The sequence below is a fragment of the Prosopis cineraria genome, unplaced genomic scaffold, assembly GCF_029017545.1.
Source record: "Prosopis cineraria cultivar Desert tree isolate PC_DT_omini unplaced genomic scaffold, ASM2901754v1 PC3, whole genome shotgun sequence".
Classification (NCBI taxonomy): Eukaryota; Viridiplantae; Streptophyta; class Magnoliopsida; order Fabales; family Fabaceae; genus Prosopis; species Prosopis cineraria.
Window position 1 is genome coordinate 2196406 of NW_026555334.1, and position 71091 is coordinate 2267496.

The 71091-nt window shown below is 33.6% G+C and overlaps 4 protein-coding genes across 6 annotated transcripts; 2 read left to right on the plus strand and 2 right to left on the minus strand.

The window, feature by feature from the left end:
* The first annotated feature begins 6131 nt into the window (after window positions 1-6131).
* LOC129305269 (twinkle homolog protein, chloroplastic/mitochondrial) lies at window positions 6132-48091 on the plus strand. Of its 3 annotated transcripts, none has more exons than XM_054945284.1 (21): window positions 6132-6561; window positions 6654-6787; window positions 7695-7750; window positions 7854-7911; window positions 7996-8094; window positions 12458-12541; window positions 13107-13187; window positions 15511-15576; window positions 15659-15775; window positions 27970-28017; window positions 28107-28192; window positions 37262-37322; window positions 39028-39210; window positions 40084-40215; window positions 42932-42993; window positions 44902-44985; window positions 45700-45831; window positions 46375-46471; window positions 46563-46697; window positions 46792-46859; window positions 47714-48091. In XM_054945284.1, the coding sequence occupies exons 1-21, from the start codon at window positions 6312-6314 to the stop codon at window positions 47796-47798; spliced, it is 2118 nt and encodes a 705-aa protein (XP_054801259.1). In that variant the 5' UTR covers window positions 6132-6311; the 3' UTR covers window positions 47799-48091. The 3 variants fall into 3 exon arrangements, 2 of the variants coding, with proteins under 2 accessions (XP_054801259.1, XP_054801260.1); XM_054945285.1 differs by having other exon boundaries at window positions 46396-46471; XR_008591948.1 differs by lacking the exon at window positions 47714-48091 and having other exon boundaries at window positions 46400-46471.
* A 2560-nt stretch (window positions 48092-50651) lies between these two features.
* On the plus strand, window positions 50652-52574 carry LOC129307325 (putative UPF0481 protein At3g02645). Its single transcript, XM_054948261.1, has 2 exons — window positions 50652-51320; window positions 51822-52574. The coding sequence occupies exons 1-2, from the start codon at window positions 50652-50654 to the stop codon at window positions 52572-52574; spliced, it is 1422 nt and encodes a 473-aa protein (XP_054804236.1).
* Window positions 52575-53774: 1200 nt separating this feature from the next.
* Window positions 53775-57737, minus strand: LOC129307337 (uncharacterized). Its single transcript, XM_054948268.1, has 4 exons — window positions 57590-57737; window positions 56630-56797; window positions 54511-54860; window positions 53775-54419 (listed from the first exon to the last, which is right to left on the minus strand). Exons 1-4 carry the CDS (start codon window positions 57735-57737, stop codon window positions 53784-53786), a joined length of 1302 nt encoding a protein of 433 aa, XP_054804243.1. The 3' UTR covers window positions 53775-53783.
* LOC129304564 (uncharacterized) lies at window positions 57438-59631 on the minus strand. The gene is made up of 4 exons (XM_054944263.1): window positions 59069-59631; window positions 58608-58760; window positions 57824-57898; window positions 57438-57724 (listed from the first exon to the last, which is right to left on the minus strand). The coding sequence occupies exons 1-3, from the start codon at window positions 59370-59372 to the stop codon at window positions 57855-57857; spliced, it is 501 nt and encodes a 166-aa protein (XP_054800238.1). The 5' UTR covers window positions 59373-59631; the 3' UTR covers window positions 57438-57724; window positions 57824-57854.
* Window positions 59632-71091: the final 11460 nt, after the last annotated feature.

The window sequence follows — 71091 nt, forward strand, 5'->3', positions numbered from 1 at the left end:
GTTTCATTAACAACATACATACTGGAGCCAAATATTAGCATATCATCCACACATAAGCCTATAATTACATAATCATTGTTCACAAGCTTTGTATAAACATATATTTCTACTTCAATAGTAAAAAAATCACCATTTATCAAAATATGATCAAGTTTTTCATGCCATTGTTTAGGTGCTTGTTTTAAGCCATACAAAGATTTAATAAGTTTATAAACTTTATTTTCTTGCCTAAGAATCACATATCCCTCAAGCTGTACCATATAATTTTCTTCTTCCAAATCACCATTCAAAAATGCTATTTTAACATCCATTTGATGAATAAAAAGCTTGTAAATCAAAGCTAAAACAATAAGAATTCTTATAAAAGAAATTCTAGTCACAACAAAAAATGTGTCAAAATATTTAATATTTTCTTTTTGTGTAAAATCCTTGGCCATAAATCTTACTTTATATTTATCAATTGAACCATCCGAAAAATGTTTTTTTCTTAAAAATCCATTTACAACCAATAGCCTTAGCTCCTTGAGACAAATCTGCTAAAATCTAAGTTTTATTTTTCTATAAGGAATCAATTTCAATTTTATTTGCTTCTTTCCAAAACTTACCATCAGGAGAAGAAATAGCTTCATAAAAATTCAATAATTCATCTTGCACGAAATAAGTATAAAAATCATCTTCAAAACTTGTTTCTTTTCTTTGTCCTTTACATCTTAAAACCAAATCCACATTTGAATTTTGTTCAAACTTAAAATTCTCAACAAGTTTAGAGACACACTCAATTTTTAAGGAAAAAATATGTTTAAAATATTCAGCATCCTTAGTCTGAACAATTATATTTTAGTTTAAAACATCACTTTTCAAAACTAAAAATTGATAAGCTGCATTTTGTTCATTATACCCAATAAGCATGCAATTAGAAGTTCTAGAACCAATTTTTCTCTTTTTAAGATCAGGTAATAAAATATTTATAAGACACCCCCACACTTTTAAATATTTTAAATTTGGAGTTTTACCCTTTCCAATTTTTATAAGTTGCTTTTTTTAATTTTCTTATGAGGTATCCTATTTTATAAAAAAAATATGCAGATAAAATAGCTTCATCTTATAAGTTATCAGGTGTAGAAGAATTCATAAACAAAGCATTCATCATCTCTTTTAATATTTTATTTTTCTTTCTGCAATACCATTAGATTAGGAAGAATAAGGAGGTGTTTTCTCATGAATAATACCTTCCTTTTCACAAAAATTATTTAATAAAACATATTCTCCACCTCTATTAGATCTAACTTTTTTAATCTTTTATTTAATTGATTCTCAACTTCTTCTTTATACAAAAGAAATTTTTTAAGAGTTTCATCTTTATTTCTTAACAAGTATACTATGGTATATCTTGAAAAAACATAAATAAAAATGATATAATATTTTTTACCACCTCTAGTCATTGTTTGTTTCAAATTAATTGTATAACCTTTACTAGCATAACCTAGTCTAGCATGTTACAAATTAAAGGAATCAATCATGTAAATAGGAATATACTCAAAAGATGCAATATTATTCATTTTATCAATATTCAAAACAAACAATCTCTGATTACAATACCCTTTCCTCACAAATATATTTTTCTTTGTCATTACGATCTTGTTAGATTCAAATGACACTTTAACCCTAGCTTCCCCAAACAGAGTGAGTAAAACTAAGTTTCTTCTAATTTTAGGCACATGCAGAATATCATTTAGAATTAGAGTCTTTTTTGATGTGAGCTTTAAGACATTGTCCCTTTTGCTTGAACTTTGGCAGTTAGTGAATCAGTAAGGTAAACACGGTCTTGCCCTTCCTTTACAAGATCATAAGAGGTAAACATTTCTCGATTAGCACATATATGCCTGTAGCCCCAGAGTCTACCATTAATTTCTTTACATCGGAAATTAAGAGAGCTGAGAAACCATTGCAGCAAGATGTCATCATCTCGTTGTACTAAATTTACATTTGGCTTTCGAGGTTTATCACGATTTGCTCTCTTCCTCCACCGTGCTGCATAGTGTCTTAGTTTATCACAAACAAAACAGTCTCCTTTTTTCTTGAAAGAGGGGTTAGAAGTACTGGGTTTATAATCAGACTTCTTATTCTTTTTATTATCTTTGATTTTAGGGTTATACCTCTTGTTGTGAGGCTTTGTCTCCATTAAATTGGCTTTGAATGTTATTTCTCTAGTTCGAGCTACACGCAATGCCTTACAGTTGGTGTCTTTAATTGTGATGTGAGTAATTAGGTCAGTCAAGAACAATTGCTTCTGTTTATATTTTAGCTGTTATTTATAATCATTCCACAATTCTAGCATCTTCTTAATAAGAATTTTGACAACAAACTCATTTAGGAGGTTGCTATTCTCTACATGAAGCTCCTCCAACAGCTTGTGATAGTCATTAATCTTCTCCTTCACATCTTTATTCTCAATCATCTCCCATCTATAGTAGTTTCCTAGAATGAACTTTTACTTACCAGCATCCTCAGTAGTATATCTTGTCATTGGACTCCCATATCTTACAAGCTTCCTTATAAATGCAGTAGACATTGAACAAATCATTAGATAAAGTACTAATGATAGTGTGTTGGCATACCTTGTTTGCATGAGTCCATGCAACTCTTTAGGCTTAGTTAGTATTAGCAACGGGCTCGGGTTGAGTAAGAACATCAGCTACACCATGCGTATCAAGAATGGTAAAGACTCGTTTCTGCTAATCTTTGAAATTCTTGCCATCAAAGACTTCTATCTTTGAAATGTTTGAGAATGGCCTTGGTAAGGGTATGACAGCAACAGTTACGATGAACTGATCTCCATTAGAACCACCAAGCGCATCCTTGGGGATGACATTCTCAATATTAGATGCTACTAGTTCTTAAGATTGTTGGTAGCAGATAGGAAAGTAGAAGCTGCTTGAGTCATGCTAAAAGATACTATCCTTAAGAACTATTTCGGCACACTAGGATAAACTGACAGTTTTCTAGGATTAAACAAGTACGTCCTACACAAGCAAGGCAATAGAATCTTAGCATTAACAGAAAAAAAACTCAGATAAATGAACACATCATAGTCAAGGTAGATGAGGGAAGAAGTGGCTTGAAAGCTTAAGACCCGGCACCTCATTTTACCTACACTCATGCCTATATATAGGCCGAAACCATAGACATGAACGTTGGGCTCATAATCACCGAATTAAAAACCATTAAGCTTCTGTTACACAAACATAAAATGCCATTAACTAAATGTCTGGAGTCGTTAGGACAAACATGTAATGGAAATTTATTAACAAAATCCATTTAAGAATTTTGGTTAAAGGCAGAAAACGTCTAAGGCCTAAATTCAAATTTCAAATAGCTAAAAATCAAGTTTTTTTGGTAAGCTAATTTTAAATAAACAATTACCTATTTTTCGCAAAAATAATTCGATAAAAGAAACCCAATGCTTGTTTAACTTGCGCGTAGGGGGTGAATCAAATGTTTTCGGCTGTAATTGTCCTGAGTTGGCCTATTTCATGTGCGTAAGCACACTTCTCCTCCAAGCCCATTTTACTAACCCATTTCTTTTCTTAATATTTATATAGTAGGAGCTCTCTTCATTTAGGCAATGTAGGATTTCTCCTTTTGACACACACACATACACAATTATTACAAGGCTCATTTGGGCTAAGCCCAAATAAGCTCGGTTCACTCAATTAATCAACTCTAGAGGAATGGTCAATGATAGCAGTAATGGAAGTTTGGAGGGTGACAGTTCAAAGAGGGAGAAGGAGGATGGAAGAAGTAAGAGAAGGGAAAATGATATGAAAAGAAGACTTGGGGGTAAAGGGGAGGTAAACTTCCCAACTTTAAGTCCTTGAGCTACCACGTTGGTCAGTTTCATAAAAAATCGACATGGTAACAAGTTTACACATCAGTTTATTGTAATTGATGTGGAAACTAGTGATTTTTTTTTAATTTTTCAAATCGACATGACAAGTTGCTTAATTTTTTTTCCTATCAAATTCTTACAATTGACATTGGTTTTGCCCTAAATTGACATGAAATGTGTTCCATATAATTATAAAAATATTATTACCTTTTTTCCTTCATATTTTAACAAATCAATACAAAAAGTTGAAGTGAAAAGTCTTTTATATTGAAGTAGATTTCTCCAATCCACTCTAAAAATAACTAATTCTAATTTGATTGGAAAGAATCCATAAATTTCTTTATAAAAAGTGCAAGAGCTTAAATACTTACTCTTTCTATTCAATATTATAAGACACTTTTAATTAAATTAAACTCTAATGAGCTAGTTAATTATCTCTAAAATTACATTAGTTAATTGTCTCTAAAATTACTCCCTCTTTCCATGTTTACTTTTATTTAATATGATATATCAATTAAAAAACCTTATTAATTACATGCCTTAGTTAAGGATATTTTTGAAAAAACATCATTAATTACATTTTAAAAAATCTAAAATACTTTATATTTTTAAACATTTAACCTAAAAAAATGCCACATATTTTTTAACGAAAGAAGTAATTGTTTTTATGAAAAAATAGCTTTCAAATAAACCTAATATTGCATTTAAAAAGATGGGAAAATGACAAAAAACAAAAAAAACTCCGCAGACCTAAAATTAAGTATTGTGAAATGTGATAACTATTATTTATCCTTAGAGATTTATCTAACATTTTGATTTTTAATAAAATGACATATTTTCTCTCAATAACTGTTATAGAAAATGACTAATTTAGTTGTGTTATTGATTAAAATATAATAAAGAATGTTTACTTTCTTTTTGCAATTTTATTTATCAATTAAGTGTAATTGAAGTGGTTATTTTCAAAAAAATTGTAGTCAATTTCAGAAATGAAGTAGTTAATTTTTAATCCATTTATAATTACCAATTTATAGAAAAAAAGTAGTCATAATTTCTATTCTAATCTAGTTAATAACACAGCCAAAGTAATTATTTCCTATAATAGTCATTGAGGATAAATATATAATATTATTAAAAATTAAAGTGTCAAACAAGTCTCAAGAAACTAAATAATAATTATCACATTTTACAATATTTAACTATATTTATATATTTTGGGGGGTTTTTTTTTCATATTCCCAAAAAGATTAATAATTTAATTTTAAAAAATGATTTATTGTAAAAAATTATTTAACTAATAATTACAATACCATAATATAATAATTAGATTAGATAGATCATCTTATATTATTATTGTTATTAGAAATAAAATTATAATAAAAAATTATAATTATAATTATAATATAATATAATATTATACACAAAGAAATATATTTGCAAGTCTTTATAATTTTTTTAATTTTGAATTAGATCGCTATAATTTATTTTATTTTAATTAATTCTTATAATTTGATTAATTAAAATTTTTAACCCCTAAAAAATTAAATCCTTAGATTTTTCTTTAAAAAAAAAATTAAGAACTTTTATATTTTTAAGTTAATTATATAATTTTTATAACTCAAAATTTATATAATTAAATTACATTTTAAATATTTTTTATTTTATAGAATTTCATACAAAATAATAAACAATGTAAATAGTGTGTTAAATCAAATTTATTTTTTTATTTTAACTAAAAGTATTAAATTAAAATTTACTTTTTTTATTTAAAAATCTAAGATATTTTGAACTAAATTTCATCTTAATAAAATAGTTATTTATCTTCAAATTAACCTTATTTTTTTATATTACCTTTTATTTAATAGGGTATTTAATTTTAAAATAAATATAAATTTATTTATTTAATAAGTATAGTTTTAGAAAAAAATAATGATTATATTTTAAAAGATTAACAATATTTTATATTTTTTAACATTTAACCTCTCGAAAATACATTACATTTTTTAATAAGGAAGTACATAAATTCTAAAAGTATTTTTATTTGAAAATTTGAAAATTTATTATTAATTTTGATTAACATATTTAATATATCAAATTATAAGAATTTGATTAAATAAAATAAACTATAAATTATAAAAACGTGACCCAATTCGAAGTTAAAAAAAATTATGAAATTAATTTTTTCAATTATCCTATAAATTATTGAATAAAGATGGACTTCAACAATGAGGGAAATGCTCACTGCAAGAAGGAAAAGGTGTAGCACGAACGAACGAGGCGCGCTTCAATTGGTTGCCACGCCCCAAAACCCTCACATCCTTAAACCCTCTTCACTTCTGTTCTGTTGGACAGCATGTTGATAGAAGTCCGAGAAGTAACGGATAGATTCACCGGACGAAGCCATTGACACTTTCTCCGAGAAATGCGTCTTCTCTATCAACACAGGCTCCTTCTTAGACTTCCTCTCTTGTCCTCAAATATCCGCCTCATGAGCACCAGAAGCTTGCTGCATTTCCCAGCTTTTCCAAAGCGGACGACTTTTTCATCTCAGAGGGACCTTCTTCACTCCCAGAGGCTCCTGTTTTGCCTAAAACCTAGTTCGAGTATTCGTCCGTTATCACTCAGGACTAATGGTTATTCTTATGTTTCTGGCTCTGAAGTCCGTAGGCCAGGTAAGGTCATCTTGACGTTTACTTTCCATTGAGAAGCCTGGAGGCTGTATATGAATCTTTTGATTACTGACATTTACATTTACATTCTGAAGATTTTCTGGAGGAGAACCCAGAGGAGGAAATGTCGAGGACGCATTTCGAGATTTTGAAAATGAAGTTGCAGGAGCTTGGGATAGATGCTGATTTATGCGGACCGGGGCAATACAACCGCTTGCTTTGTCCAAATGTATTGTTGGTTTTCTTTCTCTATTTTCAGTCTTTTGTAAACTGCAGAAACTGTTCATGTGGTGATTATTGACTGTTTGGTAGTATAATATGAATCAGTCTGTTCTATTATCCTTTAAGAAGTTTATCTTGATTTCTTGCGGTCACAGCTTTGCTTTTATTTATTTATTTGTTATTTATTTTATAGTTTATTGTTGGCCCGTTGGAAAGCACTTTAACTCGAAAACATCTGTCCCAGTCACAGCCTGCGGAGTCCTCAGACCTAGCTCCAAGGGGCATCTAGTTTTAGGATTTGGTCTCAATTTGATAGATTCTTTTTCTTCTCATGGCGTGCTCAAAAGTTGATATTTTGGGTTATGGATTTGTCTAAAGTTTGTACTGGAAGAGTAGTGAGGAGCAAAGTTTTTCTCCTTTCATTTAAGCATTTAAAAGATTAAAAGATTTTATTAGTTGAGTTGATGTAATTATACAAGAAAGTAACTTAATGAGTCAGAAGTGAGTGAATGTAATTATATGGAAAAGTAACTTAATGAGTCAGAAACAAAGATACTTTTGTTGTTCTGGTAAAAAATGACATTCCCCTATTTATCAAAATATAGACAAAACAAAAGAAAATGTTGGTGTTTGAAATTGTTCTAAGACTATCCTTTAATGGTTGGTCGCTTCATAGAAAGGGCTTTTATTGCTTACTTAATACAATTTAATTGACTTAGATTCTTTGTTGGCATTTTTGATCTTAATCTTCTTTCCTAAAAAGTCCATGAAGATTTGGGCTACAAAATAGGACTGGCCCACCCAACTTTCATACACTCATGCCATTCATCTCAATTTCTCAATGAGGTTTGAAAGTGACTGTTTGTGTTCTATTTTTGATTTGCATTTTCATACTCTTATTTTTTGTCTGTTAGTGCCAAGGTGGTGATTCAGAAGAAATGAGCTTATCTCTTTTTATCACACAAGACGGGTCTGTTGCTAGTCATTTTCTTCATCAAATTATTCCTTTTTTTGGGTATCAAATGGATTATTTTTCTCCTGCATTTAATGATGGAAATATCTGAGTTATTCAGAGGGGCTGCTTTATGGATGTGTTTCCGAGCAAAATGTGGTTGGAAGGGCAGCACAAAGGTTAGACATTTTTTCAGTTTTTCAGTTTTCCATTTACCCCAGAGCACAGATTTGGATGCATGTCAGCTTCTGTTTCTATTGTAGGCAGTTGCTGGTGGCCAGTCATTGAAGCACATGCCCAAAACTAAGAAGAAGAGAGAACTTTCTGAGTCAGAATTGATGCTAGAACCCCTTTGTGATGAGGTTATTAAATTTCATGTTTTCTATTTTTTTCCCACTACATTGAACTTTATAGGTGCTATTGATCTTGATTGTGCAATCACTGATTCAATACTATCAGTTACTCAGTTATCTATTGACCACTGCTTAATTTAGTTTTATACAGCTGAGTGCATTATTACTTTTTTTTTTTTTTAACACCCAATGCTTTAAGAGAGGAGCATAAGACATCCTCCAAAATGAACTATAAAAATAGTAGCGTAAAAAGTTCCATGGGTAAAATAACGCAGCAAAACTACAATCTCTTTTCCAATCCAAGATAACATAGCCATTAAATAAACTATGAACAGATTGCACACTGAGGATATGAGCACCATTCTTTTGCTCCATCTATCCAAAGATAAAGGAACTGTTGCATTGTTCTTTAATAGAACTTGGTTATTGATTTTTTTTTAAACTGTTCTAACTTGAGCGACTCAGATGTTATTATTGATGTTCTTGATCTTATGAGCTTCTTAAAAATGCAAAGAAATTTTAGAATTTTTCATTAATATCTGAGTGAATGTCACATAAGAACTGAAACTTTGTATGAAAACCTATTTTTGATCTTAAATATTTATACCAATCAATAAGTTGAACTACAGCCATCAATGTTGATTAGACATGTTAAAAGAGCCAACCTATTGCCGGTCATGGATTAAATAGGTTAGAGCATAAAACCACCTTGGTGATTTGGGTTGAAAATTTGTACTTGGCTTGTTAGGTGGGTTGGGAAAAGGAACCCATAATTCAATGTTTAATATCGTAATGTCTGATTATAAAAGAATATCACCAAAAAAATTTCCATTGTCTTAAATCATTCAGAAAGTAATAAGTCATCTACAGTAATAGAACGCAAAGAAGACAATGATTCTTGTCTTATACATTTTCTACAATGGTTTCATTGTCAACACTAATATCTCCATCTTCACTCCGGAGATCTGCATCTTCCACAATACAGCATAAATGGTAATTATATTAATAATGATTAAAATCAACAAAGAAGTAGAAAATCAAGAATAATTGTCATATGTAATTTGTAAATAAATAAAGATAGTTAATTAGTTAGTTAAGATTGTTGGGGGAATAAAGACAAGTCAAGTTAGCATCTATATATAGGGAGGATGTGTAAACCTTAGACTGTACTTAATGAATAAATCGGAGTACTCTTCAGAATTTTCTCCTCTCTGTTTTCTCTATTCCTATTTCTCTTCTTTCTCCTCTCTTTCTACCACTACACATTAGTGGTATTAGAGCTGATGGTTTTTGGCCAATATTTATGCCAGAAACTCCTTCTCAAAGCAACCAACACAATGTGGAAGAATAGTTTGATGATAGTTTTCACGCCATTGAGCAAGAATCAAGGAAGGTGGCCTTTTTACCTTGTGTTGTTCAAGCATTGTTTGCCAAAGTTGGAATCTTGGTTTGGGAGAAAGCAAAGTTTGCAAACGAGGGAGGCAGCCACTATGGAAACATGCATGGCCGTTAGAGAAATGAGAATGGTTAGCCAAGGGTATTGTGATTATCGGCCTCCAATAAAATTTCCAAAAATGGAATTTTAGCGCTTTCAGTCGGTAAATGTGTTGGGTTGGATTTTAAAATGTAAAAGGTGGTTCTAGGTGGATGAAACTCTATGGGAATGGAAAGTCATGATGGGCAGCCTACATCTGGTTGCAAAGGCTTTTTCTTGGTATCAAGCATGGGAGTAGACATTAGAAGGAGAGCGTTTGACTTGGGGCGACTACATAGAAGCATTGAAGGCTTGTGTCAAACCATCTTATGAGTCTCTAATGGAATATTTGATGAGGCTTTGTTAGACGGGGTCATTGGAGGAGTTTGACGATGCCTTTGACACTCTTTTCTGTAAGTTGCAACTTTCATAGGATTATCTCATGTAGATGTATTCGGTGGGTTTGGATGAGGAGTTTGTGGTTAAGTTTGAATCTTGAAGCCTCATACATTGTAGGAAGTGAGGGCAATAATGAAGATGCATGAGATTGATTGACAGAAGGTGTTTGAAGCTATGTAGATAACAAGGTCGATGGATTTGGGCTTCATGGCTGATACCCATGTGTTGAGTGGCCTAGAAAGGTGGAGGGCTGCGGAGACTCCATTTGGAGGTGTGCCCCTATAGAGCAGGGTTAAGACATTCATCCTCCAAGATTAATGCTCTTTCTCCTTCTTATAGGCCTGCTGCCTTTGTTTCTTCTTTGGTAGGCTCTATTCCCTTGATACGAGTAGCACGAAGGGTGAGCCTAGAAGAAATGGAAGAATTACGGGCAAAGAATTTATGTTTTCATTGCTATAAACCATTCTTGAAGGGTCACAGCTGTCCAGAGAGCAGAAAATGCAATTGCTACTCATTGAACTTCATTTTGAATCTAAAGAAGTGAACAAAGATGATACAGGGCAGATGTCGAAAGTTCACATAAGTCTTGGTGAAGTGGAAGGATCTCTTGGATGAAGAAGTTAGTTGGATTTCATTTTTTTTTTTAACTATAGCAACAACATCTAGGTTTCATTGTGACAGCCCCTTGAAGTCAAGGGTTTTTTTGAAAGGGAGGAGGGGATATTGAAATGCAATTTGTAAATAAATCAAGATAGTTAGTCTGTCAGTCAAGATTGTTAGAGGAATAAATATAAGTCAGGTTAGCATCTATGTATAGGGAGGATGTGTAAACTTGAGACTATGCTTAATGAATAAATCAGAGTGCTCTTTAGAATTTTCTCTATTTCTATTTCTCTTCTACCTCCTCCTCTCTTTCTACCACTACACATCAAATTGTGAAAAGAGTAAAGACTAATGTCATAATGTTCAAAATCATGCAGCCAATTGCTCTTAAAAAATGCATTCAATTGCAAGTGTGGATAAGTTGGAGGAAATTTTATTCTTATTGTTTGAATTTTACTGTTTTAGAAGTATAAAGTCAATACATGTATACAAAAGTAATCCATCTATCAAAGGAAACAAAAATTTTGGACAACAAAGGAAATAATGGCTAGCCCCTAAGAGTATGCTTTAAACAATTTGCTAAATTCTTACACCCTAAAGACTAGGGATCTCAACAAAGATTTTTTTTTTTTGTTTAAACTTTGGGCCAACAACAACAACAAGCTTTATCTCATTAAATGAGGTTGGCTATATAGATTGTATGATGCCATTGTGCTCTATCATTAATTAAGCTTTTGGAAATATTATTAATCAAGAGGTCTCTTTTAACAATTTCCATGAGTGTTTTTTTTGGTCTTCCTCTACTCCTTTTTATAGGGCTCAAGATTATCCCTTTTACTCTCCTCATTGGTACCTCCCACGGCCTTATTTGTATTTGTCCAAACCATCTCAAACGATTTTCTACTATTTTTTTCTTAATAGATGTCAGGCCCACCTTTTCTTGTGTATGCTTATTTTGGATTCTATCCTATCACAAATAACATCCTTTAATTTTGGGCCAACACAAATAAGATTTTCTACTATTTGGGTTATCTTTAATTTCTTTACTTTTATGCATAATATCATAAAGTATTAACATATAATTATATTAGAATACTGATGTATTATAATGTGTTAAATGGGCCAACAACAATTTCATGGGTTGGCTTGTTTGACTTATGAGTTTTATAAGTCAAGTTAATTTGATCCTCCTAAATAGTTTTCCAATAAATCCTCAACATTAACCCCCTAAATTGGTGGGTTAAACAGGTCAACTTGGAGGGTTCAGGTCGTGTTGTTGGCTCTAAGGTGAAGCTTAAGTACTAGGAAAATATTGTGGATGTGGCATGGCATACAAGTAAATCTGTAGATGCTGCATGTTGTTTTCCTCATAATCTTGGCCAAGCTTATAGATGTATCATTCATTTAGAGGGCCTCTTAAAGGGAAATGGATTTTGTTTCCTTTGTATAGAAAACAATATGTGCAAAGGCTAGATTACTACTACTATTTTAAATATAAACATATATTTTTGCAATGGCTTTTTTTTTTTTTTTGGAAGGAGATGAGGGGCATTACTCATCTACTAAATCACATTTTTCCTTCCATTTTATATTGTTTTGTATACTAAATGAACCCTTAGATGTTTGGGATTCATTGTTCTACACTTACATATTACGTGATGCAAAATGACAATTCTAATGTATTAATTAGTAAATTACATAAAGTGTGAGCAATATATTGCATAGGCTATTAATGTTATGTTTGGTCTGTGTTTGTGTATTACATAAGTATCCTTCATAGTTGCTTCTGTTAGTATCTTTTTTTTTTTTAGCGTGTGTAGAATATTGATTATATCATATTAGTTTGTTTCCTTGCTATATGGTGAACACAACTTTAATTTGTTTTCCCTCTTTCAGCTGATTGCTTATTTCGCAGAACGTTTGATTTCAAAGGAGACTCTACTGAGAAATGGTGTTAAGCAGAGAATGTATACAGATCAGGTGAACTTTCTGGATATTTATATGTGGGTAAAATGTATTCCTCCTGGGCATCATTATTTAATTGATGAAGTAATCCTGGTGGTTAGGAAAATTTCTTTCATTATTACAGACTGACAGAGTCAAAGCTCATAAGATTGGAAGTCTTTTTTCCTCCCTTACAAAATTCTTCACGGCATTCTTCCAATAGTTGTTTATTTTTTTAGATTTCTGCTGGAGCACAACACCAGTTCAGATTCCAAGAGTTTATTCCTTCAAAATTCTGAAGGATCATGCATACTACCAACTCATTTTCAACTATTTGAAGAAAAGAAAGAAAAATAAGTAAATAGAGAATGCAATGAAATACTAACCTCAAGTCTGTGTGGAAAGTTGAAAGCGTTATTCCTATCAATTAGCCAAGCAAGGATTCAACTATAACAAGACAATTTTAAAATGCCAATGACAATGGAAATGAGATATATCTTCTCATTTTTTTTAGTCTAGCTATTGGTCCATCCCCATTCTTTTACTTTTTTACAATCTATTAACCTGCATGATTACTTATTTTTGCAATATACTTGTGCAGATTGTTATTGCGTTTCCATATTATCGTCGAGGAGATCTTGTGAGTTGCAAGTATCGGGACATCAACAAGAAATTTTGGCAGGTATATGCAACTGTGGATTCTGAACATGTTAACACTGGGTGGTAAAATTTATCTGCTAGGAATTTTTCTTTTTGAATTGAAAGAATCAGATGCTGAAAGGTGATGATTCAATCTGGAACATGTGTCCTATTTAGATGTCATTTAGACTTCAGGACTGTTTTGCTGAAAGCAGCCTGAAGCTTCTGCCTATGGTCAGATTGTAGTTAAAGCTTTTTCTAGAGACTGATATTTGCACCTTGCCTGGATTAACTAGTTCAATTGTGCTATGAGGAGTTGGTGAGCAATTAAATAATTTACCTTGATCCAATGTTCTAAAAGCCACACTAGCTATTGAATTGGTTGAGGCATTGGTTCAGTGTAACGGTTAGACCATGGTTGGACGGACAAGTAATAAATTAATATATTTTGAATAATATATGCTTAAAATAAAAAAGAAATAATCATAAAAATGATTATTAAATCCGAAGAAAAGTAATACCTCCTTCAGTCCTTATTGTAGGATGCTTTCAACTATTTTACACATCTTAAGAAAAGTTAGTTTTTTTTTTCTTGATATCATAAAAAAATGATGTGTACTTTTTTTACCCTTAGCTTTAAATCATGATACAAATACATTAAATACCTTCATGCTAATCAAGAAAGGGTAAAATTTAAAAAAATGGTTTAATTATTGCAATGTGCCCTACATTTTGAACCAAAAATTACGTATAGAAGGTGTCCTACAAATAGGACTGGAGGGAGATATAATAAGAAAATAATATTCATTAGTGGTACATCATAGTCTTCATTGAAAATGTATTTATTTATTTCATAATTTATAATTTTAGAATACATAGACGCACATGCTATTTCTTGCTTGTTTGTCCAATATTCATTATTTCTTAATGCTTATCAGGCACAAATATGCATAAATCATAGCTTAAAGACATGAATTAAATTTAAAACAAAATTGAAAAAATATGCGACCAGTTCTACTGGTTTTGACTAGTTCTTAGTTGTTTCATTGGTTTTTGGCCAATTCTTTCCTCCCCTAGTTTTCTCTCATTACCAGACAGAACATGGGGCTAGTTCCTGGTTCAACTAGTCGAATTGGCCTCCGGTCTGATTTGCAGAACACGACCTTGGCCCTTAGCCAGCTGAATTTTCTTCAGAGGAGACCCTACCATAGTCAAACAAGCAGCAAGAAAATCTTATAATAATCGCTGCAAAGGTGAACAGTATATCTAAAGAGTGTGTTGTTGATATAGCATATTGGCATAGTGTGATCCATGTACCTAATCCTCCTTAGTGGAATAAGGCTTCTTGTTGTAATTGCTGCAAAAGTCCTCCATACAAATGCACAGCCATTTCTTTATAAAAATTCATCTTAAAAGGAGACCTTTAGGTGTGTTATAGTTGTTATTGCTTTTATGATCTCTAAATAAGAGTCCTTTAAGATGTTAATAGCTCAGCCAACAATAGGAACTGTACTGGATTATAATTATTTGCCTGTATCAGAAGCTATGGAAGATCAGCTTCTTGCATATAAAATTGAGTTGGTGTATAATCACTAAAACGGTCCTTGCCAATCTCCTATATAGGCATGTTATTAATGTTAAACCACTTTAACCAGTGAAGTTTTGATTTTCAAGCAGACAAAGCTAAACTTAAGTTTCAGACTGCTGTTTATAATTTTCTGTTGTCCATATGCTCGCAAAGGGCATATTTAAGTCTGATCTCTTTCTTAAAATTTTGTGTTGATACTTAAGATTTCTAGAATATAAACTCCAAGAGTCTAGAAAATATAAATTGCTAATCCTTTTGACACTTCCTGTTACATTGTAACTCATCCTAAATTTCTCAACAGTCTGAAAAAGATTTTAGGGTAAACATGTTACTGCTTTTGAGACTGAGGTAATGTGGGAGATATCCCCCCATTTCTTGCACATTGGTGCACTAAACTCCCACATGTTAGGCACCAGGTCAAGTATAGAAAGCAACATTTATTGGAATGGTGATATTTTTGGAATTGGAATACGAAGAGATTGATACGTAATTTAATTGGACCCTCTATTTAAATTTCTCACCTTGTAACTCACATATTCTTTTCAGCGTCATCAATTAGTATTCTATTCCTGTTATTTTCTTTTATGTTTCGTTTTTTTTTAAATTGTAATATGTTTTTCTTTTTGTCATCACTGTATCATGGAAGATATTTATGCTCATAGCATCTTTTTCTGCCTGTTGTGAAATTCTTTAATTTTATGGCAATCATATCTTTATGAGTTTATGACATTATAGATTATAGGTGTTGCATTGACCCTTTAATGTTCTGTTGCTTCAGGAAGCAGACACTGAAAAGATATTTTACGGATTGGATGATATTGAGGGGCAAAGCGATATCATCATTGTATGTATCTTTATTCCTGTGAAGAAATTATTCAGAAGGCAAAGTTTTGTTGTATTTTTAGTGTATAACTTAAGTAATATAGGTTGAAGGTGAAATGGACAAACTTGCAATGGAAGAAGCTGGCTTTCGCAATTGTGTGAGTGTTCCTGATGGTGCACCTGCAATGGTCTCCTCAAAGGAGTTGCCACCTGAGGAGAAGGTTTGTGTGATTTAGTTATTAAGTATGTGTGTGTATTGGTACAACTTGGAAGCTATCCTCTGCTGCTCTGCGTATTTGATGTATGCATTTTAACTTCTAGAAACGATTTGCTCCAAGATGAATTGTGCTACTGACTTTGATTGAGGGAATATTATAGCTGCATACAATAAACAGTCTCCCTCTAGTGGGAGTTCAAGCAAATCAATCAGCCTTGATCCCTCCTAACCAATCAAATGTTGAGTTTGATGGTGAAAGTGAGATTCAAAGATGGGGGAAAATATTTGTCATTTACTGTATGAAATCTGTACAAATGGAAGTCGAATATATATCCATACCCATAAAGGAGCGACATATTTGTGGGAAATTTTTTCTAGATATGTCAAAACGGCTTTAACCAAAGTCAGACTTTCCAACTTATCTTTTCAAGTCGATGATGTTCTCACTAGCCTTATCTTTTCTAGATATGTCAAAACGGCTTTAACCAAAGTCAGATTTGAAGAACTTAGAGTCATGCTTGTTAGGTTAGTTGGTCATCCAAGAGGGGGTGAATTGGTTGTAGCGACATATTTGTGGGAAATTTTTTCTAGATATGTCAAAACGGCTTTAACCAAAGTCAGACTTTCCAACTTATCTTTTCAAGTCGATGATGTTCTCACTAGCCTTATCTTTTCTAGATATGTCAAAACGGCTTTAACCAAAGTCAGATTTGAAGAACTTAGAGTCATGCTTGTTAGGTTAGTTGGTCATCCAAGAGGGGGTGAATTGGTTGTTTTTATATTTTCACCTTTGTAAGAATAAAGGCAATCCAACACTAACGAACACAAAACAAGGACGAATAGAAGGGGTTGGTGCAAAAGTGAAAGAGGAAAAAAATGAACAAGTGCATGCACAGGAATTTATCCTTATTTAGCCTCAACAAACAGGGCTTATGTTCAATCTTCAAGAACTTCACAAGATTTTCCACTGTTCTCACAAGTTTTAATATGGGCACTTGTGAAGCTACAATACAACATAAGGGATACTGTTATATAATTTAGATTGGAACCAAAAAGAGAGGGGGAAAAGAGAGAGAGCAATTGATAGAATTTGTAATTAACAACCCTGTAATTACATATGTATATTTATATTTATATTTATAGGCATCCTGTTCTTAATGATATCCTAATCTATCCTAATCCTCCTAATATAATTTGAACAATTTGGAGGATGGATTCTGACAAATTTAGTGAAAAAATACTCTTTATTATTTCACTATTGCCATTACAAGAGCTGGCTATGAGATTTATAAGAGTATATCAACATAGAGTAATAAATGCTATCTTAACCTCTAACTACTGACTAATCTATCTATTAAAGAAATAAAATAAATTTTCACAATTTAACTACACATTTTAAAATTTCCCCTCAAGCTGGGGAGTGGATGTCATCCATTCCTAACTTGGATGTTAATGTTTGAAAATGTTCACTTGATAATCCCTTTGTGAGTATATCTGTCAATTGATCATAGAAAGTATGTAGGGAGTACAGATTAGACCACTTTCCAACTTCTCTTTGATAAGGTGTCGATCAATCCTAACATGCTTGGTCCTATGATGTTGTATAGGATTAAGAGCAATGTTGATAGCTGACTTGTTGTCACAATAAAGTCTCATTAGACCTTCCCATTTGATTCTTAAGTCTGATAAAATTATCTTGACCCACAACTCACAAATTCCAAGTACCATAGCTCTAAACTCAGCTTTAGTACTAGATCTAGATACTATGTCCTGCTTCTTACTCCCCCAAGTAATGAGATTTAAGCCAAGAAATGTACAATAACTTGATGTAGATCTTTTATGATCCATATCCCCTTCATGATCTGCATTTGTGTATGCTTCAATAGTCAATCTTTTCCCTCCCTTGAGCAGAATGCCTTTTCTTGGAGTGCCCTTCAAATACTCAAGTATTTGATAAACTGCTTGTGGCTGAGGTTCTTTAGGATCATGCATAAATTGACTTACCACGCTCACAGCATAGGCAATGTCTGGCGTAGTGTGAGCTAGATAAATCAATTTTTCAACAAGACTTTGATCGGATTCCTTATTGATAGAAGGCTATGGAGGATGAGGTTTGCTGGGCTTATGACTTTTCTTCGGCTTGCCAGGACGTTTTCCTTCCTTACAAAGTCTGTGATTCTATTCAATTGGAGTGTTCTTAGGTTTGCACCCTAATTTTCCTGTTTTAGTGAGAAGGTCAAGCATATCTTTATGTTGGGATATGAAGATGCCATGCTTAGAATGAGCCACTTCAATGCTCAAGAAATATTTCAACCTCCCTAAATCTTTCATTTGAAATTCTTTTATCTGTTGATTTCGTAGAGACTGAATTCCTTCCAAATCACTCCCTCTTACTATGATATAATCAACATAAACAAGTAAAATTGTTACTCCCCTTGAAGAAGAATGCTTGACACTGGTAGTATTTGAGCCTTTTAAACTTTAGCAAACCTTCTAAACCATGCTCTAGGTGACTTCTTCAATTCACAAAAGGACTTCTTTAGTTTACATACCTTTTTGGATTACCAGGATCCTTAAAGCAAGGTGGCAGCTCCATGCAGACTTCCTCGGTCAACATTAAAAAGTGCATCTTTAGTATCAAGCTCTAATAGAACCCATTCAATCAAAGTTTGCTGCAAGGGACAAGGAGATCTTTATAGTATTAAACTTTGTAAAGGGTGCAAAGGTCTCTTGATAGTTAATACCATTTACTCAGGTAAATCTTCTTGCTACAAGTCTAGCTTTATATTTATTAGTATTTCCTTGTGAAAACCAGCTTACAGCCAACCTTCGATTTCCCTTGAGGTAGATTGGTTATCTCCTCAGTTTGATTCTTTTCTAGATCCTGTTGTCCTTCTTGCTTTTATACACCTTCACACCAATTCAGTCTTATTCATAGTGATGTTTGTGGACCATCTTGCCTCTCAAATATAAATGAGTTTCATTGGATTGTCATATTCATTAATGATCACTCATTACTAACATGGGTCTAACCAAATGTGAAGTTCTTACAATTTTCTAGCAATTTTACTGCATGATTCAAACTCAATTCCACGCTAAAATTCAAACTCTACTCACTTACAATGCCAAAGAATATCTTAGTTCAACCTTTAAAAATTATCTCACCTCATGGTATTTATCGTCAAACATCTTGCCCCTAAACACCTTAGCAAAATCTTTGAGGTTTGAATAGTAGAATCGCCATAACCTTGATATCACTTGATCCCTCTCACTTGGCTCAAATCTTCATAAAACTTTTTGAGGTGATTGCTGTTCTCCTCTTTGTTTATCTTATTAATCGATACCCCTCCAAGACACTTGGTTTCAAAACACCTTATTAGGTTCTACTTGTGCATTATTGTTATGTGTTGATTTGATAATACTGATATGGGACCTTTTTCTGTTAGTATGGATAATAGTTTGTAGTAGTAAAAAACAGAATGGCATGTTAATAATAAGTGAGGGAATATTAGGTTATTATAAATACCCAAATGTATTGGGATTGAACGGTCTTTTGGTGAATACTTTCTTCTCAAATATTTCTCATAACAATTATCCTGCCTCGTAACTTCTCAACTCCTTACCTCTAAAGGTCTTTGGGTGCATTGCCTTTGCTCATATTCCTCATACCTCCAAACTGGATGCTGGAGCCTTGAAATGTGTTTTCTTGGATTATTCTCATGCACAAAAGGGGTACAAATATTGCCACCCTCCTCATAAATATCTTTTTTCAAATGATGTTACCTTTATTGAACACCACACATATTATCAGAAGCTGCCCATTCATGGGGACATTGACACTACTATAGAGGAATGGCCACTGTCAAGTGCCTGCCCAACATAAGCAACACAGCCAAAGGCTTCCTATCTTCAACCCTCTTACTTCCAACCATTCAACAAAGCTGAAAACAGATCTGCACCACATGAAAACCAACCTGAAAATCAACATAACACCTCTCCAACTCAACCTGAACAGTCTCAAACTCATGACGAACAGGTTACAAAATTACTAGAACGCCTCAAGTCCTATCCAGAATGATATAACAGAGTTGCCAGCTGCTGTCCAGCCCTTGGTAGCAAATTCAGAACAGCCTGCCAACACCGAAGGATCTACAACATCATGCCAATCTTCCAATCCAGCCTCAAATCCTCAATTTAATGATCTTGGATGGCCTATCACATTGAGAAAGGGGGTAAGTGATATGGTAGAAAGAGAAGGGAAGAATAGAGCTAGGTAAAAGAAAGAAAGAGAGAATGGAGGAGAATTCCTGAATAACACTTTGATTCATTGAGAGAATCAATACACACCACTTATTCGGACTTAGGGGCTATATATACTGAAGCTAAACTCTAATAATAGCAACTAATCAATATATCCCCCCGCAACAGATAACTAACTCTTATTTATATAATATTTATATATCAATACTCTCCTCCCCAAAACAAGAGAAAATTGTGGAAATTGTCTTTGAAAATTATATTGAGACAGCAAAGTAGCCTCTTCATCTGCAAGCTTCTCCATTGAACCAATATTCCTGTGATAATTCTGCCTTGCTTCCATCCAACCCTTTTATTTGATATTTTCTCTACCATCCCTATCACCTTGCACAACCCAACATGAGTAATCCAATTTCAAAGCTCCTTTATGCCTATTAAAGGAAAATGGACACAGCTTTTGCTTTTGAAAATGACCCCTATATGACAACTGTGGCTTTGACTTTTCAGCCTGAAAATTGCCCAGCACTTGAACCCAAATGAAAGGGCAGAACTTTTGAGGAAAGAAAAGACAAATATTTTGAACCTTGTTCTTTGCTGCTTTTTTTGGGTTCAACTTTTTTGGGATTTTCCAGTTAGTTTTTGAAGGAGAGGCTTTTGCACTCGAAGAAACAGGGAATAGGACCAGTTTTCAAATAAAAAGAATGAATTTCAAGGGAAAGGCTGTTTTAATCCACAACATGTTGGGACCCACCACCAATAGATGTGTTTTGCGATGCTATGCACTTATCTGAACCCAGCAAAGCATTCTGAAACCCATCACGAATATGAAGACTCGTTGCCCTCAGGACTTTGTGTGTCTCCTACTCTTTGAAGATTGAGATCTTGCAGTTGTATGATGCTTCGAGCTTCTTGCATTGATCAAGGCCTCAAGATATAATCTTGAGCAGCAAGGTCCTCGTCTAGTCTTGCTACACATGTCTTTAAGGCTTCCACATAATCTTCCCAAGAAAGCTGTTCACCCCTCTTTATCTACGCAAAAGGTTGATGCCATCAGAATGCCTTCTTGTCTAGGTGAATGCATGCCGTGGTAACCTTTCGAGAATCTAGTGTTTCATCCAAGTGAAAATAATGTTCGCACTTCAAAAGCACCCAAGAATGTCATCTCGCTAGGATCTTGACATTCTAGTTTGGATTGATGGATGTTGCCTCTGTTGTTGGAAGATGACCTTCTACCGTTGCGAGATTCATCAAAATGTTGGACAAGTTGAGCTATTTGGGCAGTGAGAGCTTGGAGTTGATTCTCCAAGGTACAAAGACTTGCATTATTCCAATCTGTCATCTTCTTGAATGCAGCTTGGGAATGCATTTCTGGCATATAAAGGTGAGGAAAGATAAGCTCTGGATACCACTAATATGGTAGAAAGAGGAGAAGGGAAGAAGAAAGGTAGGTAGAGGAGAGAAAGAGAGAATAGAGGAGAATTCCTGAACAATACTGTGATTCATTAAGAGAAACAATACACACCACGCATTTGGATGTAGGGCTATATTTACTAACACTAAACTCTAAAAACAACAACTAATGAATATATCCCCTGTAACATATAACTAACTCTTATTTATATATTATTTATATATCAGCAAGATCTTGTTCTAAACATCCCATAAGGAGTTGTGTCCCATGAGAATTTATCACCTACTATGAAAACTTTCACAGCCAGTATTTTAGCTGAACAGATCCCTAAAGATATAGATAGAGGTATGAAAGTTCTTGCATGGAGAGCTGCAATTGATGAGAAAATGGCAGCTTTGGAAAGGAACAAAACATGGGAGATAATAGAACTGCCAAAGGGTAAGACTACTGTTGGTTGCAAATGGGTTTTGACTAACAAATATAATGCTGATGGCAGTTTGAACATGCACACAGCATGGTTGGTGGCTAAGGATTCACCTAGGATCTATGAGATAAACTATCAAGAGACTTTTGCACCAACGGCAAAATTCAATACCATCAAGGTATTACTCATTAGCTGCAAATTTTAGTTGGCCATTGTGTCAAATGGATGTGAAGAATGTTTTCCTAAGTGGAAGACTAGAAGAAGAGGTGACATGGAGATTCCTCCTGAATTCAATAATAGAAGAAACCAAAATAAGGTGTTTTGGTTACAAAAATCACTATATGGCCTCAAATAGTCTCCTCGAGCAAGGTTTGAATGATTCTCAAAGGCTGTACAAAGGTGTGGGTAGTATCAATGTTAGTCAAGTCACATACTGTTCATAAATCACAATGGTGGAAAGAATGCTATCTTAATAGTCAATGTGGATGACAACAATATTATTGGAGATGATCTCAATGAAATTGAATGCGTCAAGAGACTACTTGCTAAAGGATATTGTATCCTTAAGGTGCTAAAGGCTGCCCTCTTGCAGATAAAGATATATATCAACATCTAGCTAGGAAGTTGGATATACTTATCCCACACTAGACCCAATTTAGCATATCCTGTAAGCATGAGCCCATTTTCTAGTCAATCTAACCAAGTTCAACAACAAGAAGAAGAAGAAGCCTTTATCTCATTAGGTGGGGTTGGCTACATGGATTGCAAGACGTCATTGTGCTATATCATTTATCAAGCTTTTAGGAATATTATTAATTAAAAGATCGCGTTCAACAACTTTTAAGAGTGTTCTCTTAGGCCTTCTCCATCTCTCTTAACAGGGCTCAAAGTTATATGTTCCACTCTTCTCATTGGTGTCTCTCGCGATCTTCTTTGTACATGCTCAAACCATCTCAAACGATTTTCTATCATTTTTTCTTCAATAGGTGTTACCTTCACTTTTTCGTGTACGTGCTCATTTCGAATTTTATCTTTACGTGTATGTCCACACATCTATCGTAACATTCTCATCTCTGTTATTCCAATTTTATGCTCTTGCTATCCTGTTAGAGCCTAGTATTCATTACTATATAACATAGCCTGTTTGATAGCAGTATGATAAAACTTTCCTTTAAGTTTATTAGGTACCTTACAATCGCAAATAACTCCTTTAGCTTTTTTTCAATTAAACCACCTAGCTTGAATCCTATGTGAAATGTTTCCATTAATTTCGCCATCATTTTGAATAACGACTCTCAAATATCTAAACTTTTTCACTTGAGATATAATTTGATCTTTCAATTTTACTTTCAAATTACTGTCGATTAGTTTCTAACAAATTTATAATATAAATATTCTGTCTTACTCCTACTCAGACGAAAATCTTTCGACTTTAATGTCCTCCTTCATAACTCAAGTTTACAATTAACCTCTTCTCTTGTTTTGCTATAAGAACTATATTATTCGTGAAGAGCATACATTTTGGAATTTCCCCTTGAATATGTTCCGTCAAAACATTTAGGATCAAGTTAAATAGATAAGGACCCAAAGATGATCCCTAATGTAATCCAATCTTTATAGGAAAGTTCTTTGTTTGACCACTAAATGTTCTTATACTAGTTTTTACCCCCTCATACATATCTTGTATGACTTTAATATAAGCGATCTGTACTCCTTCTCTTCCAAAGCTTTCTAAAGCACTTCTCTTGTTATACTGTCATAAGCTTTTTTCAAATCAATAAAAATCATGTGTAAATCTTTATCTTTACAATGATACGTTTTCTTTAATCCCCTTAGTAGATAAATCGCCTTTGTCGTCGATCTACCTGGCATAAAACCAAATTGATTCTTAGAAATACTTGTCTCCAATCTTAACCTGTGCTCAATTACTTTCTCCCACAATTTCATCATATGGCTTATGAGTTTAATCCCTCTATAGTTAGTACAATTCTAGATATTCCCTTTATTTTTATAAATAGGAATTAATGTACTTCTCATCTACTCGTTAGGTATTTTCTTGGATCGTAAAATCACATTAAATAATTTAGCAAACCATCTCACCCTTTCTTCACCTAAACATTTCCACACTTCAATAGATATACAATCAGGTTCGTTGGCTCTATCATTTGCCATTTTCTTAATAGCTTTTTTTACCTCCTTATCACGTATTATTTGATAGAATGACAAATTTTGTTCTCTTTCACGGGTTATTAAATCCTTCAAGTTACTAGATAAACCCTCTCCATCATTGAAAAGTTTGAAAAAATAAGTCTCCCATCTATTTTTAATTTCATTATCTGTAACTAAAATTCTTCCCTTTTCATCTTTTATACAGTTTATCTATTCTAGATCTTTTAATTTTCTTTCCCTACTCTTAGCAATTTTATAAATATTTTGTTTTCTTTCCTTCGTCTCAAGACTCTTATAAAATTCTTCAGAAACTTTAGAACGAGCTTCACTCACAGCTCTCTTAATTCCTTCTTAGCCATACGGTACCTCTCCCAATTGTCCTCATTGTTATACAAATGTATGGCTTTAAAACAGTTCTTCTTATGTGTACACTATTATTCCGCCACCGAGACTCCTTATCTCTCGGACCAGAACCTTTTGATTCTCCCAAAATTACTTTTGCAATCTCCCTTATCTTTTTAGCCATATCCTCCTACATGATGTTAGCACTTCCTTAAATTCCAAGTCATATCCTCCTACATGATGTTAGCACTTCCTTAAATTTTCAATTCCTTTGTCCAAGAGATTCCGCTTGAAAATATCTTGCCTCTCACCTTTTAATTGTCACCACCTAATCCTTGGTGTTACTACTTGTTAACGTTTTGAATTTTATTCATAATACACATATCAAGGACAAGGACTTTATGTTGTATCATTACAGCATTCCTGGGAATCACTTTGCAATTTTTGCAGAGTCTTCTATCTGTGTTCCTAACCAAAAGAAAATCAATTTGTGATCTTGAGGCTCTACTTTTGTAGTGATTAGATGCTCATCTCTCTTCTTGAAGCAAGTGTTGGCAATTTTAAAATCATATGCTAGTGAGAAATTAAGAAGAGTTTGCCCTTCATTATTTAGCTTTCCAAAACCAAAACCACCATGCACCCTCGCATACTGATTAGCCTCCCTCCTGACATGCCCATTAAAGTCTCCTTTAATAAAAATCTTTTCTTTCTGTGGTATGTGTTGAATCAACCCCTCTAGATCCTTCCAAAATAATTCCTTAAGATGGGCTTCTGTCCCAACTTGAGGCACATAAGTATTAATAATATTAACAGTCTCACGTCCAACTATCATTTTTAAGAAAATAATTTTGTCTCCAATTCTGCTAACTTCTACAACGTTTTTCTTTCACTCATTATCAATAATGATGCCTGCTCCATTATATGCACTTACTTTTCCTGTATACCAAAGTTGGAAGCCATAAATATCCTTAGCTTCTTCTCCGTGCCATTTCGTTTCTTGCAAGCATAGGATATTGATTTTTCTTTGAATCATAACCCTTGCAATCTCTACAGATTTACAATTCAATGTTCCAACATTCCAAGTACTAAATCTAATCTTGCTCTCATGAACTAACCTCTTTAGCCTCACACGTCCAGAATGACGTGGTAGCCTTTGCTCATTTAACGCTACATCCGGGGGTTGATGCAGCAGCTTTAACTCACTTATCACTGTACTCGAGCCAAGTAGCGGGTTACTTACGGGCAATGACCTAGCATTAACATTATAACGTCTATTATCCATGTTCATGATAGATTCAACAAAGTTTTTACGTTGGCTGTTGATGGCCTAACACAACCCTCCTCCTCTGTTGATGGCCTAACACAACCCTCCTCCTTTAACCTGGGTTTGGGACCGGCTATAAACATAGGCGGAGTTCATGGTATAATTTGGTAACATGGAGAAGTCAAAAACAATTTGTAGTTTTCAAGTAGTGCTGAAGTAGAGCTCAAAGCACTAGCACATCATCTGTGAAGGTCAGTGGATTGAATGATTGTTCAAAGAGCTAAAATTGAGTATGAGGGGTTGATGCAATTATTTTGTGGCAATCTAGAAGCTATATGGATTGTGAAGAACCCTATTCATCATGATAGGACCAAATATGTAGAGATTGATCACCACTTTATCAAAGAAAAAAAATGGAAGAGAAGAGGATAGAGATTAGATATATTCCAACAAGATTGCAGATTGCTGATATGCTCACAAATCCTTAGCTAAGCCCAAGTTTGAGAATCTAGCAAGCAAGCTGGGAATTATAAGCATCTATTCACTAGCTAGAGAGAGAGTATTGGTGAATGCCGATGGCCTTTGCCCAAAGGCTTATTAGCCTATGTTGTTATTAGGTTAATAGTTCAGATCCTGCTGTTATTATATTTACTAGTTTCTATATTAGAAAATAATACTAGAATAGTCAAAGATTCTAGTAATTAGATTCTGATTATGAGATTTATTGCTGTAACCCTAGGCTCAATTAGATTCTGATTTATGAGATTTATTGCTGTAACCCTAGGCTCCTTTATATGTACAACCTTTATGAATGAAAAACCAGAAACTGAGACGTTGATTCACAGTAAATTTCAATAACAAAGCCTAGCACAGTCCTTTTTTCCTAGCATTGTTAGTCTTCCCAAGCTCCCTAGAAATACCCATGAGTATAAGATTTAAGCTGGCGTTAGAAATCTTTTGCAAGTTTTTGGACAAACATTAGGTTGCTGTGTAATTTAGATCCAATAAGCATATGCTTTGAAATCATGTTATTCAAACTTACTGCAATTCCTTGGCCACTCGCTTTGCTTATTGTTTCAAAAGTAATCAGGACATTGAACAAATGTATCGAGAATAGAATATCAACTACCACATGGTATGTGGAAAGGGAGTCAAATATCCAAGTACTGGATTTTTTAAGTGGAGTCACGGAGGGTTTACATGTAAGGGCCATAACTCCATGCCAATGAATTTTTCCGAAGTTTGGCCTTGTTTATGCGGTATCTTTTGCAAGAGTTCTCTTTCTAAATGTTCTATCATCTCCTCAGTGAATGAAATGAGCTCTTTTTGACCTTGAGTTTGCTCCTTACCAGCTACCATAAGTCCAAAAGTCTCCTTTTGTTCATGTGGCTTACAATTACATGGCTTCTCATGAATCAGTTTCAATGTGTGCATTAGGTGACTGATCTTATTAAAACAATCTCAACATGGTTTTCCACCTTCTACTATTTTGGGTAGGGAGCAGTATTATTTCTTGCAGCCATAGCAGAAGATTCAATCATATGTTGAATTTTTTGTCCACCAACTCAGCTTTTCCTGCTTTCCTCCCCCCCGTCATAGAACACTTCTTGATGTGAAGGTAAGGATCAAGTAGACATGGTTCTCCCCTTAACTTCTTCAAGATAGGATTAAGTCCCCAAACGAGAAAGTGTAAATTGTTTTCTTTTGTGTTAACTCTTCTCTAAATCCTTCAGTTTCAAAAATGTCAAAATTAAAAAATAAAATGCAAACTATGTAAACATATACCTAAAATACAGTTATAGAATCCATGGTAAAGCAAACATGACACAACAATGTAAATTTGTTTGTTTATTGAAGCATGTAAACATGGAGTCAACTTGACCTTATGTGAATTTACATGGAGTCAAACTCATGAGCTTGAGAACCTTGACCACTACTGTGCCATTGCCTAAGGCACTGTGGGTTGCTATTAAAATTATGCCCATATGAAGGACCTTCCCCCCAAAAATGCTGTAAGATGAAGGATTGAACTGCTACCTACTTAGTGAGTCAAGTTTTTAGTTTTCATATTCAAGGACTACTTCAGCCGAAAACTTAAAACTATTAAGGCTTATAACGTTATGATTGATTTTATCATCTCTAAAAAGTACAATTGTCATTCATATCAAGTTACACTTTTTTGCTTTCCCTTGTTTGATTGCGATATAGTTGTAGATCTAAAGGAGATTGAGCATGATTAATATTCACTCACTTATCTATTGCCAATCTTTAATTATGTGGTCCTGTGTTTTCCTTATTATAATTTCATGCTTGTCTTTTCTGTGAGGCTAGGACATTAAGTATCAGTATCTGTGGAACTGCAAAGATTATATTAAGGGGGTATGTAAATATCAGTCATTGTCTTTTAATTATGGATGTGCAGGAATTAAGGGTTTCCTCAGTTTGTTTTTAAATCTTCATATTGACAGGCATCGCGCATTATACTTGCAACTGATGGAGATCTACCTGGTCAAGCCTTAGCTGAGGAACTTGCTCGTCGCATTGGGAAAGAAAGGTTCAATCCAGTGTCCTGAATTTTCTGCATATATCAATTTTATTGATCCATAAGTGCATTCCAAGCTGTTACACTTCCTATTTGTGGACCTTAACATTTTGTTTTCATTTAAGCATTATGATAACTTTTTTTTTTTGGCATTTTTATTATGCAGTTTTTTTGCATGTTTCTGGGTTGAAGTTTTACTGTTATCATATTTTTTGGTTGCCACTTTATCTTTAACCCTTGAACAGATAACTCCTTTTTGCTGCTTGTGTGACTTATTTGTTTTGGAGGTTTTGCAGCAATTTTGGGACTTTTGTCTTGTATTGCTATCTGTCATTTTGGCTTTATATGGGAGATCTCTAGAGGTTGCAGATTGAACTAGGATAATTACGGAAAGTTTCTTTGGCTGTTGTAGTAGAGATGCTGTGAGTGATCATCGAGTTAAATTGTGGTTTGGAATCTCTCAAAAAACGTGTGTATTATTCACAGATGCACTGTACATATATAGTTTACAAATAACAGCTATAAAGGAAATAAAATAAAATCAAGAATAAAATAATAACTCCCATGATCCCATCTAATTATGTCCCTATGTTTAAGGAATAAATTTTTAATGCTAATGTTATAATGTTAATGCTAGGTCGTTGCCCGTAAGTAACGCGCTGCATGGCTCGAGTACAGTGATAAGTGAGTTAGAGCCGCTGCATCGGCGCCCGGATGTAGTGTTAAATGAGCAAGGGCTACCGCGTCATTCTGGACGCACGCGGCTAAAGAAGTTAGTCCATAAGAGCAAAATTAGATTTGGTACTTGGAATGTTGGGACATTAAATTGTAAATCTGTAGAGGTTGTAGGGGTTATGATTCAAAGGAAAATCAATATCCTTTGCTTGCAAGAAACAAAATGGCGTGGAGAAGAGCTAAGGATATTCAAGGTTTCAAACTTTGGTATACAGGAAAAGTAAGTGCACGCAATGGAGTAGGCATCATTACAGATAAGGAGTGGAAGAAGAACGTTGTAGAAGTTAGCAGAATTGGAGACAGAATTATTTCTTTAAAAATGATAATTGGACGTGAGACTGTTAATATTGTTAGCGCTTATGCGCCGCAAGTCGGGACAGAAGCCAGTCTTAAGGAATTATTTTGGGAGGATCTGGAGGGGTTGATTCGACACATACCACAGAGTGAAAAGATTTTTATTGGAGGAGACTTTAATGGGCATGTCGGGAGGGAAGCTGGTCAGTATGCGAGGGTGCATGGTGGTTTTGGTTTTGGAGAGCAAACAATGAAGGGCAAACTCTTCTTGATTTCTCATTGGCATATGATTTTAAGATTGCCAACACTTGTTTCAAGAAGAGAGATGAGCATCTCATCACTTACAAAAGTGGAGCCTCAAGGTCGCAGATTGATTTTCTTTTGGTTAGGAACACAGATAGAAAACTTTGTAAAAATTGTAAGGTGATCCCTGGAGATGCTGTAACGACACAACATAGGGTCCTAGTCCTTGATGTGTGTATTATGAGTAAAATCCAAAAACGTCGACAAGTAGTAACACCAAAGATTAGGTGGTGGCAATTAAAAGGTGAGAAGCAAGATATTTTCAGGCGAAATCTTTTGGATAAAGGAATTTGGGATTCTCAGGGAAGTGCTAACATCATATGGGAGGATATGGCTAAAAAAATACGGGAGGTTGCAAAAGTAGTTTTGGGAGAATCGAAAGGTTCTGGTCCGAGAGATAAGGAGTCTTGGTGGTGGAATAATAGTGTACAGGACAAAATCAAGTATAAGAAGAACTGTTTTAAAGCCATACATTTGTGTAACAATGAGAAAAATTGGGAGAGGTACCGTATGGCTAAGAAGGAAACTAAGAGAGCTGTGGGTGAAGCTCGTTCCAAAGCTTTTGAAGAATTTTATAAGAACCTTGAGACGAAGGAAGGAGAGCAAAATATTTATAAGATTGCCAAGAGTAGGGAAAGAAAATCAAGAGATCTAGAACAGGTAAGGTGTATTAAGGATGAAGAGGGAAGAATTTTAGTTACAGATGATGAAATTAAAAATAGATGGGAGACTTATTTTTCTAAACTTTTCAATGATGGAGAGGATTCATCTAGTAACTTGGAGGATTTAGTAACTGGTGAAGGAGAACAAAATTTGTCATTCTATCGAAAAATACGTGATAAGGAGGTAAAGGAAGCTCTTAAGAAAATGGCAAATGGTAGAGCTAACGGACCTGATTGTATATCTATCGAAGCGTGGAAATGTTTAGGTGAAGAAGGGGTGAGATGGTTAACTAAGTTATTTAATGTGATTTTACGGTCCAAGAAAATGCCTGATGAGTGGAGGAGAAGTACATTAATTCCTATTTATAAAAATAAAGGAGATATTCAGAATTGTACTAACTATAGAGGGATTAAACTCATGAGCCACACAATGAAATTGTGGGAGAAAGTAATTGAGCACAGGTTGAGATTGGAGACAAGTATTTCTGAGAATCAATTTGGTTTTATGCCAGGTAGATCAACTACAGAGGCAATTTATCTACTAAGGGGATTAATGGAAAAGTATCGTTGTAAAGATAAAGATCTACACATGGTTTTTATTGATTTGGAAAAAGCTTATGACCGTATACCAAGAGAAGTGCTTTGGAAAGCGTTGGAAAAAAAGGGAGTACGGATTGCTTATATTAAAGCCATACAAGATATGTATGAGGGGGTAAAAACTAGTATAAGAACGCCTAGTGGTCAAACAAAGGATTTTCCTATAAAGATTGGACTACATCAGGGATCATCTCTGAGTCCTTATTTGTTCAACTTGATTTTAAATGTTTTGACGGAACATATTCAAGAGGAAATCCCGAAATGTATGCTCTTCGCGGATGATATAGTTCTTATAGCAGAGACAAGAGAAGAGGTTAATTGCAAACTTGAGTTATGGAGGAGGACATTGGAGTCGAAAGGTTTTCGTCTGAGTAGAAGTAAGACGGAATATTTATATTGTAAATTTGGTAAAGGACTATTCGAAAATAATTTGGAAGTGAAATTGGGAGATCAAATTATACCTCAAGTGGAAAAGTTTAGATATTTGGGAGCCATTATTCAAAATGATGGCGAAATCAGTGGAGATATTTCACATAGAATTCAAGCTGGGTGGTTTAATTGGAGAAAAGCTAAAGGAGTTATTTGCGATCGTAAGGTGCCTAATAAACTTAAAGGAAAGTTTTATCGTACTGCTATCAGACCAGCAATGTTATATAGTAGTGAATGCTGGGCTCTAACGGGACAGCAAGAGCATAAAGTTGGAGTAGCAGAGATGAGAATGTTACGATGGATGTGCGGACATACACGTAAAGATAAAATTCGAAATGAGCACATACGTGAAAAAGTGAGGGTGGCACCTATTGAGGAAAAAATGGTAGAAAATCGGTTGAGATGGTTTGGGCATGTACAAAGAAGACCAAGGGAGGCACCAGTGAGAAGAGTGGAACATATAACTTTGAGTCCGATTAAGAGAGGTAGAGGAAGGCCTAAGAGAACACTCTTGGAAGTTGTTGAACGTGATCTCTTAATTAATAATATTTCTAAAAGCTTGATAAATGATAGAGCACAATGGCGTCTTGCAATCCATGTAGCCGACCCCACCTAGTGGGATAAAGGCTTGTTGTTGTTGTTGTTGTTGTTGTTGTTTAAGGAATAAATTTTTCTAATATATTAAATATAAGTTTGACTATTCTCACACTCCCCCTCAAGTTGGATCATAGATACTAATTATGTCCAACTTGCTTTAGCAACTTTCAAAAGTGGGTTTATGTAACCTTTTAGTCAACATGTCTACTGCTTGAAGATTTGTTGGTAGGAAGGTTAGGTATATGATTCCATCTTCCACCTTCTCTTTGATGAAGTGTCTATTTATCTCCACATGCTTAGGCTTCTCATGTTGGATAGGATTCAAGGCCATGCTGATGGTAGCCTTATTATCACAATACAGTTTCAGTGGAAGATCGAGTTGGACATGGATTTCCTCTAATACCCTCTTCAACCAAAGTTCTTCCATTATGCCTTGAGCAAGTGTCCTTAACTCAAAGCCAGCATTACTTTTGGAGACAACTCTTTGCTTCTGACTCTTCCAGGTAACAAGATTGCCCCATACGAATGAGCAATAACCCAAAGTCGATCTTCTGTTTGGGTGATGTCCACCCCATTCTGTATCTGTGTATACTTCTATAATTCTTCGACCATGCTTTTGGAACAACAAACCTCTTCCAGGGGTACCCTTTATATACCTTAGGATCCTATATGTTGCTTCTATGTGTTTTTCCTTTTGTTTTAGACATATACTGACTAGCTACATTCACAGCAAATGCTATGTAAGGTCTTGTGTGTGAGAGGTAGATAAGCTTCCTAACAAGCCTTTGATATTTCTCTGTCAACTAGCTTTTCTTTTTCCCTATCTTCCTCTTCCTCAGTTGTGTTGTCCTTTTCCTCAAAATTGCCCTCTTCCTTCTTAGATTTTTGCTTCCTTTTTAGAACAACAATAGGGGTTTCAACAGGTTTACACCTTACCATACCTGTCTCTTTAAGAGATCAAGTACATACTTTTTTTGAGATACATAAATACCCTGTTTTGATTTGGCAACCTCCATGCCTAGGAAATACTTCAAATGTCCGAGGTCCTTGACCTTGAATTTTCTTCCTAGAGCAGCTTTCACTCGTGTTATTTCTTCACTATGATCACCAGAAACAATTATATCATCGACATATACAATGAGAATACACCTCTTACCTCCTTCTACTTTGACAAACACGGTATGATCCGATAGTTCTTGTTGGTAGCCTTGTAATTTTAAGACCTTTGAGAATCTATCAAACCAAGCTCATGGGGATTGCTTCAGACCATATAAAGATTTCTTCAGTTTGCATACTTGGTCAACCCTTCCCTTAGTGAAGCTAGGTGGCAAAGTCATATAAACTTCTTTTAATTCTCCATTCAAAAAAGCATTTTTGATATCTAGTTAGTGTAATGGCCACTCAAGGTTGGCTGCTATAGATAGCAGTACCTGAATAGTATTCAATTTTGCCATTGGTGTAAAAGTTTCTTGGTAATCAACACCATAAGTTTGTGTGAACCCTCTAGCCACCAATCAGGCCTTCAACTTATCGAGGCTCCCATTAGCCTTGTATTTTGGGCTAAAAACCCATTTGCAACTTACTAGCTTCTTGTTCCTCGACTTCTGCACAATCTCCCAAGCACCTTTTTCTTCTAATGCTTTCATTTCTTCTAAGACGGCCTCTCTCCATCCCCTTGTTTTTAAGGCCTTGTAGATGTTATTAGGAATGCTAACATCATCTATATTAGCAATAAATGCTCGGTAACTAGGAGGCAAGGTTTCATATGATGAGTATTTTTGAATGGGATGTTGGGTACAAGATTGAGGTTTCTTCCTGAGGGCAATTGGCAATTCCAGATCATCTTCTGAGGTCTTCTCCGTATCAAGATTTTCATCAATACTCTCCCCTTCCTTTCGTAGACTTTCTTTCCTAGAATCTCCCACCGGTTCTAATTCTGGTACCGCCTTAGGTATGACAGCCTTTATATCCTGTTTCATCTTCTGTGTGTAAACTTTGATCTCTTTCCCCTTAGTACCTGCATCCTTGTCTCCCCCCGAACCTGCATTTTCTTTTGCTTCAGGCATGAAAGGTATAGGTATAGGATCAAGAGGAGTGTGGTGGTTAAGAGAGTCAATAGGTGAATACTTACGGTCAGGAGTCAATTGAAATTCACTCCAACTCTCCCCCTAAATTGAAGGAGACGGGTAAAAGGACTCATGTTCAGAGAAAGTGACATCATGGCTAACAAAAAATCGCTTGGAAGAAGGATCAAAGCATTTATAGCCTTTCTGGGTGGAAGAGTAACCCAAGAACACACATTTGATAACTTGAGGCTCAAGTTTGGTGGAGGAATGGAGATGAACAAAGGCAGAGCACGCAAAAACTTTTAAAGGAAGATTGGTCTCAAGATGAGAAAGCGAGTGTGTTTGGCGCAGACACTCAAGTGGAGTAGAAGAGGACAATATTTTGCTAGGCATATGATTAATGAGGTAAGTGGCAGTAAGAATGGCATCCCCCAGAAGTATTTAGGCAAATTTGTGGTAAACAAAAGGGAATGAGCAACTTCAAGTAAATGTCTATTTTTCCGTGTAGCCACCCCATTTTGTTAAGGGTCTGTTAGCACAGAAAGTCTTGTGAATGATTCCCCTAGACTTAAGAAAATCATTCAAGGACTTGTTAACATATTCAGTGCCGTTATTAGTTTGGAGAATTTTAATAGATGTGTGAAATTGGTTCAATATCATTGTAAAGAATTTGATGAAAATAGATGTCACATCAGACTTATCTTTTATTAGATATACCCTGCACACACGAGTATGGTCATCAATAAAGGTGACAAACCACTTGGCATGGATTCTATTAGGAACATGAGAAGGACTCCACACATCACTATGAACGATAGAAAAAGGTTGACAGAGCTTATATTCAGAGCGCAGAAATGAAGATCGATGATGTTTGGCTAACTCACAAATATCATAATGAAAATTAGAACTTTTATTAGATGAAAAATGAGGAAACAAATGACTCAAGTAGTGGACATTGGGATGATCCATTCTTTTATGCCATAACAAAAGATCAACATTTTCAGAGGTAGATGTAAGGTTGCTGGAGATATGAGATCAGAGATTACTTATGGTTGACTCATCTAGGTAGTAGAGTCCATCACACTCCTCAACATTCCCAATCATCTTCCCTGATGAAAGATCTTGGAAATACAATGAGTGGAAAAAAAATAAGCACTATAATGAGCCTGTTTAGTCAACTTGCTTATAGACGACAAATTAGCAAGATAGGAAACATGAAGGACAAAATCCAACTATAAAAATTTAGAGATATTAATATTGCCCTTTCCAGCTATAGTAGAAGAGGTGCCATTAGCCGTATCAATTTTCTCACGTCCACTACATGGGACATATGATGTAAATAATGTAGAATCCGCAGTCATGTTATCAGAGGCCTGAGAATCAACAATCCATTTAGACTTAGAGGAGCAAACATTGAACGCATAATGAGAATTACCTTTCTTAGCCACCGAAGCATTATGTGATGGAGAGGATGACTGGATGGATTGTAAGGATTGAAGCATTTCCATGAGCTTATTTAATTGGTCCTTATCAACAATTGGTAAAGAAGTAGGTTTGTCTTGTGTAGACTCAAATGTAGCCTGGTAACCACGAGACTTACCTTTACGAGGTTTCCATTTAGGGGGCTTCCCATGGAGATCCCAACACTTATCTTTTGAGTGGTCAGTCTTCTTATAATGGTCACACACAATTTTGCCTTTTGCATTTTTTGTCCCTGATTAGAATGCTTGCTTACCAAAGCAGAAGTTTTAGAGGAAGGAGGCACAGAGGAAGGAGTAGGTAACATCACCTTACGATGAGAAGCCTCTTGCCAAACTTTGGCAAAAGCATCATGGGTTGATGGTAATGGGAAGCGAGTCAATATGTGACTCCGAACATCATCTAGTGAGTGATGAATGCCAGCCAAGAACTAAAAAACCCCCTTATCTTTAGTACGATGCTTGTACCTTACTGCATCATTGGAATAGGACCATTCCTCTTCTGTGTTGAGATCAATTTCTTACCATATAGCAACTAGGTCCAACCAAAATTCTGTTACCTCTCATTCGCCTTGTTTCATCTGCCAACTTCATGTCTTCAAATCATAAAGATGAGCACTATCTTCACCATCTGAATATGACTCCTTAATTGATTCCCAGATATCTTGTGCTGTTGGAAGAAACATGAAGAAGCGTCGAATCTGTGGTGTCATAGCATTGATCAGCCATGAAGCTACCATAGAATTATCAATGTCACACTTCACCATCGCCTTCGAGTCTAATGCGTCTGGAGCCTCAGAGTGGCTAGTGATTAAACCCAACTTGCCTCGTCCATCGATATCAAGTTTGATTGCCTGGGCCCATTCTCGATAGTTGCAGCCATTGATTTTTTTTTTTAAATGAGAAGAGTAGATGTCCCTTCTGTAGAACTTAACCCTTGGGAAGTTCCACCATATGGATTAATATTTGAGTCAGTTTCTGTGCCAGAACCAATACCCATAGTTGGAAGGTGTGCAACGCACGAGTCTAACCCTGGGTGTGATGCGATTCTGCTGATGGAAGCTGAAGAGAGAGATGCACAGTGTGAGGGAAAAACTGATGTTGACCACACTAGAGAAGAATGCCGATGAATATATGTTCTTGTGCGACTCATGACTTAGGGGACGTCATGCTAGGAGAAGACTCTTCACAGATGCTTGCGAAAGACTGCTGACCAACGTGTGGTTCTGGACTCGTTGTGCGACTCTGGGTTCTGGCGTGTTGTGCGACGCCTGTCGTGCCAGAGGATAATGCCTAGAATCAAACTTCGTGGAATCAGTGCACCCACTATTGTGTGACTCTGTAAACCTCAACTGATTGAATTGGCTTTGATGCCATGTGGTTTGGAATCTCTTGAAAACGTGTGTATTATTCATAGATGCATTGTACATATATAGTTTACAAATAACAGCTATAACGGAAATAAAATCAAATCAAGAATAAAATATTAACTCCCATGATCCCATCTAATTATATTCCTATGTTTAAGGAATAAATCTTTCTAATATATTAAATATAAGTTTGACTATTCTCACATAAATAGGATATTTGTTTTGGACCTAAGGAACTTTGCTATAGGATTAGTGAATCTGATGTATAACTGTTACTGCTCTGTGTATTAATGCCATTTTTCTTGAAATTTGAAGTACTATTTTTGGTTTATTTTGTTGGGAGGAGTTCCAGGATCTTCAAAGGAGTTTCTTTGCCTTTACATTTATAATGGGGTGCTGATCTACTCATGGCTTTTCTTTAGTGCTATGTGCATGGACTTATCCTCCAACTTTGCTCCTCTCAGTTTCTAATATAACTTTTCCTTTACCCAAAAAGATTCTTCCTTATATGGGAGAAGAGTAATCTTCCCATTTTCTTTTGTGCTTGCAGATGCTGGCGGGTCAAGTGGCCAAAGAAATCGGGGTTGGTCCATTTCAAAGATGCAAATGAGGTAATTATCAGCATATTCTGTAGGTCCCTCCCCCTCTTCAACACATGCACTCATCAATGAAAGAATAATGAAATGGATATTTCTTCAAATTTGCTGCAGACAAATCTTGTGCTGGAAATACAAAAAAGCATATATAGATTTATATATACTCCTTGGTCTTATGTATAAGGCAGGGAGAGAATATTTATTAGTAGGCTACTTATATGATTTTTGTGTCCATCTTTACCCTTTTGTCCCTATTAAATACTAGGAAGGTTATTAAATGATGGAGTATTTTATTTTAAAAGTGTATATTTTATAAGGGTAGAATTAGAAACCTGTTGAATTTTTAGATAGTTCATAAGGTTTAAAGTTTTTCTTGGTTTTGATGAAATATGCTGGATGCAGTTTATAAATAGGATAGGAATATTCAGATCCTGTCAGATTTTGGATGTTAGCCACATGAGAATAACATGATATTTTTGTCGGATATCTTTTGGTTTGCTTTTATATTGTTTCTGTTTTTATTTTTCCTTTATTTTCATTCAATTCATGTTTTCAGATTAAACTTGAATCATATTTTTGTATCTTCGCTAGATTTTTCCATTAAAATATAGCAACCGTATAGTTTTCTAATACAAACATGACAAGAGTATGGTTTCGTTTATAACATCTATAAATACTATGTTATAACTAGAAATCTATGTACTTGTCATTTTACTGAAAACTATACACCGTTATCATCTACTCCCCTGGTCCTATGTGTGTATCACTTCTTGCTATCTCACCAGAATCAAGAAGGGGCAGTAAAATTATTGATACTGTCTGAAAATGAAATAAATTTCCTAGTTTACCCTTATTAAGTGCATCATTTTTAAGAAAATTTTGTTCCTCATGTAACATTTTATTCTACTCGTAGAGAATTGCCAAAGGGTAAAATTGGAAGAAAGCAATTAATGATCAATCTTTTTATGTAAAATGACTTATGAAAAGGACTGTCAATTCCTTCGAGAAGATGATTTCTATGCAAGACCGGAGTGAGTTTTGCTTAAGGGATTGAAACCCTGACCTTATACCTATTTCCTTGGGTAAACTATTAGCTAATTATTGCTTATTCAATTAAAAATAATATCTAATACTAATAAAGTTGAGAATGAAATTTTTTTTTTTTTTGGAATAAAAATGGATATCAATATAAACCAGCTAACAAGTACAGAAGGTCAGACATAAACAAAAAGATAAAAAACCTTGACTCTTTCATTATCCTCCATTCCTAAGATTGGGAAATGGGTGATAATCAAAGAGACAAAAACTATTGTCCAAAGTATGAGAAAATCTAGCCAGGAATTTAGCATCCCTGTTTTGATCCCTAATCCCTATCAGTGTGGTTGAAACCTTGAATTTCTTCATAGTCTTCTGTTCTCCTGTGGCCTATATGTATAGAAAATATACTGAATAAAGCTCAGCAAATAAATGGATTATTCTTTAACTATTTGTCTGTCTTCTCTTCTCTTCTTCTGATCTAACTCAAAGACAATGTCAAAATCAATATTTAACTTATCCCATCCATTCTTCTCAATCCAAACGTAGGCCTAGAGAGAGAGAGAGAGATACACATTATCTGCACTATCTAGCCAACTTGTCATGAAGAGCCATTAGAAGTTGTTTGTCTGTAATTTGCTCAATGATTGATGTACCAACCTTGTACTTCATTATTTATTCACAGGTTCTCATGTATTTAGGTGCTGATGCACTGAGGGAAACAATTGAGAATGCAGAATTATATCCCATACGTGGATTGTTTAATTTCAGGGACTTCTTTGATGAGATCGATGCATATTATCATCGAACCTTAGGTTACGAGTTTGGTATCTCAACAGGGTGGAGAAATCTTGATGATTTGTACAATGTAATGGCAATTTATTGCATTTCTATATTGTTAAGTGTGATGGCTGTAATTTTATGTTTTATAAATTTGACTTGCTAACTATTTATTGAACAAAATACACCACAAATAATATTGATCTTGTATTAACTCTAGGTTGTCTATATTGTGAATGAAGTGATTCTTGGGACTCCCGATGTATTGGATAACAGAGCTAAATTGTTCTAAATTTACATTCAGGTTATTGGAAAAAAATGTGCATTTAGGTTTCCAGGTACAAAGCATAATTTAAACGAAATTTATTATATGTTAAGCAAAAGAAGCGTAAGTCTAAATATAAATAACAGTGGACACTCATGAGTTTCTAACCATTTCTCACGTCTGAAGAATTCATACTATGGACAGAAACAGTGCACAAATGTTTGTATTCCTCATAACTAAATTTTCATGACTAAACCTGTTGCTTCCCTATATTTTGCATTAGCATTTGACATTGCTTTTATGCCTTTGACATTTCCTTAATTTTTTGCACAGCCTGCACGTTTCTTGTTTCTTGCAATCTGGTGTAATAAAAGAAACAAGTAGTTTATGATTTCATTAGGCATGGAGTTGCATAGTGTATAATTTATTGGGCAGTTATAAGATGCATCTTTGACAATACTATGAAGACTCCACACAATCTTGATTGCTAAAATCGTGTTAATGATTCCAGATCTTAAATTGTATGAAGCACATTAGGCATCCATGTTTTATTCTTATTTATTTGGTCTAGTTTTAAAATACTGTTTAATAATGATAATGGTTATCACTTAACAGTAGATAAATAATGATAAAACACTTTCTATTGAGTGGTGATGGATGATTCCGTTTTGTTGTATTCTGTATTACTTCTATCAGGTCGTGCCAGGGGAGTTAACTATAGTAACCGGGGTTCCCAATTCAGGGAAGAGTGAGTGGATTGATGCTCTTCTATGTAATGTCAATCGGATTGCTGGTTGGAAATTTGCACTTTGCTCTATGGAAAACAGGGTGAGCTAGTTCATGCTTGACTTTCAACAATAATGCTTTGAAGCACAAACATTTTCATGAAGTTGTGTTGGCATCCGACACATCTCAGACACTAGTATGAGACACAATTTTAAACTTTAAAGCATATATGAATACTTCTGATTCTGATTTAGTTGTGTCATCAGGCATGTGCAAGTGTTGATTCTTCCAAATTTAATCTTCTTGTAAGAACAATAAGAATTTTATACAGAAACTTCTGTCAAGAAGGAAAAAATGTTTACGCTTTCTAGGTCCTTGCTATACATCAAGAAGGGATTCCTCTTAATATCTCATTGAAATTAATAGTATCAATTTCAAAAATAGTTAGACACAGCTTCAAGCAGGCCCTGAAAACTTTGTGCTTTCTCTAAAAATTGGCATGTTTGATTCTGGAGAAATTGAGAGGATCCCTATCACAGACGATATTGTAAAGTAATCTGAGACAATTGATGAAGGAAATTCTCATATGTAAATCATTGTTTTATATTTTTTGAGTGATAAGAATGTGATAATCTCGCTACTGCCTTGTGCATTTCAGTCACATCATTATGGAATGTGAGAGATAGGAAGTGAAACCCTTTTATTAAATGTAGTCAATGAATTTTGACATGAATGAGCTATCTTAAGAGTCTTTGGACCAGTTAGTACACTTTTATTGCATTGCAGTATGCTGAAGTGCAATTGATAATCATACAGACACACACAAGTAGCATTCGCATTATTATTATATAAATGTAGCAGTCACACTAATTGCCTCAACTTTATTATTATAATAATTTTCACTCAGGTAAGAAATACGTGTATTCTTTATGTCTTTTTTAGCCTTGGTCTTTAATTGTGCTGTGTGATATTTTTTGTTAATCTGTTGACTGAATAAGGTCCTCTTACTCTATTAACTAAGGTCCATAACATAGGGATAAGCAATTTCTCTCATTTTTCTAAGTTAAAGATAGGAATGTGGGGATTCAACTCCTCTCTCATTTTTTTTCCTGTACGTGGTAGGGATAAGTAATTTCTGTGGTGACTAGAAGTGCATATGGTCTACTCAATTGGGATGCCAAACTTGCAATCATTTGCTTCCACATAATTTGTTAAAAGTTTATCTCTATTGTGCATGCCAGTTTTCTAGATATAAATCAAAATATCACTTAATAAAATAAATAACATTAGGCAAACGCTATTCAGCCACCCACAATTTTTTATAGGTTGTGTAAACTAAACTTAACTATGATAAGAAAAATAACTCACATCTTCACCAAAATATGGAAAACACAACAAATGGCATCCTGGTACTAACAAACAAGCCAGCCACTCAACCACCTGAATTCTGTTAAGCCAGATAAACTTGTTCGATTTTTTTCTTTGCCAGAAGTAGTGTTGTTAAAGGCGAGCGCCTTAGCGCCTAAGGTGCAAAGGCGAGGCACTAAATAGGGTCACCACCTCTCACATGAAGAGAGGTGATGGGTTTAGTCAAGCGCTCGCTTGAAATCACCTTGTGGCCTCAAGAGTGCCTGGTTGAAGCGAGTTGAAGAACAAGAGAATAGAAGACAAGTAGATGACAGTCGACTACTAGGCATTGAAGAAGAGACAAAGACGACTGACTGGGACTAGGTATTGAAGAGAGAAGACAATGATCGAATGGAACTGGGTATTGAAGAAGAGAAGACGAGGACGAGGACGATGTTGATTGGGTTTGGAAGTAGAGCAGATGAGCATGACACTGACTACTTTAATCAATTGCTATTGGGTAGCGTATTGAAGAAGATGATGGGTTTGCTCTTTTTTAATAAATAACCCATTAAAATATGATATAAAATATGGAGAGTTATATGATATAAATTAGAAAATAGGGAAAATTTAAATTTAAATTAAGGGAGGACAATTACATAATGGAAAAGATTTAAATTTATTACAAGAAATAATCTTTGATTGAAATTTTAAACTTGATAGGGAAATTATTGTGACCCTTGAGAAAATTTTTAGGGAAGTTTAACCCTAACTTATACTTTTTAAGTTATAAAAGAGAACTTATTATGACGCCTTAGAAGTTCAGACCAAAGCAGCAACACCTAGAAGCTACAGCTCATGGTAGCGCCTTCCTTCATTCAAGCACACGCCTTTCTAGCGCCTTCCACCTAAGGCATTTTATAGGCCTTGTGCCTTAAGTGTGCCTTTCGCCTTTAACAACATACCTGGAAGTAGTTAGCCCAGGGTCTGATTCGAGGTGAATGATATCCAGGTGCAAATACTGTGTTGACAAAAGAGGGAGACTTAAAGTTTGGGGGAAACTAAATCAACCAAACAAAATATATCATTGTGAGACTTGAAAATGTTGTACATATCAAAATTGGTTCCTAAACCTTCATCCATATAAATATCATGACCACTCAGACATTTCTACCATTAAACGTGGCTGCATGAGTAGTTACTCTTTCTTTAACTTAAAAATACTTTTCTAAATCGTTATGCCTTCCCCCCCCCCCAAAAAAAAAAAAAAAAAAAAAACACTTCAGTACCTCTTAGAGTGAAAGATATTTGCACAACTGAAATCCATTGTCTTTAATATTCTTGAGTAATGTTGTCAGCATCTATTATTAATCTGTAATCTGACTTTAACTACACTTTGCTAGCCATTCCCTCTCACATTTTCTGTGGCATGTTCTGACATTGTTCAAATGTTTAATTGACTGATCTACAGGTCAGGGAGCATGCACGGAAACTTTTAGAAAAGCACTTGAAGAAACCTTTCTTTGATGTGCGGTGAGCTTTGTGCATTATTATTTGTGCTTTTGCTCATATCTTGGGTTATCTTTATCAAGGTTGGGTTTATATTGTTCATGTGATATGTGGACTTGAGCCACCAGCACTGCTTATGATGAGGGATGCTTTCATTAGTTATATTTGATAGTAAATATCCACTTGTACACAAGAACTTTGTTCCCTTTTGGCAAGTCAATAAGCTTCTAGTTTAGTTTCTGTCAGCAGCATTCATCTCATCTTTAATGGCTTTACTTACTCTGTTTGCAGTTTGCAGTTCATTAATATTAGTTGGAATCTGCTCACTTGAAATATTAGCTTTGAAACTCAATAACTAAGAGACTTGTCATTTGAGATGTACTCACATGCAATGTTTAGTGCACCACCTCTACTCTTTCCTGAGCGTATAGGCAAATCTAGTTCATCATGGTTTCTAAGTTAGACGGTTAGACAGCTCAAGCGGTGCAGTTGGTTCTATGCAAATCCAAGTCTAAACATTGTAACTTTATCCTAATCAAAATAGGATAGCTCAGGTCTTATTAAAATAGAATATATAATCTAATCTCAAACATTTAGGAAGATTGTTAAAAATGACCGAAGAAAAGAAATTATCCTTAAACAAAGCAATCAGAATAAACGAATTAAAATCAAAATAATTTCCAACAATCTCAAACAGCTTACACAAATCTTTAATCTGCATCTTATGCGTTAATTTCATCACATAGGCTTCACAGCTTGGCACCTAGCATCATACAGCTCCCTATAGTTTTCCCATGTCTTGAATGCATGACACTTAAAATGCAAAATTCAAGCATCAAAATACAACGTGCAAATATTAAAAATCAATATGAAACAATATTCATACAATTATAGGGATGTAAATTATGATAAAGCTGTGTACTTCTGTGCCCATGCGTCATTCAAAATTGATCTAGCTCATACCTAATAATTGTGGTCAAGCAAGGCTGCATTCACAAATAGTTTCGTGAAAATGATGTATACTTCTAAGAAGAATTTTTTACTAGTGTGATAAAATAGTTATATGGTAGTGAATATTAGGCTTTAAAGGGACAAGTGCATAATGTTGGAGTAGCAAAGATGAGGATGTTAAAATGGATGTGTGGGTATGCAAAAATAGATAAGATCCATAATGAACTTATATGAGAAAAAGTGGGCGTGAGATCTATTGAAGAGATGGTAAAAAATTGTTTGAGATGGTTTCGACATGTGTAAAAAGAAAAAAAAAAAAGATGTTGGAGGCGCTAGTGAAAAGAGTAGAATAGATAGTTTTAAGTCACGTGAAGAGGGGTAGAGAAAGACTAAAGAAAACAAGATCTTTTGGTTAATAATATGCCCAAAGGCGTGGCTGTTGATAGAGTACAATAATGCCATACAATTCATGTAGCCAATTCGATTTTGTGGGTGTACTTGGAAAAAAAATGAGGAATGAAATGTTCGAAATATATTTTTGAATTACTTACTTATGATGTCCATTGTACTGACCCCCTGAACTTAACTATTTCCATCGATGCAAGGGTAATACTTTTCTTAACTTTAAGATTTTCCTAAATGCCTAATACCCAAGCCAATAACTTTGCTATTGAGCTTTCTTTACAATCTCTGTAGTCTGTTCTTGAAATGCATAAAATTCTTTTCCCTACGGATCATCTGAATATTTTGGGCTCCAACAATATATGTCTATTTTAGTCAATTTTGTATTCAGAATTTGATTGACAAGGATGCCAAAGATTAAATTTAGATTCATATCTTTGCAAAATTTATTTGCTAATACTTAGGTGATCAAATTAGTGAATATTATCTGTTAATCCTCTTGCATCAGCAGCAATACTTAATATTATTCTTATGTTAATGTTTATAATCACCTATCTTCTGGTCTTTGTCTGATGATAGTTATGGCGACTCTGTTGAACGTATGAGTGTGGAGGAGTTAGAACAGGGGAAGAGCTGGTTAAGTGATACTTTTCAACTCATAAGGTAAGCCTGTGGATGGCCTGGTTGCATCCCACCCCTCCCAACCACCCCGCCCCCCCCCCCCCCTAAAAAAAAAAAGACAAACAAACTAAAAGAAAGAACCAAAGGAAAAAGCTCTCTCTCTCAACTTATTTCGTAATTTGATATCTGGCTAATTGAGCGACTGTTGTTTACTCAAGCATGGATAACAAGACAATCATTATTTCTTGAGGCACTGAGGGAAGTTATGGGTTATAATATAATTTATTTATATTTGAAACTAGGGAAAGATAGAACCTTGTTAAAACTAAGCGGAAATCAGAATCAGGGATCCACCCATTTTAACTGATTGATCTGGCTGGTCTTTGGTTGTTGAAGCTGAATCTCCTCTGCTTGTATTTTTTCCCCCATCTTTCCCTTATCTTATGTACTAATAATACTGTTGCTGAAATTGTAGTCTTGACCGTGAATTCTATAAATTACTTAATCTCTTGTAGCTTTCAGGGCCTCTAGAATGTTAGCATAAAAGTGAATTGTCAGTGCTTATATCAGGAGCCTTCTAGTCTTGGGCTCTATCCTTGAATTTGTTGAGAAACAATGACTTTTTTTTCTTGATGGCTGTTGCAGGTTCTTGGCAGTGATTAATTAGCATATTAGTTCAAAAGTTGTTTGGGCACTTTTAGATTATTTATTTCACTCGTTGGTTTTGATTCTGGGGTTCCTTATTGGTCATGCTAGGTGTGAAGATGATGCCCTTCCAAGTATAACTTGGGTCCTTGACCTTGCAAAAATAGCTGTGCTAAGGCATGGGGTTCGTGGACTTGTAATCGATCCTTATAATGAGCTTGACCATCAGCGCCCTTCAAGCATGTAAGTTTCTCCGAGATTTTGTTCTTAATTTGGATTTTTTATTATTATTATTTTTTTTTTATGTTCATAGTTGACCTCATCATGAACTAGTTACTTCTGTGGTAGCAAATTAAAGTAATGATGCCAATATAAAGAACCTTATTGTGTTTAGTTGTTTGATATATACTTAAGTCTTGTTTGGTTGTTAGAAAAAACGGGAATGGAATGAAATGAAAAATTAAAGGTATAAATAAAATGGTCAAAATATGGATGGAAGATAGGTCAACTATGTTTATGATGGGAAAGGGTAAATGGGTAATATAGTTCACTAAGTTGGGAGTTGTGATTTATGAGATTGTGCAAGGTGTGGTATTGGTTTTTTATCTTGTTTACCATGAGAGGGAAAGTGATTTTGTTCATTTTTGTTTTTTTTTTTAGTCCATTTCATTCCATTATTTCTAGCAACCAAACGGACCTTCTATTGTCTCCCCCAGCACACGCAGAGTCGATCATTTTTCTTCTTTGCATCCTATACTTTGTTCGATGTTTACTTATTTGTTTCAGGACTGAAACTGAATATGTTAGTCAGATGCTTACCAAAATCAAACGGTTTGCCCAGCATCACGGATGCCATGTTTGGTTTGTTGCACATCCTAGACAGGTTGGTAACAGAAGGCTGTAATCTCGGCCATTCCCTCTTTCCTTTTCCTGATATATCTAATGGCCTAACAGTTGCATAATAAAAATACCAGTTACAAAATTGGGTTGGGGGACCTCCTAATCTCTATGATATAAGTGGAAGTGCACACTTTATAAACAAGTGCGACAATGGAATTGTTATTCATCGAAATCGAGATCCTGAAGCTGGGCCTATGGATCAAGTACAGGTGTGTATTTGCTGTATGACTGTGGGTGCATTGAGTGATTATTTATTTATACTAAATATATATATATATATATCTGTTATATGCTTTGCTTTAGGTTTGTGTTCGTAAGGTACGGAATAAGGTTGCAGGGACAATAGGTGATGCCACTTTGTTGTATAATAGGTATTTGGACTCCTACATCTCTGTTTATTGTGCTTCCATAAATTCTCATGATTAAGTCAAATTTAATCAGTTAAGGCTTATGCCAGCAAGGAGTACATTATTATGTCTTTTGAGAGCGCTTAGTTTGAATTTTGATTGTTAGAAGCTCAAGCTGCCATTGAATTTTCTGTCCTTGAACAAGAATGTAGGATTGGTTTCATATGCATTATTCAGACAGGTTTGACACATATAGAGGATTGATTGTAACATGTCTGCAATTCAAATCCCTATGACCTTGGCAAGATGAGGGGAAAAAATGAATGGAGTACAAATGTTCTAAAAACAGATTCTGATCTAAAAACACAGGTTCAATATCCTGTTTCTATCAAGGCAAAAAGAAATTCCATTCCTCTAGATAGATTTGTGATGGGTACCTGAATTGGATGGGGAACCCTATTCTAAAAGTTAGCTATTGAGATGGAAGAACCAACCCATTTAAATATCCCATTAAGCATCCTATACTATTTAATGTGTGATTTGGTATCCCATACTATCAAGTCTCCATCAATTGGCCCTCTACGGAAAGCTGATGTTGGGCGGCTATACTCCATGACACTTATTTAGCCTCTTGTTAGTTAAACTTTCCATGGGTAGCCTTCTTTGGAAGATTTAATAACCTAGTTCTGATACCAATTAATGGGTGCATGAGCGGGATGTGGAATCCTACTTCAGAAATTAGTTGTTGAGGTGAAAGAACCAACTCACTTAAATAACTTATTAAGTATCACATATTACTCCAAGTACTATCAAGTCTCCGTCAGATTGTTGGAAGTAACCATCACTGGTGCTTACTGATCTTTTTTTTTTTTTGGCAGGGTAACTGGTGAGTTCACCTCTGTTGATGAAGGGAGCAAGCTTCCTCTTGGTAGCCAAAAAAGAAAGCATTCTCCGAAGAGATAGCAGGGAGCCATATATATATATATATATATATTGGGTAAACGTGTTCAATAGACGGCATGACATTAGCATATGCTTGGTTCCTTTCTGGGGATGCTTGGATCTGATTGGAAATGGTGCATCAAATTTGACGGTATTATTCTTCATTGATGCAGTGTCATGTGAAAAATCTTGCTCACTTCATTTTTCAAACCACAACCCTATTGGAGATATAAATCTAATCCTCTGTGTATATATTTTGTATTGTCTTGTAATGGCCCCTTCATTCCAATTTTGACGTCATTTTATATCTGAAAGTTTGGGTGTTAAGGATATATATATATATATATATTACTGAACTAGATTCTGTCGAAATGGTCAGCACGTTCAATTCAAATTTAGATTTTCTCTGCTCACTTGATGTCTATTGCTTTGAAGAGAATATTTACTGAATAAGTGGACGAGGTTGAAAAACCATAATCGTATAAACCCCTTGATGCATTATTTATAGTGGGGAATTTTTTCAATAGACTTGAAGGCTTGGCTCTTATTTAAGGAAAAGTGGGAAGAAAATAAAGAGTAAAGAAAACTTTGAAGAGAAATTTCTAAAAATAGTAAATTTTTTTATTACTTTTAGGAGTTTTCTTTTCTGTTTTCTTTTTAATTTTTCTTCCCATCCTTCCAAATGAAGGGAAGATGTTGTCATGTAAATTTGGGGTTGTCTTGTCTGATGAATGAATCGTTTAGTCCTAAATCACAAGTGAAAGATGGAACTTGCTATTGCAATGATGAAATTATGAACTTATCGTCTTTTGGAGTTGCAAATGCTGAATGAATATTATTTCTAACAATTTATAAATCGTTCTACAATTCGTTAACAATTTTTCTTTTTAAAACAATTCTACATAATCCATCTCTTTGCAAGAAACAATCCAAAAAAATTTTCTAAAAAAAAAGTTCTTTTGTGTCCTAATTTTTGCATTCTATGATCGATTATCTGTTGAGTTTAATTTAAAGAAATTTACACTAATCCATAAAGTGCTTTCTTTCATCTATAATCAACTTATATTAGCATGAGTGATAAGGATTCTCACTCTTACATCTAATGCATGCCCTTTTCCCTCACATTCCTGTTCAGTGGGGAACAAATTACATGAAACATTACAGTTAAAATGTGTGAAATAAAATATTTGCATGGACCCATGATGTCATTTATGCTGTGTCTTTATTTCAGTCAAATAAAATTGTGTCATGTTGATTTTATTTTTAGAATAGGATGTTTCTTTTTTTCCCCCCTCTATCTGTCATCATCAATGACATAATTAAGTTATATTTACAATTATTTGATATGATGTGTTTTTATTAGATAGAACATAAATGAGTGGTACACCGGTTCATGCAAGAATTTCTCAATTAAATGGAGGTGAACTGAAACTTAAGTTGTTGGCTAACGTAAATATTAGAAAGAAACCCATAATTAATGGGCATTAATTTTCAAATAAACTCATATTCTGATTAATTCATTGGGAGTTTCCAAATCACTACGTTTCCGTGATAATAAAATTAAGCTTCATCCTCTTAACTAACCTTCTTCACTAAATATCCCTATCGAGACAAACAAGAGAAGCCATTGCAAGACACTTGAATTATTATTCATTCATGTCTTTGTTCGACGAACCATCTCAAATGACTTCAACAAATCCGACATTGATGAGCTTAGATGGGTGATTCACATTCGTCAAACGCTGGAAGAAGAGCTTGAAGAGGAAGATAATAATGGCGAATTCCTTGTGTCTATCTTCAATGTTCCTAAGCCCCTTATGACTAGTGATCCAGATTCTTATATCCCTAGACAGGTTTTATATATTTTTCTCATAGATCTTTTAGTGAGTAATAAACATTTCTATTCTTAGAAAATTTTTAACTTTTAATGTTAAGCTTTCGAAAATGCCTCACTATGTATTTGGTTCCTTAAGTAATTTTCTAAATAGTTTTTTTTTTTTTGCTTGTTACGTTGCCATGAATTTAACTAAATTTATGGTCAGGGACATTAAATTTTACAAATATTATTCCCTAGCCACATCTATATTGCTTTTAGGAGGAATCAAAGAGGATTATTACCATATTTTTAAAATTGAATGGCCATTTAAATCAGTCTAGGAATTGATTCAAGGTTTATTCTGATAAAATTAAAAAAAAAAACGATTCAAGGTTCATTTATTCGATTTTGGTCAAACTGATGATCAAAATTAATTTAATAAGTTTTAAATTTTATATATCAAAATAACAATGGGGAATAACAAAACCACTATTATTAAATTGCATAATTTAATATTTCAATTTATTCAAGCTATTGCTTAATCAAAAATTAAGAATAAAATAGGAAATTGATGATAAATTATCATAACACTCATTAATCAAATTTATAATTATTAATAATTATGTACAAGAATAATATGGATATCATAATAATATGGATATCATACAGCATTGGAATTTTATGAGAAAAAATAATTCAAAAATGGTGCCATTTTGTATGAACTTTTTTTTTGTGAAAAAATGATGCCATTTTTTTTACTAATAACTAAAAATTAATATGAAAAAAAATGTATGAACCAAACAATTAATAACCCCACCATTTGAATCTTTTTAAATTTTGTATCAGTTCTAAAATTAATTGATTCTGGGAAGCAATTTTAATTTAAACCGTTTAAAGTTCAATTTTTAATTTTAATTAATAACCCTTTTCTGATATAATACTAGATGATAAGCAATTAAATTGAAGAAGTAGCATAAATTTCTATCAACTAAACTAACTGCTTTGGGCATACCTAACAGATTGCAATTGGTCCTTACCATTGCTGGCGTCCAGAACTCATGGATATGGAGAGGGTCAAGCTTGCTGCTACAAAAAGACTTCAAAAAAAGCTTCAAATTAGCCTCAATTTCGAACATCTTGTTGACCAATTGAGAAAATATGAATACAGGATTAGAGCATGCTACCACAAGCACTTGAATTTCAATAGCGAAACCCTAATGTGGGTGATGATTATTGATGCCTCCTTCTTGCTTGATTTTCTTCAAGAAGGAAGAGTGATCGATTATGGTGGTGGGAGGAAATTAGGTCAAAATGATCAAACTCTAAGAGACGTACTAATGCTTGAAAATCAGATCCCATTATTTGTTTTGAGAAAAGTTTTAGATTTCAAATTGTCATCATCATCAACAAAAGAATCATCAGCAGATGATATGCTTCTTGCTTTGTTGATAGGGTTGTTTAAAGAAATTTCACCTTTTGAGACGATGACTAAAGAAAATTATTATTCAGAGTTCCAAGTCTCACAATGTGTGCATTTGCTGGATTTCTTGTATAACATGATTGTGCCCAAATTGGAAGAACAACCAAATATGATTGACTTTGAAGACCATAACAGAGACATGGAAGGCAATGAAAAATCATTTGTGAGATATGTTAAGCAAGCCTTAAGTGAGATTTGGATGATGGCATCAAGATTGACCAAATCATCAGTAAGTTTCATTCAGAAGGTATTGTTCAACTTCTTTTTCATGTTAGATCCATATAGGTGTGTCAACTTATTATGTTACATCAGATTTTCTTTTTTCCTTTTGAATTTAGCATCAGATTTTCTAATGATGATATCATTCTGGCTCCTGTAAAAATGTACCATCTCTTGTTTAAGATTTGCTTGCACTTGAATTATTTATGTATTGGGATGTTTAGTGAGAGTTGAGTTAGTTTAATATGTGAAAAGTCTCACAATGGATAGAGTTGGATTAAAGAAGAGATATATAAATAGAAAAGATTCATAAACTCAATATCTTAATGTTTTAAGTTAAGATATAGTGTCATACTAAGTGTCCTCTTGGTACTGTTAGGTGACCTAGCTGTGTTCTTTCCCTTTCTAAGATGCTCTTTATATGGGAACTATGAATATGAATTTAATATCATTTTGTATAACAAACATGTATGATCAATGACTTGAGACTTATAATTCAAAGTACTATTATACAGAGTTATTTTTTCAGGTACTGTTATACAAGCCAATGAAGATCATCATTTGTATGCCTTTGACAATCATTTGTAACCTTCCGGTGGTTGGGATTATAAAACACCCTTTGGAATACTTGTTTTTCTCACAAGAGAACGAGCAATCAAAAACAGAAATTGTTGATCTCAAGAAGCCACCCTTGATGGAGGAAATTGCTATCCCCTGTGTTACAGAACTCTCAAACTCTGGAATCTGTTTCTCATCCACTAATAATGGAGCAATTCACAGTATCCGATTTGATGAAGCAGCAGCCACACTTCACCTTCCCACAATAGCCATAGACATCAATAGTCGAGTGTTGCTTAGAAACTTGGTTGCTTATGAAGCATCAATAACATGCAGTGGTGGGCCACTTGTTTTCACAAGATACACAGAATTGATGAATGGGATTATAGATTCTGAGGAAGATGCAAAGATTTTGAGAGAAAAAGGGATTGTTTTAAACCGTTTGAACAATGATGAACAAGTGGCTAACCTGTGGAATGGGATGAGCATGTCCATTAAATTGACAAAAGTACCATTCTTGGATAAGGTCATTGAAGATGTGAACAAGTACTACAATGGCAGGATGAGGGTTAAAACTTGGAGACTTATGAAGCTTTATGTGTTTGGTTCATGGCAGTTTCTGACATTTATAGTTGTTGTATCGATCTTGCTCTTGATGTTCTTTCAAGCTTTCTGCTCTTTTTATGGATGCAATTGTAGAAACCATGCCAAGAATATTAGGTAATTATCACCACAAAATAATAATAACAATAATAATAGGCTTTAATAATGACTTTCGACGAAGACTTTCAATTATCATTGCAGTGAAATTTAAGCTTACTCAAAATTCTTGTTGCTCGAATTTAAATTTGCCTTTAACTCAATTCACCTATGCTTTTAGATATAAAAAAAAAAAATGTCTTTAGGTTCTTTAACGATTTTAGGAAATTTTGATGATTGTTCTTGGAAATTTGGAATGCCAAATTTAATATGATAGGTGCCACATCATCTTTCTAATAGTAATATTTAAAATTAAAGGGACTTTGAATATTGAAAAAAATATAAAAATTAATAACAAAACATAATAAAATTATATAAGGACCAATTGTGTTTTATCTATTTTTTTAATCTTTACTTGTGCACCTTGACTCAAGTTATAAGGCCTTCGACTCAAGTTATGCATAAATAAATTGACGACCAAAACTTATCTTTTATTTTATTTTTATTTTTCTCTTTACTTGATGAGCACCTTGCCATCACAATTCAATGTCAATCCTTAAAATTCCTGGTCAAGGTTTAATTCCAACATGAATAATAATGGTTCAAAGACCAGACCAATCATGTCCATGAAAAATGATGTGGACATATGAGATTTCCATATTCTATGAAGGTCGCTATTTGGAATATCAAAGGTGGGAGTGGGACCCTCCCAAAGCAGGGCTTCCAGTTATTGATTACATCATGATGAGAAATTTTCACCTAGTAAAATTTGAAACCATGCAAATATGGAGGGGGGGGGGGGGGGAATAAAATAGTACAGCAACGAAATCATCATAATTTCAAATTAATGACTTGAATAGTAGGTCGAGCGCAGTTGATAATAAAACATTAGTAAGGAGTTTTTAATATGCCTTTTTTCTAATAGTTTTTTTGTAATGTTTCACCTTCCCAAATTCATTTTTCTTTTTTATTATTTTTTGGCTACTACATAAAATTAATAAGAGATATTTTGATATTTTAAAATCCCAAAATGACAGAGTTTTGTGTTTTGTTTTATAATTTTTTTAAAATATTAAAATCACACACTTTTTATTTCTGAAAAATAATTAAAAAGATATAAACCCTATCATTCAGAAATTTCAAGATATAAAAATATCTCTTATTTTATAATACAAACAAAAATTAAGACGATGGAGCATAATAAAAAATATTAGAGAATGGCAAATTACAAACCTCAATGGTAAGAGTCTAAGAGAATAAGCTTTTCAGATTCCCTATTACAGGACTGGGGATCCTTTAAGAAAATTGCTCTGACGAGATCGATGTAGAGGGGCACTTGAGCGACGCCAAAGAAAGTAACAGGCAAGATAGTGACAGCATAGAGCGGGAAAACAACCTGCTGGAGGTTGTCCTTGGGCAAAAAGAAGAACGCAGCAGAGAAAGAAACCAAGACTAAAGCGATGGACATGAAGAGGCAACTCAACCCCAAAAGAAGTTTGAGAGGCAAATCTCTGCGGAAATCTCGAGGCTGCTGGCGGGAAGTGAGGATGGAGAGGAACATGATGAGAGAGGTGATGGAGCAGCAGAGAGCCAAGAGGGAAGTGAATGCAAACAAGTTGAACGCCGGGTGGTGTTGCAGGTTAGGTTTTCCGGTCTCCTCCTGAGTACCGCCGGGGATAGCGGTGGCCGTCGCAAAAGCCACACCTGCAATAAGCACAGCCACGACGGAGCACGACTCCGACGTGCTCTTGAGCCAGTCGGTGCCTTCTTTCACAAGATCCTTGTGAGCACTTACGAAAATGTCCTGCGGTGTCTCGTTGCTATGGTTTTGGAGAAACCGCAAATGGTGAGGCGTGTTCTCCTTCATAAACTAGAAATAGAAAAACAAAACTTCCATCAACAAACGCATGCATGAGATCGATGAAATGATTGAGGAGGAGGAAGAATAGTAGAAATGATACCAGAAACCATTTAACTTGCCATTGCATTTGCAAGGCAGAACCAGCAATGTGCCAGGGCTTGCAACTGGAGAATTGTGCCGCCGAGTGGAGGACGGTGTTGCCGTTTTTGTCGACACGTCCGGCGAAGTTTTCCCACAACATCTTCTCCCGGAGGTGCTTCGTCAGAAGCTTAAATACGTGAGGTTGCCTGTTCTCAACAGCCACATGCAATACATTTTGGTCTAGCGAGTTAGTTTCGTGGATCGACCCTGGTTTGTCTTTCAGAATTTTCTTCAATATTTCCAACACCCCATTTTTCGCTGCAATAAACAATGCTGACTCATCTTTCCCCTGTTCACTTTTATCCTCCTCTTCATGAATAAACAAGAGATAAAAGGATTTCAGTTTTATTAGAAAGAAAAAACTTCCACATAATTTCATCCATCTCACTTCCAAATGGGTTATATATAATTAACATTTGACTTCTAAATACATGAGAGTCCCATGCACAAAACGTCACCTGCAACACCAATGCAGTTGTGTTTATACACATATACATGTGTATAGCATACAGTTGATGTGAATGTGAGTAACATAATGTACATTCATAATTTTTCTTTTTTAGTATTTTTCTTTATTTTATTATTTTTGGATAATGTAACTATTACTCCCTCAAGTTTGTTTTAGTTATCGATTTAGTTTTTTAAATTTAATTTTTATCCATTTGGTCCATTAAGTTTACTTTGCTATCAATTTGGTCTTTATTATTTAAAAAAGAGGTTGCATTGTTAAAATTTATTAATATTAATAACATAATATTGATGGCAGCTATGAATATTAATGAAAAGAAGTATAATTATTTAGGTAAAAAAATATATTCTGAAATTTTAAAAACAAGAGAACATAACATAGTGTAAAGGGATTAGATTGACAAATATTGAATTTATTTGAGGCCTTGAGGGTTAATTTGTTCTCATATATTTAGCTACATATACATGCTAAGTTATCCATATATTTTACACATCAAGTTATTTTGAGAGTAAATTTGTCTTTAAAACTTAAAAAATTTATATAATAATTTAAGAAAACATAAGGGACCAAATTGAAAACAGAAACAAACTTGAAGGATTAAAAGTTTCATTTTCTCTAATTTTTTATAAAATATAAAATCTTATCTTTTTTCTAAAAAAATTCACATATATATTCAATAATCTTAACGTTAGGTGATTTAAATTCACTTTAAATAGCATATTAAGCATCTCATATATTCTGCCCAATGGGGGACTCAATATCCCATATTATTGGCAGAGCCATGACTTGAGATTAGGGGGTGCAAGATAGCAAAATTTAAAAATTAGTAATTAAAAAATAATATAATAATTTTAAAAATAATTACATTAGGCAAAAAATATAATAACATAAGTAAAATCATGTATATTTTATCTCAAAGAATATATTTAGAATTTTCTTAGGCAAAAATGTGTTAAGAAGGTTGAGATAGAGCTTAGGTTTGAAAGAAAACTATTACCAAAAGGATGACTTATTAACAAGAAGGTTGATATAGAGCTTAGGCTTGAAAGAAAGGAAAACTACTACCAAAAGGATGACTTATTAACAAGAAGGTTGATATAGAGCTTAGGCTTGAAAGAAAAGAAAACTATTATCAAAAGGTTGACTTATTAACAAGTGGTTGGATTTTATTTATAAATAAACAGCTTTATTGATCCATTTTTTTAATGATATGTTTAATGAGTTTAAATTTTTTTGGCTTGAATTTATGGAATATGAGTTAAAATATCATATATTTTAAAAAAATTTAAGATCAAATGATTTTCATCAAGTATAAAAGGTTCAAAATTCTAAAACTAGGGGTGCAATAGTGTAAATTTTACATGCTCCATATATATAATTCTCTCCATGGGGTGGGGGGGGGGGCTCACATGTAAGTGGCTCCACCACTGCTCCACATCACTTAGCTTCCTCTATCTCTAACTATGTATATATGTATGCGTGTGTATATAAAGAAAGGTAAAAATAAGAAAAGATCAATAACTTTTTTTTTACTAGTTTTTTTTTTCCTTTTACCAGAGAAAAGATCAATAACTCCATGATATAGAATGATGAGAGAAAAGTGAAAAACCTTTTCGGTCGTCATTGGCCGTACAACTAGGTTTGGATATCCAAAAGGCTTTGAGGCCACCTCCAACGTATGCTTCATTTTTATGCTTCCAAAGTTCATCCAGTATTTGAGCGCACCAGACATGCTTTTGTTTCTTCTTCCACAAACTCTTTAATATCCTTAATAATCCTTAATTCAATATAAACACCCACAAGTTCATATAACAGACAATTAAAACACCATCAATTATTTTACACAAAAAAAAAACACCATCAATAATTAATATATAGCTTTGCTCCTCCAAGGCATTCTCTCTTGCGCACCTCCACTGCATGGAGAAAAAAATTCGGACGGACCATATTTAATGTTTTTATTTTTATTTATTAAAATAAAAAATTTATAACAATTTAAGAAATTTATTCACTTATCTAGATAATCTAAATTTAATATGGATAATCTATTAATTTTTTAATAAATTGACTATCCAGATACATGTCCTGAACAATGTGGATTTAATATGAAAATTTTTGACAATTTTTATATTTTTTAATATTAAATTTGGACAATTTATGTTAAATCTAAACTTCCAAACTAATGATCTGATTTATTAATTTTTTTATTAATTTTATAAATTTTTATTTCAATAAATGTAAAATAAAAATAAAAATATGAAATCTAGACCCTCCAAATTAAATTAAATGTAGACAGTCCTAGATGTTTCATTCATGCAGTGGAGGCATAAAGGAGATGTGCTGGGATTTGGATTTGATGTTTGTCTCATTTAAACTGTTGAAATCCATCTCAACAGTTTAAATAAATTTATCCGTTTATGAATTTCAGATAGAATATAAATTCAAAACTATTTATATAAATTTTAACAGCTCAAAGGAGATAATCACTCAAATCCGAGGTGCTAGAGGAAGGAACTCGGGTCCAGCGTGGCTGGCTTGTTATTAGGTAGAGAGCGAGAGAGTACTGTACCAAATGCTTCCAAGACAAGCCCAATAAAATAGGTGATGAAAATGTCACAACATGTCCAATAATTTGGAGGAACCCTTCTATATTCATTGATGTAATCACTTGGGTTTTCTGCGTCCGCTTTACGTTCTGGAAGAGCTACAACAAACATGCATGAACTTTGCTTTCAGATCATAAATATAAAGCAAAATTAAGACAAACAAAATACTTTGTTTTCATTAATTAATATGAACTTGCCAGTCTGGGCTCCTCGACATAATTTTGACCGTTAGAATAGTGGGCTGATGCTCCTCAACGGTTTCACGTATATGTCTTCCGCAAGGAAAAAAGGAAAATAAATAAATAAAAAAATAATTACAATCTTGATTTTTAGATATTTTTTGCAAAAAAAAAATATGGGCTTATTTGTTTGTGTACTTTTTTTTTGAAAAAAAGATGTTTTGCAATACAATTTTTAATTTTTTTTAAAACAAAACAAAAGGGAATACACATGTTTGATTATGTTAATTTAAAAACAGTTTTAAAATTAAAAAAAAAGGCTTTTAGTGATGGTCACCAGCGATTAATAGCTGTCGTTTATGATAATTACTAGTCAAGATAACTGCAATTTTCAATGACAAAATGTAAGGTATTTTCAAAATAAGAAAATAAAAAGAAAACAGCTTTAAACTGTCTTTATTTTTTGTTTTGAAAATAAAAAAATGAGAATAGTTTTAAAAAAAAATTAGATTCAAAAAACTTATTAAAATAATTTTTTTTGTTTTTAAAACAAATTTTTTTTTTTGAAAATAGAAACCAAATAGGCGCTAATTCTGCCTCCATTCTTTTTTATAAGCCAAAATAGATAAAACAACTTACAAAATTTAGATAGCAATTAACATGTTTTTCCAAAAATACCCTTACATATAATGGTCTTAGTTAATTAAGAGTGTTTGAAGTATTTAATTAAGGGTATTTTCAGAATAGGTCAATTATATATGTGTGTGTCCGTGTTTATATATATATATATATATATACTTACACTTGTATGCCAACTTGGTATACCATCTAAAATTGCTGCTGCTTTCGAAGGCAGAAGGTTTGTCGGCTAGGATATGGAGAGGGGTAATTCCCTTTTCATCCACGGAGCCCACCATTTCCTTATCGTACATGTGAATGATTTCAAATGACAATGCTGTGAATATATGTGTACGTGAGCAAGAATTAATTAATTAAAGGCGTAAATCACTAATTAGTTGTAAATTTACAACAAGTCTGCTTCCTCCTGCAATAGTTACGAGTCAAATTTAGAAATTTACAATTTATTGCATCAATTTTTCAGAATAGTATTTGAATTTAAAAACATTAATCCACAAGTAAATGAAACTTTTGTGTGTCAACCCAGTGGACTCATATCCAAAACCGAGTCACCGATTCATTAGTCTAACCGGAGGCAATTCTAGGTTAGATGTCAAGGAACCTATAAGTAATTAATTTACGTACCAAAGTAGTCTCGGCTGAGGGTGCAATGAAGGACTGTCTGGCCATCGCTTGCTCTTCTGCATGGCCCAAGAGACTTGTCGGCGCAACGAGATTGGAGGTAAAAGAAAACATCCCTATGTCCATTTAAAGCAGCCAAGAACAGAGGAGTCTCTCCATTATTGTTCCGTTCTTCAATCAACACATGTCCTTGATGACGATGGTGATCAGCTTCAGTGATACACTCACACATCTGGAGCGACCCTATGGATGCTGCACAATGCAACGCTGTGTCCCCTGAAACATTCTTTTGTTTCAGCACGTCCATCAAACTCTCCGCTGCTTGTTCTTAATTTCACCCACCAGCTGCTGAACGGCGTATGATTTGTTGTCGTTCGCTGCCACGAACAACGCGGTGTCGCCGGAGCGGTTGATGGGCATGGTGTGAATATTTTCTTTGTCCTTGTACGCCAACACAACTTTACACCATTCACCCTCTAGCGTGAAATGGTATATATCGTGCGCCATCGTTAGATATTCAATATCCACAAAAGACTCCATACGTTCCATTTTGCAGCAATGCTAGAATTACCCACAACAGGCATGGACAATGCTGGTAGCCAGTGACGGTGGGGGTATATATAGCCTTTTATAAAACATTAATTTAACTTCGTCCACTGTGCTACCAAACTCATTCCACATATATCTGGAAAAGCAATTAGAATATGACCTTTCCTTGTATGGAAGGACAGGGTATCATTATGTTTTGCTCTTTAATCTCAAATTGGTTTCGTTATCAATTCGTTCTCTCAAATTTAATTTTTGTCAATTTTAATTTGTCCCTTAGGTTATATTTTTTAAATTTATCATGAGTTTTTTAAGTTTTAAAACACAAAATGATTTTATAGGGTGTGACAAGCAACCCAATAAAAATTTCATGTTTTTGTTCTAAACCATGTCATCAGCTTTAAGTCCCTAGACGGATTTGGATCCTCTCTATATGCTCTCTCAATACCTTCCTCAATACTCAATCACATTTGTCCATTTAATTATTTATTTAATTTAATGACATAAGATTGCTAATTATGATATTAAAAAAATATATCATTACCAAAGAGTTCAACACCTAGCTCAACTAATAAAGGTTGTGCTAATTTAACTGGTGGTTTTGAATTCTAATCCTGAGTATGCAACTATATATATTAAATACTTTTGTAAGAGTTTTGCCACAATGTAGTCTTGCCTGAATTGGCTCAAGAATAATGGGTTATTGTATCAAAAATAAATATATTATTCATTTAATAATTACCATAGAAACACTATGATCTTATTTTTGTAAAGAAACATTGATAAATGATAATAATGAATATATATATTTATTTTAATGTCATAATTACACCATTAAACCAAATAAATAATTAAAATAGATGAATGATATTGAGTATGAAGAGATGTATTAAGGAAGGATATGGAAAGAATGCAAACCCATCGGGCAGCATATAGTTACTTATATATAATTGATTATAAATACGTTGAACATATTCAAAGGGATGGAGCCTAGCTAGAAAATTTGTTTGATTTGGAGGTAAATTCATGCCTTACATTAATATACTACTCCATTTTTAAATATGAGAACAAAAAAAAAAAACCAACTTGTTCAGGATAAGAAAGTTAATTAAGTATAACAATTGTTTTTGGGATTAACAAATTCAGAATAAATTATCCTAAAATTAATTAAACAAATTTGTCCTATAAAAAAACATTGACTTTATGAGGAAAAATTTGGGAAAAATATTATAAATGTTTTTTTAATTTTATAGTTTTTCTTATGAAAAAATAAAGAGATATATGATACTTTTTTTCATAATAAAAATAATGAAGGAAGTGTATTTTTTAACATCCAACATAAAAAAAATGTTTTTTTATTTTTTGAGCAGAGAGAGTATATATTTTGACTCAACTAGACGGAAGTACCATTGACACACTATTTTAATGATTTGTTGTGGGGTTCTTTCTAAGCTTAAATGGTAAATTTACCTTTAAATTATAAGGTCAGAAGTTTAAGATCCTAAACTTATTTTTAATATATTATTTCTCTATAACTTTTAAAAATAGTGTAATATTATTCCCACCATTAACAAATATTAACTTTAACTTTTAGTTAACTAAGAAATTATAAAATATTGCCAAATGTTCTTGGTTTTTGGGTCCTTGTATGTAGTTTCGGGCCCCTTTTTTTATTTTTGAGGTTTTTTCTATAATTTTTTTACTAAGTAATAATTAAAATTAAATTTTATTAATAGTAAGAGCACCATTGTATCATTTTAAAAATTAAAAAAATATTATATAAAAAGTAAATTTAAGGTCTAGATCTAACTTAAAGTTTTTGGGTGAAGTTACATTTTAACAATTGTTTTTTATTAAATAATTTTCCTCTTTTTAATTTCTAAAAGTGTTTGTAGTTAATTAATTTACAATCTTGAAAATCAAAAAATTGAATTGACAAGCTTTCTTATTAAATACTTTTCCTCCTTTTGATTTCTAAAAGTGTTTGAAGTTAATTAATTGAAAATCTTGAAAATCACAAAATTGAATTGTGACTCGAGTGAGAGCTTTGAGCTTTTGCGTGTCGCCGGGCAAAATTCAACCTCTTTTTTTACCCATGTTTCACGCATGTTTTTTTTTTTTTATAACTGCTCTGTGGATCTTGATTCTTAACCTGCTCAGGCGAATTCTATCTTCACAAAGGTAAATACTCTCTCCCTTTCTTTCTACAATTTTACATATATAATACTGCTCCCTCTCTTTTTCAATTTTTAAGACATTTTTGGAAAAGATTTGATATCCTAAAATATAAGGCACTTTGATAAAAATAAAATTTTACTGATGATTTTTTTAATATTACTCTTTTCATATATTTTCTCTCTTTAATATTCTTTTATAAATGAAGTATTAAATAAACAAAATTTTAGAAGTTTATATTTTTGTGTATGTCTTATAAATTGGGTCTACATACCTACCAAGAAAAATAGATAGATAGTTAAGATTCTTATTTTCTAACATTGTCATTTTTAAATGCATGGAAAGTGATATATATATATATATATATCAATTTTTATGTATTAATGAAGCTATAAATCAAACCATAAGTCAAGGTAATGGTCTATGATTTCAAATACAAGACATTTTTATCTATAACACACATTCACTAAGAAAAAATATTCTAGGTAAGATCTCGAATATCGTTTTCAACTTTGGCTTTATTTAACACTGTTGATCATTGAGTATTTGTTAATTAGCTGAGATTACGTAATTTGATATACTCTCCTTTTAAATACAAGGGTATTAATTACTCTTTAAATTCTATAAAATTTCTTCTATTTTGAAGTTAAGACTGAAAACAAAAGTCTTATATTTGAAACAAACGTGGTATTAATTATCCTTAAAATTATGTAAACTGTCTGATATATAAAAACATATTACTTTCCTAAAAAAAATCTTGCATTTAAAACTTATGGAATATGTATCATGTTCCTAGGGAGAGAGATAAGTAACAAGACTTCATCAAAGTAAGAGATAAAAAAGAAACATAACTCTCATGAATATCATTCTCTATCTTATTTCATATCATATGATGTCCTTTACCTCATACGTTTTCAGATCTTTAATGGCGCAAATTAATCAGCTTATGTTTCCCATCTTGCCTTCACAATTTAGCAATCTTGAAAGTTACAAAATTGGATACAATTATTTGTCCTGCAAAAAGCAACACTCATATCATATATTCCCATGTGTTCCACGAATTACTACAGACAGTTTATATGTTATTTTCTTTGTGGGCGCCGAAGACTACAGATAGAAACAAACTTACTAGAATCCACACAAGTATTATATCGGTTTAACTTACAGGCAAACAACTTTGTTGATAATCAATTTTTGACTTAATTAATTAATTATATTGTTATTAATACAATAATTAATATTAATTTTAACGTTTCCCAAGAATCATTTTCAAAATACTACAAGAAATTAACTAAGAGACTATTTTGAAAGTAAATAGACAGTTTAACGATAATATTTACTTATCCATTTCGAAATAACGTAATCAAATAGTAGAGGATGTTTGCTACGAATCATCCACATGTGATAGAGAAAGGATACACATGACTGCACAAATTTTGAATGTTTGAAAACTTGGATTGAGAAATTAAAATCAAATCAAAACAATACATATTATATACGCACGCGCGCACGTTAAAAAATTGTCATATTACTTAAAGCTATATGTATGTATGTATGTATTATTTTTCTTTTCTTTTTTCATGATTAACTTCCTCCACTTTGCTACCAAATTCATGCCCCATATGTCTGAAAAAAGCACAGAGGAAACTCTGGGAAACAATTAGAATATATTACCTTTGCTTGTATGGAAGGGCGAGGTATTATTTTCTTTTGCTCTTTAATTAATTTCAATTTTGTTATTTATGTTGTGGAACACGTTGTTTACCACTTCCAATGTGACGAACAAACCTTAAAAATTATATGTTTATGTTCTCAACAATTTGTTATCTGTTTTAAGTCAGTTAATACATAATACCTTATATATAATCGATTATAAATACGCTGAACATATTCCGATGAATAGCTAGCAACATTCAGAGGGATATGAAGCCTAGAAATTTTATTTGATTTGGAGGTCATTAAAATCCATGCCTTACATAAATATTTATGTAAACTATTATATATTTTACTGTGTACATAGAAAGTGACTCGAATAGACGTGCCTGCCATTGACACAGGGACGTATCCACGTTAAGGCTCAGGCTAAGAGAAAATTATACAAGTTTTTTGTTTTCGGCCAAAGAGAAACTTATATAAGTTGACCCTAAGAATTTGTAGTTTCCCCCTGTGGAAAAATTCAATTGGCCCCCTTATTCGATAAAAATTTAATTGCCTCCTTCAAAAATTTTACTTGTTTCACTAAAAATTTCATTTATGACTTAAAATCTTTCCATGTACTCGTGAATATCTTAAGTAACAATATTTTTTATAAAATATTTTATCACAAATTAATTCTATTCTATACAAAAGAGGTATATAGATTTTATTTAACAAAAAAGAATATGATTCTAGTAGACATAAAATATTAATATTATTTTAAGATAAATTATGTTAGGATGCATTGACACTATTTTAATTTTAAACCTATTTGTGCGGTTCTATTTATTAAATGCTTTTCCTCTTTTAATTTCTAAAATTGTTTAATTTGTATTTAATTGATTGACGATCTTGAAAATCACAAAATTGAATTGTGATTTGTGACTTGAAGGAGTACTTTGAGCTTTCGCCCTTTGCGGTCGGGCACAAAGCAGCTGCTTTATTTACCCTTGTGTTTCACTCATGTTTTCCTGTGTGGATCTTGATTCTTAACCATTTCAAATGAATCCCATCGATCTTCACAAAAGTAAATACTCCCCCCGGGTGCAAGACATTTTTATATAATACATACTACTCCGGTCCCTAATATAAGATGGAATTAATTACAAACTTTGTGCTTGTTGAGAAGTGTTATTTGTAACCAACAATAGTGGTGTGAGTGTTAAGGGAATAACTCATGATGAACGGAGTATGCTTATTTTGGTGTGTTGAATGAGATCATATAATTAGATTTCATTGGAGATTTGTCTTGGCACTTGACAATCTTCAAATACATTTGGTTCGATCCTACAAATCATGAGACTTAAGTTCATCCAAAACATGACATTATAGAAGTTCACATATGCAGGGAATAATGATTTTATATTTTCCTAACAAGATGAACAAGTATATATTTTTACACTATATCCTAAATCAACTTCTAAAAAAAAAAAAAAGAACTGTCTTGTTGTGATAAAGACAAAAGTGAGGAATAGATCTGTTGCCCTTGATCATTATGATGATATGCCATTCTAAGATGAAGTATATGTTATCCTCCTTAGTTGATTGAGGATGATGTGTGCTATTGGAAGTTGAGGCAAATCTAAGAAAAAACATTAGTCAAATTGAAGAAGTAAGTGATGCACATATTAGGGAAATTGCAAGCGAAATTGAAGCCAATGAAGAAAGTTCAAATTGGGACCTGTTGCACACCGACTCATCTAAAACTGAAGAGGATCCTCCAAGTAATTTTTATTTATCTTATGATGATTAATAAAATATTGGTAATTTTGTTATTTATTTGCTGATTTCTATTGAACGAATTGTTATTTTTGTTACCAATTTTCAATAAATTCTTTATTTATGCATTATTTATTTTTAACTTGTGTTATTTCCGTGTTTTAGATGTCTGATCATCAATCAAAAGATGAAAGATAAAATGGGAAAAGCTAAGCAGAAAGAGAGATCACCATCACTACAACCTTTTTTGCTAGACCCCCCCATCATCCATCTCAACACACAGCTTCTCTGTCTATTATGCCACCTGAGCATAATGTAATATCATTCTCATCTTCATCCCAACACATTCTGACAACTCCTAGTCCTTGCATGGTTAATGGCTCAGCTTCAGATAAACAAACACCAAATGTGGTCAACACAAAATGCTTGTCCAATAATTTTATGCTTTGTGATGTTGGATCAAGGTTAAGTGATGTTCGTTTAGTTATTAATTAGGCCACACATAGATCTAATGAGAAAGTATTTTCTAAATCATTTTAAATGGCTTATATTTTTTTTACTAATTATTATAATTTCAGAGATTTTTTCCTCATTCTATGACTGTATTTAGAATCTTGAAAATAATCAAACACAAATATGAGCATGGATGCTTAAATTTAGAAAAGTTCCTAATGATATAATGAGGTTATGGTTTGAAGAGTTTAGGGTAAGAAAAATATTGATGAACATTTAAAAATGTTACATTTAACCCCAATTTATTTTTTATATATTTGTTGATCTTTAATTTTATGCAACTAAGATTTGCTTGGAATCCCACAATTGAAGGAATGATATACAAAATATGGAACAAGAGAGCTGGTGTGATTCTTCATGCTGCATTACAGAACATTCATAGTAGGAAATTTTCTGGCAGTTGGATGGGCGAAGAACCTCTACAACAATTAAGAGTGTATTTGAATAGCTAGCTAGGACTTTAAAGAGAAATCTGAGCATGATAAGGTGAATCGCACAGTTGATCCTACAAGTTGCAAACATCGAGGAGGTGGGTAAGTATCACTTTCAGATTATAAAGAAAGACGGTAAGCATTCATTGCATGCATCATACATTTTATATTTTTTAATGCAATTCTGAAATTGTTGTTTGAGTTTTGTATGAGGGTGAATAAATGGTCAAGAGGTCCATTATCTTAATTTTTTTTAAAGAAACGCAATATGATGAGAATAAAGAAGGTTAGATGTTTGATAGAGATGCTGAAACTTATGTGAGTCATTTAAACTTTATTTTATATTTTATTATTTAAAAATATTACAAATTTTTACAATTCTGATTGCTTTTATTGTTATAGAGTTGATTTGTGCAACTTTGTGATAGTTAGGACCTTGCATCAATTGAATCTGACTCATCATTATGGCTTAAAGTTGTGGGTGAAAGAAGTAAAAGGGGGCAGTGTTATGGGCTAGGAGAACAAGTTAGTTTACTCAATTCACATGGCACATCTAAATGCAATTATGGAGAGCTTTCACAATTAAGATGTCGCACGGAAGAATCATTTCATCAAAAATTGGAAGAACAAACCAAGAATTATGAAACAAGTTTGGCTGATGTTATAGCCAAAACGGAGTCCCAACAACAAGAAAAGAGAAGTGCACATGAAGCTCAAGAGAATCAATTAAGAGCTACGTTGGCAAAAAATCAAAAGTTTTTAAAGAAGATGATGGCTCAATTTAAGTCCTCCACCCGTCAACACATATATGTTTCAACTTCACATGTTTCTATAATTGAAAATCAAGAAATTAAGGCGCCAAATAGTGACGATGAGTCTATGATGAGATTAATGATGAGTTTGATGATGTGTAACTGAAGAGTAGCTATTTAAGAATTTATTAGGACTTTCGGATTACTTATAAACATGATCGTTGGACAATGCGTGTTTTACATATATTTTGATAATTAGTAAATAGTTGTTGTTGCATTGGTGTTGTTGATGGTGCATGAATTGTTACAGTAACAGGCAAAAGGGTTGACAAGGAATCCAATTTCGTATTAATTCGATTTGTCAATTTCTCATGGTATTTTTTCAAATATTTTCGTGAGAACAATCTTCTCTCATATCATTTTTATATTCAAACCAAAGCAGACTTACTACAAAAAAAAAACTATGCACCGGCTACATTTCTTTTAAGCCAGTATTGGTAGTGTTCTACTCATGAAACACTGCCATGGATGGGTTTGTGCAGGTGGCGATTGCTCAAATTAGGGCTGTGCATAGGTAGGGTCGAGTAGGGTAGCCCATTAACCCGATGCCCTGCCCTAAATGTCTTCGGGTAAAAAAACTATGCCCAAAGCCTGACCCTATCCAAAAGATGCCCGACTTTGAAGGGGCCAGGCGGGCAGGGTCACCGAAATAAAGAATCAGAATCATCCATACAAATTTGATGTACACTATAGCAGATTAATTATTTCCATCAATAAATCATTTCAAGCTCTTATTTTAAAAGTAACATATTGTTAAATATCACTAGCAAAAATATTATGGTGTCATCAAAAAACTTAATGGCAAAGCAAATATGGAAGGAATTTTTCATGCAAGTTACAAGTGCTGTCCAGTTCTAAATTCTGAGGAATATAGAAATATTCAACCTAAGGTTTACAAACTTGATCATCAAGGCACCTAAAAAAAAAGGGAATGACCATTTATCTCCCCATCAAGTTAACAAATTACATCCTATATTATTATTTTTATAAAAAAATATATTATATCTCGAGTTGGGTAGGGTCAATTGATTGGATATCCCAGCCCTAAACCCAGCCCAACCCAAAGATCGGGCTCAGCTTGACCATACCCAAATAGTATTGGGCAATATTTGTAGGGCTCGGGTTGGGCGTATTTTGCTTGGGTCGGGCCGAACATCTCGGGCTTATGGACATCCTGTACAGGCCTAGCTCAAATGCCCCTAGACATGTCATTGCTTAAACGCCACCACAGGCAGTGTTTACCACACAAACGCCACCTATGGTGGTGTTTTCAATAGTGAAAAGCACTTCTCCTCTTATAAATAGCCAAGCAATGAAATTTTTTGATCTTCTCACCTCTAAATACAGTCTCCCTTCTCCCTTCTTTTTTTTAGGTCTTATTGTTTTATTATTTTTTGTATAGATTTTTTTTGTTTATAAGTTCTTTATCTGTAACTTAGTACTGTTTTTTTCTAAGTTTTTGCAATATATATATATATATATATATTCATTTATGTTTTTTATATATGTCTGTAAGAAAATATTTATAGATTATTTTTGTGAGAAATAATAGGATATATTGTTTCCTTTTTTAATTATTATTATAGTATGTATGTTGGGTTTCAGGTTATAGACTATGTAAGCAGACCCAATATGCTTTGTATTGTTGACTTAGTTTTAGTAATAATACATTTTGATTCTTTCAAGAGCTAATGACCTATAAGATAACATGGTACCGGAGCAAGGTCCAGTATGTCTCAGTCCAAAGAATTTGACTGAGCTCGAGACTATTTTTCAAGAAACATAGTGTTCCTCATCACAGAAGGAAAGATATGACATCATGTGAAGAGCAACACAGCAGCTGCTCATCTTCATCATTTAAATGCCATCATTTTCTATATGTCAAGTAATTGGCAGAAAGGTCTCGCACAATTTCTAGGTCTTTCTTCATTATTTACCCTTTTTGAAAGAAACCCTAGTTGCTTCATCTGCCTTGTTCGATTGGGAATCATATTATCCTTTGCATCTTCGAGAGTTCCCATGGCTACAGATTCGAAACTAGCATTCATTCTCAATTTCTTGTACCCTCTTTATCTTCATCCATCTGATACACAATTAGCCATACTTGTTCCTCAGGTTCTTTCTGGATCTGACAACTATACAGTTTGGAGCTGAGTAATTCATTTGGTGATTCTTAGTAAGAACAAACTTGGGTTCATCAATGGTTCTTATATCCGTGAAGAACAAGATCCTAAGCTATACGATCAATGGGACTATTACAATGCCATTATAATCTCTTAGCTCCTCAACTTGGTTGATAAGCAGATTACTAACGAAATCGTGTTTTCTGAAAGTACACACCTCATTTGGAAGCATTTAGAAGAATGATTTTGCAAGACAGATGGAATGCGAATCTACTCTCTCCATCGAGCACTCTCAACTTATACGCAAGGCTCACTGAATGTTTCAAGATAGTACACTTGGTTAAAAGAGTTATGGGATGAATATGCTATGCTTGTGCTGCTTCCATCTTGTCAATGTCCCATATCAAACGAATACATTCAGATAATCGATAAATAATGATTATTTCAATTTCTGATGGAACTTAATGATGACTATCAAGCATTTCGATCCCTAATTCTCTTAACGGTTCCTTTACCCTCCGTCAATCACACTTCTCGATGATCTCACAAGAAGAAGATTAATGAGGCATCACCTTCTCTTCATTAGGAAAGACAACTCCTCTCAAGCCTAGCACTATGACCATAAGAGGTGGTCAACAAGGCAAAGGCAGAGGTTGAGGACATCATCAAGATGAGTATACTCACTGTAAAAGGAAAGGACACAAGAGGGAGAATTGCTATCATCTAATTGGATTTCTAGCTAATTACAGAAGTTGCAATAAGTAAGAGGAAGAAGTTAATCAAATTAAAGTGGACAACTCAAGTATAAACCCATCTAGCCTGACCTAGGAACAATATGATGGAATATTTCAATTGTTGAAGAAAGAAACCAATGATATTGCAGTAGGCATGGTTGACTATCTTGAAGAAAATGTGTCAGGTTTGCTTAATTCCATTCCCCCTTCTATTTATACCTCTAACTGGATATTAGATTCAGGAGCCACTTGCCATGTTTTAGGTAGTCTACGTATGCTTGATTTGCCAAACCCTATACTAGTCCATTAAAAAAAATCAAAATACCTAATGGAGATAAGATTAATGTCACACACACAAGATTTGTGAAATTATTTAATCATGTCGAATTACATGATGTTTATTATGCCCTATAATGTTGCTTTAATCTAATCCCTGTTTCTAGGTTGACTCAAAATACTAGATGCATAGTCTCTTTTTATCCTAAGTTCTGTACCTTACAAGAGATCTCAACTGGGAGCTCTTGAAAGATTGGTAAAATTAATAATGGGTTATACTTAATTGGAAAAGACATCAACCTGGACAGTCTTATGGCTGTGAAGGGTGACTTTATGAATAATGAACAGAAATCCCTGTTATGACCTTATGGATTGGGGCATGCCCTTTTAGAAATTCTTAGACATTTAGACTCTTTAAAGAACAAAATTAGGCATTTTGATCTAAATAAATGTGAGGTTTGTATTAGCGCTATGCAAACTAGTCTTCCCTTCCCTTCTAGTACTTCAAAAACTGTTTGTTGTTTTGAGTAAGTTCATATAGATGTTTAGGGATTGTGTAAGCAACCTACATATAGTGGTCAAAGATATTTTCTTACTGTGGTTGATGATTTTTGTCAATGCACTTTGTTGTACCTAATGAAACATAAGAATGAAGTTGTGCATTATGTGTGAAATTTTATTGCTTATGTTCATACTCAATTCTCTACTTGTATTAAGAAAATCAGGAGTTACTATGGTCTTGAGTTTGTAATTTTGAGACTAAAAATATGTTTAACAATGAAGGGATTTTGCATGAAACTTGCTATGCATATACTCCTCAACAAAACAGGGTAGTTGAGAGGAAACATAGACATTTGCTTAAAGTGGCTAGAAGTTTGATTTTTCATTCTTATGTTCCTTCAAAATTTTAGGGAGAGAAAGTTATAACTATTATTTTTGTCATTAACAAAACCCCTCCTAGGAACTTAGGCTATAAACTCCTTATGAGATTTTGTACAACAA

Bases quoted from the DNA above. Each gene is read 5' to 3' on its own strand.
- LOC129304564 (XM_054944263.1), bottom strand. From the start codon at position 59,372: ATGGACGTGCTGAAACAAAAGAATGTTTCAGGGGACACAGCGTTGCAT. The intron at 58,761-59,068 runs GTACGTAAATTA...ATATATTCACAG, and splicing joins CCTCAGCCGAGACTACTTTG to CATTGTCATTTGAAATCATT. The intron at 57,899-58,607 runs GTAAGTATATAT...TCCTTGCGGAAG, and splicing joins TACCAAGTTGGCATACAAGT to ACATATACGTGAAACCGTTG.
- LOC129307325 (XM_054948261.1), top strand. From the start codon at position 50,652: ATGGATATGGAGAGGGTCAAGCTTGCTGCTACAAAAAGACTTCAAAAA. The intron at 51,321-51,821 runs GTATTGTTCAAC...TTATTTTTTCAG, and splicing joins CAGTAAGTTTCATTCAGAAG to GTACTGTTATACAAGCCAAT.
- LOC129305269 (XM_054945284.1), top strand. From the start codon at position 6,312: ATGCGTCTTCTCTATCAACACAGGCTCCTTCTTAGACTTCCTCTCTTG. The intron at 6,788-7,694 runs GTATTGTTGGTT...TTTGTCTGTTAG, and splicing joins ACCGCTTGCTTTGTCCAAAT to TGCCAAGGTGGTGATTCAGA. The intron at 13,188-15,510 runs GTATATGCAACT...CTGTTGCTTCAG, and splicing joins TCAACAAGAAATTTTGGCAG to GAAGCAGACACTGAAAAGAT.
- LOC129307337 (XM_054948268.1), bottom strand. From the start codon at position 57,737: ATGTTTGTTGTAGCTCTTCCAGAACGTAAAGCGGACGCAGAAAACCCA. The intron at 56,798-57,589 runs GTACAGTACTCT...TATTGAATTAAG, and splicing joins GCTTGTCTTGGAAGCATTTG to GATTATTAAGGATATTAAAG. The intron at 54,420-54,510 runs GTATCATTTCTA...TTCTATTTCTAG, and splicing joins GGCAAGTTAAATGGTTTCTG to TTTATGAAGGAGAACACGCC.